The sequence below is a fragment of the Protopterus annectens genome, chromosome 5.part0, assembly GCF_019279795.1.
Source record: "Protopterus annectens isolate FY-2018-M chromosome 5.part0, PAN1.0, whole genome shotgun sequence".
NCBI lineage: Eukaryota > Metazoa > Chordata > Ceratodontiformes > Protopteridae > Protopterus > Protopterus annectens.
Window position 1 is genome coordinate 178,629,537 of NC_056735.1, and position 72,089 is coordinate 178,701,625.

Sequence of the window (72,089 nt, forward strand, 5' to 3'; positions counted from 1 at the left end):
AGGTATATCCAGACCTCTCAACCATCCCACACTTTGGCTCAAAATGTTGCTCTCCTCGTAATAATCCCTTTGCAAAATGGCAATTTTGGAAGAAAATGTGGAGGGTTTACAATTAATAAATAATTGTAATGATCAGAGTTATAGATTACTTTTATTACAGAAATGCATGTAGATTCTCTTATTTTGACAGCTGCTCAACTTAACCCTACTAATATTTAAAAAGTGTCCCTTCTTTGACAGTTTCCCAGCTGTATTGTGTGGCTATATTATATTTTTGCATCACATTGTTGGTCCATTGTTCAGAAAATTGTGGTTTTCTGGCAAATTAGTGTCAAATCATTAAAGACTGAAGTTAGAAAATAATGACAGACATTTGAGTTTCAGATTTCATACCCTTCTGAAAATTCATACTAATGCAAGACCTACTGTTCTATTATCTTTCTAAGTTTATAAGAGCAATATTCAAAAATTGCCCTTATTTTTTGGGGCCTATGTCCCATATCTATTTATGGCTTTGTCCAGATTTCTTGCTCTGAGGTTGAGAGGTATGACAAATGTGTCAGGGCCATCACCGTCAGCCAGAGACATTTCAAATTGTGACATACTTGTTACACCCCTCTCCCCCATGTAGTGACTCTGGATGTGTCCAAGCAAGGCAAGGAGCAGTTATGCAGTGTAAGTATGCAGAGTATCCCCCCATCCATAGTAGACACAAGTACTGCAGTGTTTTTTCATCTGTCCTTTTGCAGAATGTTCTGGTTTTCTGTCATATTTTTATACTGTTGATTTATGCTTCTTATTATTCAGAAAATGCATGTTGTTGCAGTCCCTGTTGCTCTGTGTTTAAGTAGCAATGCTTTAATGACCATCAGGTAAGGTTGTCTGAGATTGTAAGATGCAGGTAAGCTCTAATAAGCATACTGTTAAAGAATTACCAACATTGAAAGCCTTTTTGTTGTTGCCATGCAGAGAATATTTACATAACTAGATAACATATAAGCCTTAGGTATTGAAATGCATATGACAGTATTTATAATAAAGAGCAGGATTATAGTATTTTCAGAAGCCCATTACATTTGTTGGAGACTTGCAGTCATCTTTGCAGGCTTTATCCATAAACTAAACAGAATGCCAATCTATCATGTGTGGTCCTTAACCTGTGCTTTAATCCTTTAAGCAATTTATCTTTAGCTTGTTTCTTGTTTGCTGTTCATTTTTTACTTTTATCACATTTTCCCCATGAAACACGTAGATAGTTGTCAGGCAGCAGGTTTTTTTTGGATAAGAAACATTTATGCAAGTGGGGGTATCACAGAGATTGCTACTTTCAGCATGTTACTTGGTATTTTTATAAAACTGAATATAAATTATAATTAGAACTGCAGTGCAAGGAGAAGTGGTTTGAGTTGAGTGCTACTTGTTTTTTATACTTGATTTTGACTGGCATTCTAGTAATTTATTTAAAAACTAATTTATTTTTTCATGCCTCACAACCTTTTTGTTTCCATCTAGATATTAAGTAAGTTGTCATGTAGCCAATGCATTGAACTATTTTTTGCTTCTACACTTCATTTTGTCTTGATTGGACTTTCATAATGATGGTTTGTTACCCAGGGCAGCGTATTTAATTAAAGTCCCAGTTTTTGTGGTTTTGAGCATAGCTCCACCCCTTTCTAGTTGGTCCACCCCTTCCTGTTGGCCCCACCAATTCAACTGTCTCCTGTAGCCCCCCTTTTATTTGAAGTCACCAGCTGACACTGAGTTTATTAAGTAGTAGTTGGTAAGAAATAGTGCTAAAAGGTTTTGACATATCCAGGAAAATGGATGATACTAGTAGTCTGTTGTTCATGAGGTGATGGATGGTGTTGGTGAAGAATGCTAAGAATGTGCTTGTGCTGTGCTTGGGTCTAAAGCCATGTTGAGTATCAGATAGAAGGTTATTTGTGGTAAGGTGGCTGAGGAGTTGTTGATGGATGCATTTTTCTAAGATTTTTGCCATAGGTGGAAGGATGGCAATGGGGTGGTAGTTTGTGATATCTCTACAGGGGCCACCTTTGTGAAGGGGAATGATGTATGAGATTTTCCAGACCAGAGTTAAGGGATGTATTGCTCTATGATAGAGTGATTGATTAGTATGGACATTTGGTAGGCTATGGATGTAGCAGCAATTTGTATGAGCTCATTTGGGAGTTGGTCGGCTGCGAAGCAGCATGGTTTAAGTTTGGCTAGGAGTTTTTAAATGTAGGAGATTTGAAAAGGTTTTAATGATAATTGATTTGTATGGCTAGGATCTTGGGGGATTAGTGACTGGTAGAATTTGGTGGCTATTTATCAGGCTTGTGATTGACTTAATGAATTTTGAGTTATGTTGTTAGCATTTGGGTTTGGTGGCGTTTGATGTGGAAGGAGTGGGGGTGGGGGTTTTCTGGGGTAGAGGAGGTGGTTGATAGTTTGCCAGAATTTCTGTGAGTTATGGAGGTAGAGGTATTTTTGTTGACAGGTTTGGTAGTAGAGTTTCTTATTACTGGGGATTTGTGTCTTTGCTTGGTTTCATAATTGTTGATAGGTTGGAGGTGTTATTGGTAGTTAGGTATAGGGCTCTGGCAATATCTCTTTTTTTTATTTCTAGTTTAGTGTCTTGTAAAATCCATTGTAACTGCTTTGTTTTGATGCATAGTTTTCTTGTAGGGGCTAGGCTATCTAGAATTTTAAGGAATGTGATGTTAACGAATTCAACTGCACGGTCAAGTTGAAGGTTAATTAAAGGTGACCAGTCGCAGTTTTGAAGCAGTTGGTTGAATAGGTCAGAGGAGAAATGTTTCTCATTGCAGATTTATTTGAAGGTATTAACGTATTGATTTTGGACTTTTTTCCTTAGCAGATATGTAGGGGCATGGTCGCTAAGGTTTATGTGTAGGCAGCCAGCTTGATAGGCTAGGTTTGGTTTGTTAGTTAAAACCCAATCTAGTAGAGAGACTACTTTTTGGAGTGTTTGTCTGAGCATGTGAGACAGTTTATAACTTGACAGAAGTTGTAGAGGTTTATAAAATTGGAGGAGCAGTTAGAGGAGCCTGCGAGCCAATCAAGATTGAAGTCACTTAAAGTCTTTTTGTACAGAGGAACTCAGTGGTCTAGTGGATTTCTTGTGGATTAGTCACTTAAGATGATAGTCTTTTGATTGAAAGTAGTTGCTGACCAAGATAGTAGGAGTTCAATTTTGGAAAGGGTGTTTCCAGGGGGAAGATAAGTATCTATAATTATGATGGCTCTATGGAGCTTTAAATGAAGATGGGTGATAAGGATTTCTGCACTGGGGATGTCAGGTGTTGGATGGTTTACTTTTTCAATTCTTAGAGAGTCTTTAAACATAATTGCAACACCACCACCTTTTTGGCAATTCTGTCTTGTCTAATTACATTATATCCATTGCATGTGATTTCGGAATCTTTTATATGGGGCTTTAACCAGGTTTCTGTTATAACAGCTATGTCAGGGGAGTAGGTAGCAAAGATAGCATGGAAGTCTGAAATTTTATTTGCAAGGCTTCTAAGATTAAAGTTGGTTATTAGCAGGTCAGATTTGGAAATGATAGGTAGTGTAGAATGGGTATTGTCTAAGGTGGGAAGTGTGTTTGGTGAATGGGTTTGTGAGCTGGTGGGGATGTCAGCTTGTGTGAAGAGATATTGATTGGGTCAGGGCTGGGTGGATGTCAGATACTAGCCTGATATGTGTGATGGAGTGCAGTAGCAGTTTTTTTAGTTTTATGATATCCTGGTGGTACTTGAAAGTGGGTGGGTGGTTGAGGGTGTGAAGATTGAACATGTCTAAAGGGATATAGTAGTGAGAAGGAGGTGCTGTATAGTTGTGGGGAGATGTTGCCAAATGGTTTACATGCCTGTTGGTTAGATGTTATTGTGTGGGGTGAAGAGGTATGGTAAAATTTGAGGTAATTTGGAGGGTCAGTGGCAGTACAGGCTAGGTAGAGAAAGCATGCTAGAATATAGATGGAGTGGTTAGTAAAGTGATGAAGCATAATGAGGCAGTAAGAGAGGAAAAAGGTTGGGAGCAGATTAATGCTAACTGTTAGGGTGGTAGATTTAAGGATGCTGGTATGAAGTAGTTAGTGTGAGTGTTTGACAGGTAGTGGAGAGGGAAGGGGTAGGTGTGTGAGAGAGGTGTGGGAGGTAGTTGAGAGGGAGGGTGTGTGTGTGTGTGCGTGTGTGTGTGTGTGTGTGTGTGTGTGTGTGTGTGTGTGTGTGTGTGTGTGTGTGTGTGTGTGTGTGTAGAGAGGTATGACACGAAGGGATGAGGCTATGGGTATGTATAGACAAGTGTGGCAGGAAGAGGTGTGCAGGAATGGGGGTAGGGTAGGGGAGCAGAGTGAGCCCAAGTGTTAGTAAGAATGAATGGAGCGGGGATGAAACCTGGGCCACAGTCTTGACCAAAAAATAATCATCTTACAGAGTGACTATGTATAAAGTTTAACAGTATTCCTGGTTAGAATGACCTCAGAGAATTAGCCAAGTTGTTATATGGGTTTTGCTCATTGAGCATTGTTTCTTTTGTTTTTTGTTGTTGTTGAGGTGTAAAATGGAAAATTGGTTATGTGCCAATTTGTGGGTCAGTAAGAGCAGTAAACTACAGGAATACCTACTGATAGGCTTTGAAATAGTTTGAAATAAGCAAGCAAGTAAGGTGGGGGAGAGAGTAAACTAGGAGTGAGATCTATGGGGATAGCAGGCTCAGCTAGTGTGCACGCCACTACAAAGCAATTTAAGTGCAAAAAGTTAAAGATAGCGTAGGTGGTGCATTCAGAAGAACATGCAACTCTATCTACATTTTGTTTTGCAGGTTTTAGAGAAGGTAGACAGTTAGTCCTTTGCAGGTAGTTCGCATTTGGAGTTTCCTATTCCTTCTGGTGGTGGATAAGGATGCCTGGACACTATGAACACTAGCATTCTGATTAATATATGGTGCAAAACAAACTGTAAACAGAAGGAAAAAATGGGTGAGTGAGTGGTGAAAGGTAAGGGAGTAGAACTAGCATATACAGTGGGATATTATATTAAAGGGAGGGTATGCAGGGGTATAGCAGTTATCATTAAGAAAAATAAAGACCAGGCAGAAGATTAGGGTGCTTTGATAATAAGGGAGCAGACCAGAGATAGGGCAGGTAGAAAGCTGTGATAATGAGACTAATAATGGGCATAAAACAACAGAAGTAACAACAGAATATACAGTAAAATGCTAGCAAATGTAAAAATACAGTCACAGTATATTCTGTAAAATGCTAGTGAATGTAACAACACAGTCACACTTTATTCAGTAAAAAGCTAGTAAATGCCATAAGACAAACACTATAATGCTAGCCATTGTCTTTACTAAATAAAAACTTCTACACCTTTAGTGTGAAAGAGTGAAACTGTTGAATACCAAAATACCCACAGCTAATGCACATTGTAGTCAGGTAAAACAGAAAAAAGTATGTTAGTTGCTGCTTAATTAAAACAACCTCTACCACACTAACATGAAAAATGTGACAGTTGGTAATTTGGTATACTTTATGCCTAGATATAATGCATGTCTCTGACTAAGAAATTCAACTTTATAATTGGGAAAACTTAAATAAAGCAAGGAATCAGTGCTGTTAATAGCTTTGGTGAACTAATACACAGCGACTAATGTATGTATGCAGAGCAGAATAACAGAAAAGCACTCAGTGTGCAGCTAATGGCAACAGTGCCAATTTACAAGCTAATGTACAGCACACAGTAACAGTGAGCACATGGAAGTATAGCAAACAATTACATTGCAAATGGTTATTAGTATTGCAAGTACTATCATAAACTTACATTTGTGGCATGCACACGGACGATGGAAAAAGATGAATGTCTTTTTCTAAGGGCAGATGGTAGCTAATGAAAGAAAGGGTGCCACTGCAGTTTCAGGTATGCTAAGTAACCTTGTGACAGGGAGGGGTCCAGACAGGTATGCGAGATGTGCGAATCCCATGAGGCTAGACCCATCATGATGAAACCTGGGCCACAGGCTTAACCAACAAACAATCAGCTTACAGAGAGACCAGGTATAAAGTTGAACAGTATTCCTGGTTAGAATTACCTCAGAGACTAAGCCAAGTTGTTATATAGGTTTTGCTAATTGAGCATTTTTTTTTTTGTTGTTATTGAGGTGTAAAATGGAAGACTGGTTACGTGCCAATTTGTGGGCGAGTAAGAGCAGTAGACTTGAGGAGTACCTACTGATAGGCTTTGAAATAGTTTGAAACAGGGAAGCAAGTAAGGAGGGGAGAATAAACTAGGAGTGATATCTATGTAGATAGCAGGCTCAGCAAGTGTGCACACCACTACAAGACAATTTAAGTGCAAAAAATTAAAGATAGAGTAGGGGGTACATTCAGAAGAATGTATAACTCTACCTACACTTTGTTTTTCAGTTTTTAGGGAAGGTAGACAGTTAGTCCTTAGCAGGTAGGTCATATCTGGAGTTTCCGGTGATGGATAAGGGCACGTATACACTATCGACACTAGTGTTCTGGTTAATATATGGTGCAAAAGAAAACTTTGTTTTGCAGTTTTTAGAGAAGGTTGACAGTTAGTCCTTAGCAGGTAGGTCATATTTGAAGTTTCCTGTTCCTTCTGTTGGTGGATAAGGACCCATGGACATTATCGTCACTAGTGTTCTGGTCAATATATGTTGCAAAACAAAACTTTGTTTTGCAGTTTCTAGGGAAGGTAGACAGCTAGTCCTTAGAAGGTAGGTCATATTTGGAGTTTCCAGTTCCTTCTGGTGGTGGATAAGGACGCATGGACACTATCGATACTAGTGTTCCGGTTAATATATAGTGCAACTTTTCAACTATTTTCAACTATACCTGCAAATCTGGCTTGAGGGCTACAACAGTTATCCCACTTCACAAGGGTGGACCATCAACCAACCCTGAAAACTACAGACCTATTAATCCGAGTAGTGTAATATGCAAAGCCATGGAACAAATTATCATGGAAATGATCAAAAAAGATACAGGCAACCTTCAGACATTGGACCCAACCCAGTTTGGCTTTGTCAAGTGAAGATCATGCCTATAAAATCTGGCGGATACCTTTAAGAGGGTCACTACAATAACAGATGTGAGGAAAATGGTACCTACTACCTACCTGGATCTGGCAAAGGTGTTTGATACAATATCTCACTCTGATAGAGTTGACAAACTCACTGAACTGGTTATAAGCACCTATATAACTATATAACTCAATGGATAGGAGGGTAGTTCAACAACAGGACCCAGAAAGTCAGGATTAGTGAGATCACCTTCACTAAGAAACCAGTCACAAGTGCAGTACCTCAGAGCTATGTGCTGGGGCCATTCCTATTTGAAATCTACTTCTCAGTGGTAAAGGCTAATGTCATGGGCCTTTCACTGACCAGGTTTGCAGAAGACTGCAAATTGGGAGCTATCATAGATTCCCCTATGATGCAAACATCATACAGGATGGTCTAACACAGACAAATGACTGGTGCCAAAGTTATGGATTAAAACTCAATGCCAAGAAATGCATTATGGTGCCTTTTGGGATAACTGCCACTCCATTGATATGACACTTCAAAGAGCTGTCCCAATAGTCAGAGATCTGGGAATACATGTACACAGTAAGCTGGCCTTTGACTAACATGTGGCCAAGGTAGTAAGAAAACCATTTTATGTTGCCGATCTTATAAGTAAGGGCATGGCATTCAGGTCCAAGAAGGTCACAGTGCCACTTTATTTAGCCCTTATCAGCCCCATTATTGAGTATAATTCCCCTTTTGGCATACCTGAACAGACATATGCAACAGTCAAAACACCCACAAAAGTCCTCACCAAGAGAATCCAGAGTATAAACATACTGTCCTATACAGATCACATTAACATCCCATCTCTATACTGTGTCTCCTACAGGTTATTGAGAGATCTCCCATGTCTGTCATGCAAGGCATTCTCAGATCCAGCTCTAAGACGTTTTGTGCATCTGCAAAATAAACAGCATCAAAACCACTAGGTCCAAGGTTTAAATTTTGCTTGTGACATAAATAAGACATGTTGATGAGACAGATAAGTGTCTCAGAGGATCCCCATGCTCTGGAAAAAGTTCCCCATCCATGTGAAGTGACTAAATTTTTAACCCTATTTAAGCCTAACCTTAACTAGTAGATGGGAAATTGGAAATTCACCTTTGATCTGGTCCCTATGTCTCTAATAAGATAGAGGGTAGACCATAATACCCAAACTAACATACCCTCACACACTCACATAAAACTTTTAGAAACTTCTTAACTAACAAGATATGCGACACAGTATAGCTGGAGTTTTTTCATTCAGTCAGCATAGGGCATCTGCTTTAGGCCTATGATTATTTTAGTGAGGTGTTTCTGCAGCCTTTCCAGTTATTGTAGATGTCTTGTGAGGTACATACCAAATGGGGTGTTGTACTCTATGATGGATCTAATGAGGGATGAGCACAGTGGGACAATGACCTCCTTTTTTCAGGATGAAAAGCCCTTAGAGATGAGGTGTGCCACATAGAAGTATTTCCTGACTGTTGTGGTGATGTGGTTATTGAAGGTGAGACCACTGTCCACCTGTGTTCCTAAGTCTCTTATCACACTTTCATTATTTAGTGTACTGCCACCTATGTGATAATTCATTGGTACATGTTTTTTTCCAAAGGGGATAACAATACATTTCTTGGCATTGAGCCTGAGCCCATGGCTCTGGCAGTAAGCATCTGTTTCTCTAAGGCCCCTTTTTAGAATATCCACATCATTTGGGGATTCAGTAATGGCTCCCAGTTTGCAGTCATCTGCAAACTTTGTTAGCCAGAGTCCCTTAGTGTTGGCTTGTACTTCAGAGAAGTAGATGCCAAGCAAAAGCCGTCCCAGGACTGAACCCTGAGGTACTCCACTTGCCATTTGTCTGGAGTTGGATTTGGAGTCGGCTACTTTTACAGTGTGGGGTCTGTCAGTAAGCCAGTTGGCAACCCATCGAATGATGTAGGGATTTATGCCCAGCTAAGTAGGTTTATCTATGATTCCAGAGTGGGGGATGGTGTCGAAGGCCTTGGCGAGGTTCAGATAGGCTATGTGTACCGCCTTACCCTTGTACACGACTCTGGGGACTGATTTGAAGAAGTCAATCAGGTTCAGGAGACACGATCGGCCCTTCACAAACCCAAACCGGGTGGGGTCCAGTGTTTGAAGGTTGCCAGTGTCTTTGTTTATAGGTTCCATGATAATACATTCCATGGCCTTGCAGATCAGGCTTATTAGACTGATGGGACGGTAGTTCCCAGGATCCAAGAATGATACCCCCTTTTGGAGTGGGATAACGGTAGCTGTGCACCACTCAGTGGGCACAAAGCCTGAGGTGAGGCTATGATTAAACATGACACTTAGGTGAGGTGCCAGTTCATTTTGTAGTTCATGCAGTACACAGCATGGGACGTTGTCTGCTCCCATGGATGCTGTATTCTTAGCTTTGGAGAGTGTGTTTTTTACCTGTGTGGCCGTGATTACTGGAATTTGGCAATCTTTTGTTATTGAGATGGCAGATGGGCCCTTTAGGGGGTGAGACGGGGGGTGATGTTGGCACTGAATCGATCTGCCAGGATATTGGCACTATCCTTTGGATCAGTATATTTAATGCCATTCTGTTGTAGCTCAGAGCTGATCTGAGCATTGCCATTTAGATTCTTGACATAGTTATAGAATACCTTGTGGTTGTCTTTGGAATTTTTGCAATTTTATTTTCGTAACTAGCTTTGGAGGATTTTATGAGGGATCTCAGCTTTTTACTGAGGTTGGTAAGGGAGTTTTTTGCATCCTGAGATTTTCTTCTTTTCTGCAACAGTTTTTTCCTTCTGTTGTATAGTTTGTTTATGACAGCAGACCACCAGAATGGCTTCCTTTTTTTGGAGGAGAGCATCTTGGTTCTATTTGGGATGTTGTGATTCATGCATGAGTGGATGTGCTTGTACAGTGCTTTAGTGTAGGATTTGGCCATCGAACTTTCAGTTCACATCTGCATGGGTGTCATGAAGTTTGTCACTTCTGACTTGAGTAGCATAAAGTTGGTTTGGAGAAGTTTTTTTACTGAGGTTTCCTTACTGGGGGGTGGGGGTGGGATGTGGATGTCAAAGGTGATTAGCTTATGGTCAGACCTAACCAACAAGAGGGTAACCACTTGTGTGATGCATTGATTTCCCATGTTGCTAATGACCAGATCCAGGATATTGGAGCCCCTGGTGGGGCTATGGATTAGTTGATCCAGGGCATTGGAATTTATGAAGTCCGAGAACCGTTGGGCAAAGGTGTTGGAGTAGTTTTTCCAGTTAATGGCAGGGTAGTTGAAATCACCCAGTATTAGGGTGTTTAGTTGTATCTTAATATTTTCCAGTATGTTTAGAAAGGTGTAGTGAGAATCTTGGGGCATGGTGCAGGATCTGTAGGAAGCTACAGTTTGGATTGCAGTCTTACCTAGTGTTATTTGCACCTGGAGATTTTCAGATACATTGTGTTGGGCAACTAGCCTGGAGGTGTGAATATTCTTGGTGAATATGGACACTCCTCCATCATTAGTGTTTTGGTCCTGGTTTGGTGGCCGAAAAGTGTGGTAAAAGTTGTAGTCTGGTATTGTAGAGATGCTCTCTGCAGCGTTGAACCAGGTCTCAGTTACTGCACAGATATCGATGTTCTCCATTTTTAGGAGTGCCTCAAGAGAGTGCATTTTGAGGTTTAGGCTTCTAGCATTGAGTAGCATTGCCTTCAGATTTTGACATGACATTTTAGATGGTTACTGTCATGATCCCTTCAACTGTATGCCTTCTGACATCTGTTGTATGACTTATTCTGACGCATCAATAGTACACAAATCTAGAAAATGTTGAGGTAGACAGGCAGGTGTTTAAATCTGGCAGTGCAAATCTTGTATGAGTGTATACAAAAACAATTAGTAACAGGACTGTCTTACTCAATAGATGTGAGATGTCCAATTCTACTTAGTCATAATATTTACACAGGTGGAGTGTATGGATCCCCCAGGTGATATGCTCCCTTTTAATGGAAGCCATATGCATTCAAACATACTGCTCATGTTTTCCTTTCAACAGTTTATTTTCTGACAACTGAGCTATTACTTCTCCAATGGTGTCAGCAGTGAGCATACAGGTCTACAGAATATGGCTCAGATAGGCAGGTGTTCAATTCCATTAGTGTGTACCTTGTATGAGTGCCTACAACAGTAATTGGTAACAGACAGGATGGGCTTACTCTAGAAATGTGAGGTTTGCAATTCTACTTAGAGGTAACCCTTTCACAGGTGGAGGGTTTTGCTCCCCAGGTGTTGGAAGTCCCTTTTAAGTGTGGCCATATGCATTCAGACACACTGCTCATTCCTTCAGCTGTGTGCTTTCTGATAACTGTGCTGTGCTTTTTTCTTTGGCATCAGCAGCTAGTACACAAGTGTATCAAAAATGAGTTAGCTAGGCAGGTGTTTAAATCCAGCAGTGTGTACCTTGCATGGATTTGTACAAAATGGTGATATGCAGGAATGACTTGCTCAACAGATGTGATGGGAGATACTTTATTGTTTTTTGGTGAGTGGTAGATTTTGATCCTCTAAATGCTGTACTTTATTGTAAGCATGCCCAATGTAACAATATACATTTTGTATCTACCATTGTGTGACTGTTAGCATAAAGCAGCATCACTATTCAATAGTGGGAATAGTAAGTCTCATTTCTCATTCGATTGCATAAACTGCTTAGAGTTCGCCTTTGGCTGCATAGCTATGCTGATTGTCATGCTTAGACCTGATGTGTGGAGGAAAACAATAGTTATATAAGCATGTGTAGACAATTATTATGTCAACAATCACTGTAATCCTGCTGTAAGGTACATTGGAGCTTGTGATCCACCAACTACCATTGTCTGTTGCACAATGCTGGCATCATTTGTCATTCTTTCATAATGTTGTCACACTCCCATCAAATCCTTATTTTATCACAGCTTTTGTACAAATAGTTCTGTGATACTGGTAGCTAATACACATGGCATGTGATCTTATGTAAGGCAGGGGTTTGACTCCCATGTGGTATATATCTATATATATATATATATATATATATATATATATATATATATATATATATATATATAAATAGATATAGATATATTGTAATATTATGTACAGCAATTATTGATTGGCAGTGATGATTTACTGCATTGATATGTTGTGCTAAACTCTGCTTACATGTGGCATTTTTATATGGGAATGATTTTTGCTTCCCTGACTGTTATTCTCACTTTTAACCATGGCCATATTCATTCACACACAAACTGTTTATGACCTTTCTCCATATGTGTGATTTCTGACAAGAGATGTTTGACTTAATCTGTGGTATTATTAGCTAGTGCTCAATTCAAGGAAACATGAGTTAGGCAACCAGGTTTCAAATTGATGCTGATCTCACTTTTGGAATACTGACAACTGTCATTGTCATATGGTAATAATGCTGTGCAAGCATAAAACCATTATAGTATGCTATGTCCATGTCTTAGATTCTACGCCTCACTGACATCATGCACAAATACAGACACTGTTGACTTTCTATTCACATGTGTTACACACATGTTCCCTTTGCATTTCATATTCTGCAGCAGTATGTCTATATGTATATGCTTATGTGTATTCACTCATGTCCTGAACACCATCTGTAGCGGCATATGTTTTATTTATTTTATTTTATTCTGAATTTGTTAACCAAGAAAGAACATGGATCCCATTGGACCTATTTTAGTCTCTTCCTTGGGTAAATACAATATATACTTGACAGTATATGCAGAACAAATGACAAAATGCAATATATGCATATAGTATATACAAAATTAATATCAAAGTTGACTTGCAGATTTTTTTGTTTTCTTGTTTAGTGCTCTGCTGTTTCTCCACACTGCCCTCCCTTCTGACCATCATTTTTATCATCATCACTGTTTATTCAGAACTTTTAATTCTATAACTGTGATAATAGTATGTTTTATATTATGTAAATTCAAGTACTTATTTTATCAAGCATGCACTTCTTCTGTGTTTTGTGTCTACATCCCTGCATTATCATCTCGTTACCAGTCTTGTGAGACAAGATAAGCATTTTGCTTCAAAAATCAAGTTCAGACAGATGCATCACTTCTCAGCTGCACAGCCTGGAAAAATAAACATTACATTTAGTAACTGGAGCAGCATGCACAATAAATTCAAAGTCATTAAATTCTTATTTTCCTCACCATCAGTGAAGCATGACTCCAGCTTTATTTGCATATGTATGCCTTTCTCTAGCTTAAAGATTTGGCTTGCTGAAGAAATAAATTAATAAATGTAAATAAATAATTACATTTGAGCACACTTGAAATGCATACTTAAGCACACAATGTTTCTGAACACAGGTTTTCCATTACTAGCTTTTTTTGTGATAATGTAGCCCAAACACCTTTTAGAGAGAAATAACAACATGGTCATATGACTGCAGTTATGAGATACAGCTATAAAATGATTAAAAGTAATATGCTTTCAGGTCTTGTTCATGGTTATGTAACACAAGGGTCAGTAACTTAATGTGTTGAAGAGATGGCAGACATGATGCAAAATGAAGGTATTTCTTACAAAAACACCACTTATATCAATTAATTTATTAAATAACTTTATACATGAAACTGTTATAAGAAATTTGAAGCAAACATCAATACTTTCTTTTTAGGAGTCTGAAAAAATGCAATCCAGTAAGTAGAAGATAAAAGAAGTTAGAGGAGAGAGACAACATGAAACATATAATTTCTGCAATATTTCATGATTTAATGAAAAACTTGTTATGATGGAATACTCTTAAGTTCTGCATTAAAGGCACATTCAAAATCAAAGCCTAATGAAGTAGGAACTCCAGAGAATTACCAGTTCAATCTAATAGAAGGCTTTGGCCTTATTTGTATTTTACAATACTAGCCTTACAAGAAGCCAAAACACTTTTGTTACCTGACAAGAAGTGTCTGCATGTCAGCTGATGCCGTGTGGAGTGGAAATGTTATACCAGTTCAGGAACATCCATAACAGGTCTTGGGATTCATGAAGGTTCATAGGTTAGTAGGTGCTTACTAGACTATCAGCATGAGAACCATTTTAAACCTAGCCAATCTTACCCCAAATGTATCAAATTATTGCTGACTTGTCAATACCTCAAGGAATTTTACAGTTATGATATAGGCTTGTACACATCAAGCATTCACAGGCTGTCCCTGACTATTAGCAACATGAGTGCCAAACCAGAAATAAATTTGAGATTTATCATCCATTGGTCCAAGTTACATTTGAATATGGTTAAGGATGAGCTTTGCTTCACATGGATGGGAAACCTACTGTAGAGAAGGAGTAATTTTTGAGATGCATACCTGTTCCGCCAATATATCCTGTTTAGGTCCTTAGATTGGGCATTTATTTTGCTAATTGTTTTGAGAATGTGCAATATGTCTATCTTTTTTAATTTCTCCAAGTCTTTTGTGTTTCTAATACCATGATGGGAATGGACCCCATTCCTAAGTCAAAGTATGATTAAAATTCATGAAGTTAGTATTGTTTCAGTCTTTGATGTCAGCCAAAAGTGCTCTTTGCAGCACCCATAATGCGCCCAGTAATGTCTCCTTCTGCAATTCGTATGAAGTACATGAATTGGTAACATATCTTAATAGTATTATAGATTCTTTTTATAAGAGGCATTGCTCCTACTACTATTGGAAATGTCTGAGTATCTTTCTTCCACATTGCTCTCATTTCTGCCTGCTAATCCTGGTATTTTATGTACACAAGACACTGTAGTCACTGAGTAGTAATTTCCATGATCAATGCTACTTTAGTCTTCTTTTCATGGACCACTATATCTCATTTTCTTGCATATATCTTTTGAACTGTTGGTAATGGGTGATCCCATGTGCTATAGACTTCCTCATTTTCTGTAAAGCTTTGTGGCTCATATTTCCAGTGTTTTTCTGCCACTTCAGTACCATAATGTTTGCACAACCCCAGTGCAGCAGTCTCTCTACATTATTATGCCTTTCAGTATACAGTCCTTCGGCCATTAGTATGTTGCAACCAGCAACAAGGTGTGCAACTGTTTCCAATATTGTTTTCAAAACCTACATTTGTCTGCTTTTCCCACATGTTCAATGGACTTTGCAAACCAAAGTGTACATATCTCACTATCTTGGGCCACCAATATTAACCTTTCATCTCTTGTTTTGAATTCACCTCTCCTTAACGATTCCTGAGTTCATTCTTGATCAACAGCAGGTTCTTCCAGAAGTTTTATATACTTGCAACTTTATTTATGCATTTTCCACATTTCTTGCCTTTTCATCTGGTCCTTCACCTTATATTATTTATTTTGTTCTTTGCCACATTCAGTTGCCGCCTGATTTTTGTCTAATTCAGGTTTGATTTCCATTCCAGCAACAAGGTGTGAAACTGTTTCCAGTTCTGTTTTACAAAACCTACATTTGTCTGTTTCTCCCACATGTTCAATGGACTTTGTAAATCAAGGTGTGTGCAGCCCACTACTTTGAGCCGCCAATATTAACCTTTCAACTTTTGATTTAAATTTGCCACTCCTTAACCATTCCTGCAGTCAGTCTTGATCAACATGAGGTTCTTCCAGAAGTTTTCTATACTTGCAACTATATTTATGCATTTTCCACATTCCTAACCTTCTCATTTGATCCTATACCTAATATTCTTTCTTTTTGTTTTTTGGGACATTCAGTTGCCAACTGATTTTTATCTACTTCTGGTATGATTTCCATTTCTGCTTGATGTTGATATGCTTCTGCTAGGTAAAGCAGAAAAGTCATCTGTGATTTATTCTCCACATGTTTCAAAGCTTTCACTACATTTGGGTCCTGTGAGGTCAGCAGATATGTGTGCAGTCCCACAATTGCAGATCTATACATGTAATCAATTTCAAGGAGGCCCATACCTCCTTCAGAACAGGGAATATATAATCTTGGTATGCACTGATTTTTATAAATCATTTGATGAGCATGAAGCATCCTTCTTGTTTTCCTGTCTAATCTATCCAGCACATTTTGGGGCCAATCAATAACTCCAAAACTGTAAGTTAAGACAGGAAGTACAAATTGGTTTATAGCTTGAATTTTGTTCCTAGATGTCAACGTAGTTTTTAGGATTAAAGTCTTCTAAAATATTCCTTGCTAAGTTTTATTTGCATTTGTTCATTTTTTTTTTTTTGTTGATCCTTCATCAGTTCCCAAATATTTATACACTCCCACTTGCTCAAGTTCTTTTATATCACATTCTTCTCCCAAACTGATGTTTTTGGTGCTGCAGTTTTCTTGCTTTAAAGGTTGCTTTTGCATACTTATCAAGACCAAATGACATTCTTATATCATCTAAAAAAGTTTTGACTGCTTGCAGTTGTGCTTTCAGTCCCTCATATGATGACCTTACATTTTTAAGTCACTGACAAAGAGAAGATGTGAAGTCTTTACACTTTGTTGTTTTCTAGAAGCCAAATTATAGCCATGGCCTAATTTTTTAAGTAGACAGCTTAATGGGTTAAGGGCAAGACAGAATAGCAGAGATGACAATGAGTCACCCTGGAATATCTCCCTTTGTATTTTTAACCCTGGAATAATAATTTGCCCTTTATCATGGTTTAATTGCAAAGTGGTCTGCCATTGTTTTATGGTCCCTGTAAAGGAGTTGATCAGTGTAGGATGTATCTTACACATTTTTAAGTACTCTTATCCATGAATGTGGGATACTATCAAATGCTTTTTTTGTAGTCGATCCATGGTATCCTTACATTCTTCCCCTTTTTTTACATTTTCCCATTATGACTTTATTTAATAACAGATGATCCTTTGTATTACTCTCTTTTATCGCCCTTTTGTTCTATTACCATGATGGAGTTTTCTGCTAAATTACTATAAACTCTGTCGGCATCAATTCTGGTGTACAGTTTATACATATTTGAAAGGGATGTTATTGGTCTATAATTTCTAGAGCAGCTTGCAGGTTCACTTTTAAGTAGGAGAATTATTTTTCCTGTTGTTAGCCAGGTTGGTGTCTGTAGGTATCTGTTTCTTCTTTTTTGGGTGGTCTTTCAATTCCTTTTACTTGTTTCCTAATTCTTTATAAAACTTTTGGGATCATCAATAAATTGCTTATTTTGTATTTTTCCTTTATATTAATCTGTGTATCTTCTAAGTTTTTCTGCCTGTACTGATATTTTTTGTTTATTATTTGCAACAGTGAATGATAGTTCCTGATTGTTATAATATTGCACATTGCTTTAATCATGTCTTTCTGAGTATTTTTGTTGATCTGTTCCCTCTTCTATAATCCTCTAACAGTGACACTTCTTGTCTTAACTGCTTTATAGTTTTCAATATTTGATACTTCGGTGATGGCATTCGATTTCTCCCCCTTTCCCTTACTAGCCTGTGTTCTTGTGGTAGAATTTTATCTGTTATTAATTTTGCTGCACAGTAATATATCCTGTTTATTTCTGTTATATCATCATTATATCGCATGGAACTCTATGGACAGTTCTGTGTTCATTTTTTATCAAAGGTCTGGCTTTCTGGGTTTTATTGACCTTCTTCAGTCTATTTCTTTCATTGATCTTAATATGTCTATCCATCTCTATTAAATCAAGCCACTCTTTTCTTAGTTCATTTTCTTCTAAACTGAGGAGACATTTTTTGTGCTTCATTTTCTGCAGGCATTCGTTAGAAAGTTCTATGGCATCTTCTTGTGGCACATTCTCTTCAATTTTATACTTTTATAAGACCAGCACATGTAATATATAACTGCAGAGCTATTCTCAAGCCCTCACAACCCCATAACATTGCATCACTAACGAACATAATGTATAAAATACACCCCTATCCTCAAGACCTCACACACCTCAAGACCTCACACCCGCATGTAGTCATATCACTAATACACATAATGCATAAAATACAGCCCTATCATCAGACCCTCACACACCCCAATACAGTCATATCACTAACACATTTAATGTATAAAATACAGCCATATACTCAAACCCTCACACCAGCATATAGTCATATCACTGACACAAATAATGCATAAAATACAACCCTATCATCAAGACCTCACACCTGCATGTAGTCATATCACTAATACACATAATGCATAAAATACAGCCCTATCATCAAACCCTCACACCCCCATACAGTCATATCACTAACACATTTAATGCATAAAATGCAGCCCTATCATCAAACCCTCACACCCTCCATACAGTCATATCACTAACACACTTAATGTATAAAATACAGCCATATCCTCAAACCCTCACAACAGCATATAGTCATATCACTAAAACACATCATGTATAAAATGCAGCCCTATCCTCAAACCCTCATACCCACATACAATCATATTACTAACACATTTAATGTATAAAATACAGCCTTATGCTCAAACCCTCACACTCACATACATTCATATTATAAACAGACATAATATATAAAATACAGCCTTATCCTCAAACTCTCACACACACACACAATCATATTATTAGCACACATAATGTTTAAAATACAGCCATAACCTCAAATCCTCACACCCCCATACAGTTATATCACTAGCAGGCATAAGGTATAAAATACAGCCCTATCCTCCCTATCCTCAAATCCTCACTCCCCCATATATGCATATCACTAACACACATAATGTATAAAATTAAGCCCTATCCTTAATCCCTCACACCCACATATAGTCATATTACTAGCATACATAATATATAAAATAAAGCTCTATCCTCAAACACTCACACCCACATACAGTCATATCACTGACACAGATAATGTATACAATACAGCTGTATCCTCAAGCCCTCACTCCCCCATATGTCATATCATTAACATATATAATGTATAAAATACAGTCCTATGCTCAAGCAATCACAGCCCCCATACAGTCATATCACTAACACACATAATGAATAAAATGCAGCCCTATCCTCAAGCCCTCACACCCCCATACAGTCATATCACTAACACACAGAATGAATAAAATGAAGCCCTATCCTCAGGCCTTCACACCCACATACAGTCATATTACTAACATACATAATGTATAAAATGCAGCCCTATTTTCAAATCCTCACACCCACATACAGTCATATCACTAACACACATAATGTATAAAATACAGCCGTATCATCTAACCCTCACACCTGCATACAGTCATATCACTAACACACAGAATGTATAAAATACAACCGTATTGTCAAGCTCTCACACCCCCATATGTCATCATATCACTAAGACACTTAATGTGTAAAATACATCCTTATCCAAAAGCAATCACCATCTTGCAGTCAAGTCCTTGGCAAAAATCTTTTAACAAAATAGAACCCCTTCCCACTTTTCTTTTACTGGTGTGATTTCATCAGTCACTTTAAAACATGTATGCTCTTCTCCCTCTTTCATATTATATTACCATTTCTTAGCTGTATCAATGTTGGTAAATACAGCTCCCCCTGAGCTTTATAAAGTTGTGCCACCGGAAAATCTGTTTTAGTCAATGCCTTTCTTATTTTTTCATTCTTTGTTTCTTATTTTGTTTTTGTTTACCACGACAATATGACAGGGCATGCTGCCTTTTTCAGCAAAGGTATGGGGAAAAGAAGCTCTGCATAACTTAACCAATACAAGAGACAACAATCATAATTCTACATAATATAAACATATTACTTCAAAACAATAAAGTAGTATACATGCTGCAACACAATACTGAATGGCAGTATTTGTCTACTGCCATGGTATATAGTTATGTCTGTTTTATATATTCATAGTGTAATATAGCAAACATCAGAGTATATGAAGTACTGAAGTTTTGTTCTGTGGAATACAGACGACTAAGATATGCTGGCTAAGAAGGTGTAGAGTTGTTGGTAAATGTACATCTCAGAGTTAGATTTACTTGATCAGTGGTGATATTAGAATATATGAAGGGGGTATAGTAATGGTATATTTGTAGTACTGAATTGTTGGAGAATAGGATAGATTTAGACAATTAGTGTTTTAGTTTCATGGAGAATTGCTCACTAAGGCACAATGTGTTGCACTGATTTAGTCATATACACAAGAAGTAACCTTGCAGATAAGAGTGATTTGTAAAAGTTTTTTTTTGCATTGTAATATAGTTTGAGTATTATTGGCACAACACAGAATGTAAAAGCTTTGTAGAGCCTTACTCCTCTGGCAATATTTCCCACGCTGCCCTTTGCAGATAAAATTAGATAACAGCTGTCAAGTTCTATCCTTTCTGGCATGACATTATTGTTTCCCACCCTGTTATAGCCTTATAGAGCTCTAGACATTACCTGCAGTTATGCAAGTTTCAAGGCATGGGGCAAGTATGGTACATCCTTAAGATTTTTTGACAAGTGTCTGGTCCCTGTGCAACTCATGTTTTGATCTATGCATCACTTGGATCACCATCTGAGAAAAAATTTGTATGCCTTTTCATGTAATAAGCAATTTATGGCAAGAAGATGATACCAGCAATAGACTGGATTTGTAGTTGTCTCCTGGATTGCTAATAGGCACTGTTTTCTGATTACACTTGCTGCAAGCTACTAACACAATGCATAATCTGTTTATATCCTCAACATTTTCCTGTGTACTAATCATGCCAACGATCTTTTTATCTATGTCATCTTTTTTTACTACACAACTTTCCTCTTCTGGAAAAAAAACATATTTCAATAAGGAATGGACAATGAAAATGGAGGTAAGGAAGCATTAGGTAAGGTCAGACTTTCAGACAGATTACAAAAGTTGAGGAAAGGTTAGAAAAGACAAGGCTTCAGATGGTTGTGAATAAGAACAATATGTTATTGGTTGCAGGTAGGAAATGCATCAAAGGCCTCCTAAGAAGGACTGCAGAAGGAATGGCAGGTGAGAAGTCAGAGGAAGGTACAGGTATCATAGGAAGGACTGCAGAAGGAATGGCAGGTGAGAGGTTGGAGGAAGGTACAGGCATCCTTAGAAGGACTCCAGAAGGAATGGCAGGTCAGAAGTCAGAGGAAGGCACAGGCATCATGCTGCTTAACCTCTTAGTGCAAGAAATCTGGACAAGGCTTAAAATAATGGGGAGAACAAAGACTCAGAAATAGTGGCAGATTTTAAATATTACTCTTATAAACATAGAGAGTTGAATATCAGGATTTGTTTAGGCATGCATTTTCTGAAGGACATGAAGTTTGAAACCCAAATGTATGTCATTATTTAGTGACTCCAGTCCACAGTAATTTGCCAGAAAGCCCCAAATTTTATGAAAAGCAGACCAAAAATATGAGGCAAAAATCTGGAAATTAGTGAAAATCCACACACCTGAGAGGTATGACAGGCATCCTACAAAGGACTGCAGCAGGAATAGCAGGCGAGAAATCGAAGAAGGTACAGGCATCTTAAGAAAGGCTGCAATAGAGATGGCAGGTGAGATGTTAGAAGAAGGCACAGACAGTAAACTGTCTCCCCTATCCAACTCTACTACCAGTGTTAATAATACCCCTGACCCACCTCCATCCCACTATTCCACCCAGACCTTCTCACTTAATACTGTCTCAACCAATTACATCAAATCATTGCACAGCAAACTAAAACCCTGCTCTCCCTCAGTGGATAATGTCCCATCACTGTTCCTTCGGATCACAGCAAACTCAGTTGCCTATCCCATCTCCATTCTAATCAGCTGTTCCATTACCAAATCCAAAGTCACCCTAATCTGGAAAATCCATTCACAAGGGAGGCAATTTCTCATAACTTGTCAACTTCAGGCCCATCACAATTTAATCTTAGAGACATGTGTCCACAAACAATTCCTCCACTACCTTATTCAGAATAACTTGTTCACACCCACTCAATACGGCTTTCACCCAAAACACAGCACCTACACTGCCCTTCTATCCTTCCTGAATACTATTTCACTAGCCAGTGACAGTAACAAACTTTTCTCTTCCCTATTCCTTGACTTAGCTAAAACTTTTGACACTGTATCCCACCCTCTCCTGCTTGCTAAACTCTCAGTACTGAACCTCTCTACATCTACAGTTTCCTGGTTTACTAGCTGCCTCTCAGATCAACTTCAATCTGTCAAATGGCTGTCTACTACATCTCCTTACCTCCCCATCAAGATGGCAGCACCTCAGGGATCTATTCTTGGCGATCTTCTATTTAACATATTTACCAACCAATTACACACATCTTTCCCACTGTCATCTGTTGTGCAATATGCAGATGACTCCACAGTCATCACCACTGCTGACTCCCTCTCTGACCTAAATACTTTCACTCAAATATCCTTATCATCAATTGAAAACTGGCTCACCAATAATCACTTAATTCTAACCCTCCCAAAAAATAAACTCCTGCTTTTCACCCCCAAAATATGAACTGTCTTAAATCCTTTTTCTCCATCACCTCAAGCAACAATACACTTATCTCTCTTGAGTCTCACACTAAGCTGCTAGGAGTCATCATAGACAACCAACTTAAACTTGATCTGCATGTCTCCAACAACATTAAGACTTTTGTATCGCAACAAAAAAATTTCTCACCACCAAATCCAAAATCTCCCTATCCCATTCTTACCTATTACCAAGCCTACTGTATGGATCTCAAATTCTCACCAACGTTCAGACCTCCCTCCTAACTAAACTTGAATCAACATATAACAAAATTGGCAAATTTGGTACAGGTCAACCCCACAACTCCCACAACTGTCTTGACCTGAAAAGACTAAACTGGCTAGAATTCCCTCACTAACTACTCCTAACCCAACTTCAGATCATACATACCTTACTGTACTATCCCACCTACTGCCTAGATATTGCCTCTCTCATCTCCTTGTATACCCCACCCCCAGGTTTCTCTGTAGCTCTGACCAGAACCTCCTGCAAATTTACAAACCCAAAAGCAAAATGGGGCAATAACTGTACAGCTACCTCCCTGCTCTAGCTTGGAACAAACTTCCTTTAGAACTCAGGAATAATATCTACCCACAAAAATTCAAGGTTGCTATCAAAAGCTATCTGAACAGTTCTTGGATCTATCACTGTAATCACCCTCTAAAATTGCCTCCTTAGTCCCATACCTTCTATTGGAACTAACTCCGTAACCACCCTCCTAGTGTGCTCCTTACCACTTGTAATCATCTCACACCCAAACCCTCTATTACTCTCTTATCTACTCTCAAGCTAAATCTCAACTCCTCACCCCTTTACAACCAACTACTAATCTCCACCTACCTCTTCACTAAGTTCCTAAGAAATTAATGCCCTATTCCTCCAGTCCTGCCTCTGTTATCTCTGTTATATATCCTCTCCCACTCTTACCCCATCCCACACCTACAGGGGTTGTACTGCTTGATTTTAGTTGTACATGATTGTATATAATTTCTCATGTAAATATTTTGTATACTTACAACTGTGTTCTTAGTGTAGCTCTGTAATTTACTACATAACTTAAGAGTATACCTTCTTTAGATTATGCTTTTTGTACCATTGTACTTTTCTGATTTTCTGTATCTTTGTACCTACTATACTACTTGTTTGTAATCACTTGTGGAGCTTTTCACCCTGGGCCTCGGCTGAAAAGGGCTTGCTGCCCAGTCAGATTAACCTGGTTATTTGCAAATAACAGGGGTCGCCATGAGGTCTCCCTGTGGCGGCAGCTTTGCTAATGCCGTTATGGCACAATGGAGAACACAAATACCAGATTTTATTAAAGACATTGCACAAACTACCAATTTTTTGGAGTTCACCTATGAGACAAGTGAAGGTTCAATCAACTATTTAGATATTTTGCTAATTAATGACAAAATTAATGAGAGGTATAAAAGTTTAATTTTTTAAAACCCACTAAACCCTAAATGCAGTCTTACATTTTTCTTTTTCTTACCACCACCCTTACCATCAAAAGAAAAGCCATCAAAGGCAGGGCAAAGGGCGCTAGCATGATTTTAGATTTTTGGAGAATTTAGAAAAAACGTAAAAATCTTAAGAGTATGTTTTTAAGTACATAGTACCTAGGCTACATGGTCAATAACATTTTCAAAAGAAAGGAAGGGACAACCTATATGGAGGCCTGTTTCAATCAAGGCAGCCTTATAGATCAAGGAGGGGTCCCTGATAGTCAGCCCCCTAGCATGTACCAAACTAATTTTTTATGTACTTTTTCACTTGACCACCATCTTATTAGAATTTTCATTAATAAAATTGGGATCATTATAACGGTGACCAAACGCTTTGGAAATCCTTGGTACATGGCCTTTAATTACTTTTTTTTAGGGGTGTAATCTAAAAGCTATTTGGAGGCCAAAAAGAAGACCACAGTGATGAGGCCCCACAGGTATGTTAAAAATATGGGGGTGTATTCTCAATGTATACATATAAGGTTTAATAACCAATTATATAAATGACAAAATTTACAAAATTAATTGTAGATATAATTAATTACACTAAAAAAGTGGTCACTTATGAGGCATTATTCCCAATGCATAGCCTATTATATATAGGAGACTGAAAGAAAATGCTGACAACGTATATATATACATTGTTATGCCATGCCATAATTAACACCAATAATGCATGGGCTAAACATTGTTGATTTCATGATGACATGATTGTAAGTTTGCTCTCAAGATCTCAAGATATCAGATATCAGGGGGTCCTGTCAATGGCAAATACAATTGGAAATAATTTATGTGGCCGATATGGTGAGGAGATATCTCTTAAATGAGAATATAAGAATAATATGTATATTGAAAAGATTTTGAAATTGTTTGCCATTAGCCCTTAAAAGATATTGTAAAGTATGTCATGTGTGTGTCATGTGTATGCATGAGATGATTTATTGATTTTACTAACTGTCGGAATATGTTTAGGTTGAATGTTTTGTAATGTTAGGGGGCAGTTATATATCCACTATTTTTTAAATAATTCTCTTGTTTACATGCTATTTTTTTTTGTAAAATGCAGGTTTTTATGTAGAGAACATTTATATACTTTAACATTTTGTTTTTCTAGTTACTATCCTGGTTTTGTATACCTTTAAATAACTAATTAAGCTGAGGACAATTAATTAATATATATCCCCGCTATAAAAAGTTGCTTAATTGGTTTGTTTGTTTGTCTGAAGAAAGATTAACCTGGCCAACAAATGTCAAATAAATAAATAAATGTCAAAAAAAGGACTGTGACAGGAATGGCAGGTGAGAAGTCAGAGGAAGGTAAAGGCATCTTAAGAAGGACTGCAGCAGGAATGGAAGGTGAGTAGGGGGAGGGATAAGATCTGTGAATGTAAACTAAATCATAAAGGCTATCTGGTAGGCAACTGAGTCAGAATGCAGAGAACAAATGACTCTGAGAATCTGCCCTGACACTGACATTCACCAAGACAATGCGTAAAGTAAGAATGTATTTTGGGATTAATAAGAGGCACACATGCCATAGAACACATTGTTGGCAGTAACATGAAAGGTGGAAAGTGGTACCAGGAAAGGCAATGGAAGTGATTAAGACATGGAGAGAGGTGGGATGTAAACTGGCATTTTGGAGGTGATGTCTCTGCCAAGTGCTAGACAGCAGGATGAATAAGACTTGAAAGTGTAATGGTCACAAAATGGCCTGATAAGTAGAGATGTGTACTAATGGGGAACTGCAAGAGGCTTTCTAAAGGGAAAATGTTTCTGCTATGGATGATATTGCCTTCTCTTTAGGTCAGAAAGGTTTGCTGAAATCTAGAATGCAAAAGTATATCAGGATGATTATGCTTAAACCATAGAAGGGCATGATTTAATGAGCCCATTAACAGTAGGACAAAGGAAGAGCATTAGGAGAAATAGATAACCAAACAAATGTTGCAGAAGGCTACAAGATGCACAAATCATTGTATGAAGCAGGAGATACAATTAGTAGGCAAAGATATAAAGTCACTATGGAGGAGGGTTCAGCACAAATACCAGAAGGGTGAAAAAAGGGATCATTAAAATAAAACAGAATAGAAAAATTGACAGGAAGGGGTGGATTGTCATGTTAAGTATTGCCAGAAATGTAGGGTAAGAAAATGGAATTTTCAGACAGCAATTCAAGGGGTGGCTTCCGTAAGATCATAGGATCATAGAAAGTTACTAGGCTATCGGTCCTGAGGCCCTTACAAGTCTAGCTGAGAATGTAGCCCATGTTCCAACAAGTCAGCACCCGATGCCCCTTTCCAGCAGGGACACAGATAAAATCCCAGGGGTGTATTTTTTGTCCCCAGGCAGTTATCCAGGTTGCACTTAAAAAGGGTTATTGAAGTACTCTGCTTGACATGTAGCTGGAGTCTGTTCCAAGAAGGTGGAGCCTCTGGGACACAAATCTGTCTTGCCAACAAGTCCTATTGATGTCATAGACCAGGTTAAGGTCGCACGTGCAGATTACTCGAGTGGAGCTTGACTTGCAGATATGCATCAGTCCCATCAAGGCGGGATCTGAGATTGCTTTGTATACCAGACAGAGGTCACCTCTGAGGCATCTGTATGAGACTGAGTAGAGGGACATGACTTTTAGCCTATCTGTGTAGGGTAGATGTTTGAGGCCCTGGATTCACCTGGTGAGGAACCTCTGTGGTCTCTCCAGCTGCTGCATGTGCTTTGTGAGGTACATGCCGAAAGGGGCATTATACTCAATAATGAGTCTTATAAGCAGAGAATACAGGGATGTTATGACTTCCTTGTCCCTGGATGAGGTACCCTTCCTAATAAGATGGGCCATGTAGAAAGCTTTCCATACAACGGAAGCAACATTTTGGTCAAAAGTCAGTTTGCTATCAACTTGGGTGCCCAAGTCCCTCACAACTGATTGCATGCTTATAGTACCTTGTTATTAATGTGATAATTTGTGGGGATGGCACTCACAACCAAAGGTGATGATTTTGCATTTTTTGGCATTCAGTTTGAGGCCATGTTTCTGGCACCAGTAATTTGTTTTGGTGAGACCTTCTTGGAGTATGTCCAAATCGCTAGGGGAATTTTTGACAGTGCCCAGCTTGCAGTCATCTGCAGTCTTGGTCAGCCATAGCCCACTGGTTTTGGCCTGTAACACAGAAAAGTATATCCCAAACAACAGAGGCTCCAAGACTGATCCCTGGGGTACACAGCTTGTTACGGGTCTACTGCTTCCAGCCATGCCATGGTATGGATGCTACTGTATTTCCGTCATGATCTAAAATACAGGGAATTTAGTAAAGACAGATAAGTAGCTGCTTTGTTTATTGATACATAAAGTCTTCTGTGTGTTACATAATACTGTCTTTATTGACAGACTTGTCCAGACTGGCATTCTTTATTAACACATGTATTGGTTTTCTACTTGACAGTAAAAAATGAAGTGGTGAGTGGAAAACAGCTAGTTTTATCAGAGTACATGTTTCCTGTCTTCTCCTTCAGGGTAGGCATTAGACCTTCTTCTAGTTTGACTTTTTTAATGACTTAATGATGGGAGGGGGTTCTACCATAATCCCACCTTTATACATCAGTCAAATTACTTAATTCTTCTGTAGGTGTCACACTCCCTTTCATATATCTCAATCTAACTTCATATGACCTTTCTAAGCTTCTGATTTACCTCTAAATTCTACTAAAATAAGTGCATAGATTTTATGCCTTTGACCAAACGCTGAACAGAGCTTTTATTTATTACTATCTGTTTTCTAGGTTGTAACACCCATTAGGATCTCATTGTTGCTACAACAAAAACCCATTCCATTTACACAGTTAGTATTGCTGTGTTCTTTGACAAGCATGGAAACAAAACAGAAACTTCTTTGAAGAAATGCAGTGCAGCAAATTCTTCAGTTAATGGTCTGACTCTGCAAAGGGATGTAATGAACCTATATCAACAGCTTAATGAAGGATACTCATAGCAGTATGGAGAAAAACACATATCCCAGCTGACTGCAGAATGAGCATTCTAGTGACAGGAGACAAGAACAAAAGGGGGCTTTCACAGCTGCATTCTGTACAAGGTATCATACTCTTGTCACTATGCATGAAAGTGTTGCAGAGCGTGAGTGATGAAAGGATATGCAGAGCAGTAGAAAGTTAAATGGAAGAGGAGCAGTTTGGATTGCATTCAGGATGCAGCACAACTGACCCAATATTAGCAGTGAGGCAGTGAAGAAGAATGTGGTAACAAAGAAATAGTCTAACTGGACATTACTAGGCTAAGACAAAAGATATGACAAAGTCTCAAGAAAGCTAATTTGGGCAGTGCTGCAATGGTTCAAAAATCATGGAAACATTGGTAGAATTAGTTCAGGCTGTATACAAGGACCAAATAACACAGTATGAACAGTGTGCACTCAGAGATGGATTCACAGTGGAAATGGTTGCGCATCAGGGTTCAGCTCAGCGCACACTGCTGTCAATACTAGTGATGGACTACACTTGCAAACAGATCTGAAGAGACAGATCAATAAAGCTTATGTATGTAGACAATGTGGCATTACAAACAGATTTAGAACAGAAATTTCAGAAAATGATAGAGAAATGGAATGCAAAAATGAAGGCACATGGGATGAAACTGAGTACAGACAAGAAAGTTATTGTGGCAGTAAATAGGGGAAATTATAAGATCCTGAGAACTAAAATAAAAGGGAAATAGTGGAACATGTTAACAGCTTCAAGTGTCTAGGGGGCATGGTTGAGGAGAAGGGAAGTCTGAATGAAGAGGTCAAAGCTAAAATCAGAAGTGATGCAGCCAACTGACACAGATTATCAAGGATGGTGTGTGACAGAAGAATAACAAAGGAGCTGAAAAGTAAGACACAGAAAGCAGTGGTGTGACCAATATTTCTGTATGGTACAGAAACCTGGGTAGTGAAGACACAGCAGCTGAGGAAGCTAGAGTTGATAAAGATGAAGTGCCTGGGATGGGTGGTGGAATGCACACAATGGGACAGACAAGGAAATTATGACATCAGAGCAGAAGTTAAATTAGCACTAAATGCAAAGAAGGTCAAAGAGAAAAGATTATTGTGGTTCTGTCAAATGTATAGAAAAGTAGAAGATGATTTGTTGAGGAAGGCTTGTGAGAGGCAGGAAGAAAACAAGAGATAATTAGGATGTCCAGCTAAGAGAAGGATGCATGGATTACGTGAGAGAAGACCTGCAACAATGGATCATGGCTGTGAAGAAGGTGGAAGAGTGGTACTGAATAGACAGTGTTCACAACAATTGATGGGACACCCTGACACATGTAGAAAAAAAAAGTGACTGACAGCGATGATGATGACAAAAATGATGATTATAAGTTTGAAACACTGAATGATAAGCCTATGTAAGGTATGTAAATATTTTGGACCTGCACATGATGAAGTATGAATGTACATGTACCACAGAAAAAAGGTAACCAAGTACCTCCTTTTATGTGAAATCACAAAGAAAAAGTTATTTTACAGCAGTCTGACACATTTGTCTTGACAAGACTAACATTCTGTAATTGTCTCTCACTATGCGCACAAATGAGTTGATTTGCACAGATACTAAGAGAAGCACAGACAAAGCCACTGACTCCAGCCCTCTCCTAGGACACACACACATACATACACTCACACAAACACACAACTGTACTAGCCTTCACAATAGCTAGTCATGCTCAGACACTGACAGACTCACTCACATACTGTTCATGGTGTTCACACACACACACACACACACACACACACACACACACACACACACACACACACACACACACACACACACGCACATACACATAATACACATACACAAACAGAAACACATACACTCTTACTCATACACCGCACTGCTTAACTTCATTGGCTAGCCATACAGGGTGATGCAGCTCCAAATAAATTTACACAGATTCTCTCCACTGGAAGGCATAGATGTGCACCATAAGAATTTGGCACATACTTACCACCTTTGCACCCTTGCCCTGCCCTGCACATGTCCTTATGAATCATTAACAATGCAACTACTGCAACTGAGCAGCATGATAGGAAGGTCATTTACAGAGACTACTCCCACAGAGAGGAGAGTATGCATGTGATGGTCCTAATCTTACTGCCTAGAACACACAGGGATGTTGCTAGGTAGCAAACATACTTTACAAACAAATATGATTACCAGCCTATGTGTGTATGTACTGGGGAAGGGGTAAGTGATGTAGTTATATATGTATTTATTTAACTATTTGTTAAAATGGTCAGTAGTACAATCCTTGAGTATCTTTTTAGCTAAGTGCAAAGATATGGAGAAACAAAGTTTATGGACAAGTAATAATTATGGTATTATATAGAATGCTTGCAACAGGATAAAAGCTAAAACATTAAATAAGTTATGAGTTCTGATAAGCCAAACCGATAAAATGAAGATTGAGAATGCAATGTGACCACATATTAACTGCATTGTAGATAAGACTGCGTTTATGGACCTTGCTGTTGAATGAATCATGGTAAAAAGTGGTTATTGACTGCATGTTGAATTAGTTGAAGTTTACTAATCAAATTCTTTAATGTGTCCAAGCAGAGACATCTTTATAGCATATCTGTTTTAATTTTCTGACTGTAAGATTGATTCTAGACTGCAAACAGAAACATAAACAAAAGAACACCTTCTGAAACCACTTTAAAGTTGAAGATAATGTGATGTATATATTTATTTTAACCTGTTGCATAATACCATTGGAATTTGATCAAAACATTTTTATTAGAATAAAGTAAGGCAGACTGCACTTTGGTTGAAAATATTTAGTTAATGTTCTAAGTCACTCAATTAATACCACTCATAATGTATATAAAGAAAACTGTCCTTTTCTGATAGTCCTGAACAGAAAGGGGCTTTTTAAATGCATTATAAACACTATTTTCCTAGTGCATATTTAATTCTCAGAAGGGTGCCTTTGATTAGCGTAACATTTCATTATAATTTAAGCATTTTTGACTAATTATAAACTGCATGTAGTACCTCTTGTAAGTTATTTTTCGCAATTAAAATGGCACAGTCAGACTACCAACAAAAATAAGCAAAACAGAAAGCTTACTAATTGAATGAATTCCCAGAGAGAAAATACCAGATGCATAAATAAGGTATTTGTAGAAATATAATGAGTATGTTTTTTTCTTCCTTTTACAGTCATTTATTATGTTGTTTCATCCATCAAAAATCTGGTTGGTAAACATATAAGTTTAATGCAAAATAAGACATTTAATTTCTGACACAGCCATAGACTGCAAATGACAAAACCAAGCTGTACATCAGGTTTTCCGATTTATTTTACATATCCCTTACCTTGTGCAGTAAATATATAGAGGAATAAAAGATGAAAGCAAGTAAGCAGCTTCACTTTTATTTCTGGGAATGTAGCTATTTGTCAAATGCATGGAGCAGTTTATCTTCTTTCTTTAAGTCAGCTTTATTTGTAGCAATACTCCTGTAGAATTTCCAAGAAATATGATAAAATAGTAATACAGGGAACTTTTATACAAGCAATCATTTTATTACATCTGGATGCAGTAACTGACCAACTAATATAACAATAACGTACAACAACAATGGCTACAATGTTTTCTTTATACTTTGAAATGTTTTCCCTATTTAAGAAAATTTAAAAAAATGGGCATGTAAGTGCACTATCTGGTATAAAACAGAGCAATATTATGTCTAAAAGTGTTTCTGACCATGTCGTCTAAGGGATAAAGAGGAATTTCAATGAGTATTTCATACATGTGTGCAGTGAGTATTTACCAGGTAATATACTCACACACACACACACACACACACACACACATATATATATATATATATATATATATATATATATATATATGTCTATGTGTGTGTGTGTGTGTGTGTTTGTGTGTGTGTGTGTATATATATATATATATATATATATATATATATATATATATATATATATATATATATATATATATGTGTGTGTGCGTGTGTGTGTGTGTGTGTGTGTGTATATATATATATATATATATATATATATATATAAAGATATATAGATATAGACAGATATCAAAAGAAGCAGATGGCACAATATAGTCCACAATAAAGGACTTATTTAATCTATTCCCCAACATATAACAAATACAACCCAGGTTTTACACACTCTACAGCCTTTCAGTACAAATAATGCATCACACAAACAGTACTAGAATTTATACAGTCTACCACTGATAATGTGACATGAAAACAATTTTCAATGACTATAAAAAATATCATTTATAACCCGTGTTTGTACAATACTCCCAAATAGAAAATACACATTTCATCTTTCTTATCCAAAATTAATTTTTTGTATTCATGTTTAAAATATAGGGTGGTACTCGGTCAATAGCCATAAATGTAAAAAATAATGTTGCCAATGGATAAAGAGGGAGATGAGCTGCCTAGAACATGGAATGAAATTCATTGGCAGAAAGGGAATATTGCTTGCCCTACATAAAACATGTCACATATGCATGCTTTTGGCTAGAATCAGAAGGGTTTTATATTAAAATTCTTGTTTATATCAACAGAAGAAAAATTTTTTTAGCACATAGTGATACATAGAATATGTGCCACAAGGAAAAACAACCCACAGGTGGCTCCCCTAACAATTGTTGTGAAACACCATATTGAAATCCTTTCTTGAAACTAGAATAACATACCAATTATTCTTAAAGCTAAATAAATATTGGTCAAATAATAAATCACCCAGTGTTCAATCTACTGTCAAAATTGTCCAAAATGCATTAATTTACTTAATCTGAAAAACATTAATATCATAAGTACTGTCAAATCTAATATAATCAATGTTTGAACAAGAAGGGTTTCAGTAGCAGATACAATCAATTGGTGCCCTCAACTAATTCCCAAGAAAACTGAACTTTGCTTCTTTGTTTCATGATAAAACAATGGTTGACTCATTCTGTCTTAGAAAACACATTTGTACCTTCCATTATTGACAGTATTAACAGTTCTGAATCCATTTGGTGGACAATGGCATCTCCCAAAATAGATATTTTACTCTTACTTTAGAGGAAACAAAGGGTTTTTGATTTAAGTCAAAATGCTAATATAAGGATTATGTAAGCCAGTGAGGGAGGAGGTTTTGTGCTTATGCATTCTGAGGATTATAAGAACAACATATTGTTTATGTTGCAAATTGATGAACATCTTACAGTAGATACAAAAGGGAGTTTTGAAAGTTTTATGGACATTGTTGAGTTTATTGAGGATTTATTTAACTATGTATACATTTTTGAATCCTTAGGTGACCTTTTTAAAGCTACACAACCCTTACATTTTGGTGCTACTTGGTACTCCTAAATCCTCTACAATCCTCATTCATCTCCATTGTTGTGGTAGGGGGATCCAAGCTGAAAGATTTATAATGTTGGTTAAAACTCATTTTAAAAAAGTGATGAAGAAAGTCATAGGTTCATATGTTCATAGAAGGTTACTAGGCTAATGGAGAGCCCTTACAAGCCTAGCCATATTTATACCACGTTTCCCCAATTGTTGGTGGTTAGGTGAGTGAAGTTTGAAAAAGTAATGGTCTAAGGTAGTTAGTACTGACTTCCTCTGTCCAGGAGGGCCATGGGCACCACCCTAGGAGTGAATTTCTGGTCAACCATCCATTGATCTAGGCTGCATTTGAAGAGGGTCAGGGAGGTATTCAATTTCATGTGAAAAGGAAGCTTGATTTTCTTTCTAAGTTTTGAACTTCTGAACTTTTTTTTTACTGAAGATGATTTGGTAGTTATGGTAGATATGGTTAATTTGTATACAGTGATTCCTCATCAAATGGGTGTGACATTGTTTTCCTCTCTACGATACGGGGGTGAAGTTATTATGAACCTCTCTTAATAGTGTTTTGATTCCCTTCTTTGTTTACAAAAAAGTTGTTTTGAACAATTAAAGTTGTTATGATAGTTGAAGCAATGGTCCCCATTTTCATTAATACGTTAATAGCACAAAGAAAAAATAATTTGGTTTATACTCACCCCCTAGTTCAGCAATGTGTAAATATTTATTTTAGCTTTATTAACCATATATATATATATATATATATATATATATGTGTGTGTGTGTGTGTGTGTGTGTGTGTGTGTATATATATATATATATATATATATATATATATATATATATATATATTTATTACAAATGAATTGTCTAAATTCTGTCAATTTTTGAATTCTCAGAGCAGGTTTTTGTGTTTTAAATTTCATGTTGATCCGAACAGAATTTTTAGATATTACTGTTTTTTAAAGAATGTTACTCAACATTGTCTAGGTGCTCATAATTTTTAGTAGGAATGTGGCAAGCAATTCTCATTTTGAGTACAAAAGCTTACATACATTGTACATTAAGAAAGATATAAAAAAGGTCAAATGGCTATTGTCAGCAGGCTTAAAGTCAATGATCAAGTGTTTAGGGATCTGATTAAATTGTTTCAACACAAATATGCAGTTAGAGATTGTAGATCAATCTGTATGCATGCCTTTCAGAAGCTTTCTAGGGGCTTGCACAACTGTATAAATACTGAGCACGTGTGAGCCAGACTGCCATTTTGTAGTTAGCTGTTGAGATGTAAGCATGCATGTCTGTGTAGTCTGTCAGTTAATCAGTTCATTTATATTTTGTACTGCTGCTATCCATCCTGATGTGTTTCTGTATAATAAAGCATGTAAACGAACTACCCCGCCTGTTTGTCTTCAATCGTAAAACAAGATGAGCGACATGTTGTCAGAATGGGATACAGAAATCCAGATTCGGGAGAGAGAAGGCACTCAGTTAAAGGCAGAGGAATATAAAGGAATGGATCATCCCCACTGCACATTTAGTTTTCAAAAGCAGGTTAGAAATGAATTTCAGGTGCCAAAACTTGCTTAAATGACTTCTTATTTGAAGAATACAAAACAAAGCACTCTGAACTCTCTAAATGAATTTCTAAGTAAACAAAATGTCCAAAACTGCAACATATTGATAAAAATATTCAACATAGACATGAAAATGTTTGAAATAAAGTCCAAGTCACATAAAATGTATAAAATAAAAAAATATCACATTTTTTCACTATGTGCTACTTTTTTGCATTAATTAAAGCTATTCAAAATATCTGAATTATACAGAGTGTTTGTAACTTTGTGTAATATTACAGTGCAGTTATTTTGCAAAATACAGCCATTTCAAAGCATATTTTGCAATGTACAGTATTTCAAAGAGTTTCTTGTGCATTTGAATGTTATTACAAGTACTGGCTGTGTGTGCATGTTCATATATAATTATAAAGGCCATTTTCTCAGTGTGTTTGGGCATACTTTGTTGGCATGGCTGAAGGATTACGTAGACCACCTCCACTTGTCTTTGATAATATTGTAGAGAATTGTAGAGTATTTGAGCAAGATTACAATATTTTTATACAAGCTGCATTTTCTGATAAAGATGACTGAACAAATGCATTTATTCTGCTTAATTTAGCTGGTTCAGAAGCCATAGAAAGAGAGCGTTCATTTGTGTATGCACCTGCTGTGTTTGCAGGAGAGGGGGAAACCATCATATAGTATTACTGGCTGAGTAAAGGGAAGATCCTGAGTGCTTAAAGCATAAATTTAGAGAAATGCATAACCCTCAAATGAACATTACAATGGAAAAGCATTTGATTTACACAAGAGATCAAAAGCCTGGGGAAACTTTTGCAGCATATATAACTGACTTGAGAAACAAAACTAAAACATGCAGATTTGGTGATTTAAGGGATGAGTTGATAAAAGACAAACTTGTGTATGGTATTAAAGATGATTTGAGAAAGATTTTGCTTCATGACAGTCATTTAACTTTGGATAAGGCCATTGAGATTTGTCAGATATGAGCTCACAGAAAAGCACACAAATATGCTTACAAACAGTGCTCATGTTCATAGTATGCAGAATATGGTTAAAAGAAACAGGCCCAAGCACATGGTAGCAACTGTAAACCCTGTACCAGCCACTGGGAAACCCTGTAGCTTTCTAGCAAATTTCAGAGTGCACACAGTCTCAGTGAAGCTAAGAGTGAGCCAGTAAACTCAAAGCATGTTTCTTCACCCAGTTTCATAGTCAACTGTCTTAACTGTGGTGCAAATCACAAACCCAAAAGAGAAAAGTGATTAGCTTTAGCTCATCAATGCCACAAATGCAGTAAGTAGAATCATTTCAAAATGTTTTGTAAATCAAATAAGGGGTATTCTTTTATTAAAAGAGAATGTTCAAAGAGACAAGTTGATAAAATAGAAAGCTGTGACCCTACTTTTTATGTTAATGGTGTGTCTGTGCTTAATGAAATAGTCAATGCAGTAGATTTATGGGCAAAGAATGAAGTATTTTGTACTGTTTGAATAAATGGAAGACCCATAGAGCTCAAAGTTGACACAGGTTCAAAGTGCAATGTTATGCCAGCAGAAATATTTGTTAGACTATGTGCTGGTGAGAAGACCAAATCAAGCTTTGTGGCAAAGTGTGCGAAGCTTGTTGCTTACGGTGGTGAAGAAATTCAGACCAAAGGTTCTGTAGTGCTTTCATGTTACTCTGCTGGGAATAGCTATGAATTGCAGTTTTACATAGTCAAAAGGCACGTACAATCATTATTAGGCTTCAGAGACAGTTTGAAAATGGGACTACATTCATTTAATAAAGAAGTCCATCATGTTAGCTTGAAAGACCATTGTTCTAACTGCACCCAGTCTATTTTTTTCTACATGTGCTGATCTTTTCAAAGACAAATTAAGCAAACTAACAGTTGTGCACTCCATGAAGTTAGACCCAGAGGTCAGCCCAGTTGTCAGACCAGCTCAGAAATTTCCAATAGCTATATAGAACAGAGTCAAGGCTGAGCTAGATAAAATGGTGCAGTAAGGTATGATTTGTCCAGTAAATGAATCAACTGAATGAGAATCTTCCATGGTTGTTGCTCATAAGAGAAGCTCAGATAATATCAGAATATATATTGATCCATGAGATTTGAACAAACCACTGAAAATACCTCATCATCCAATGTGTACAGTCAAGGAAATCACTGTTTTTATGCCAAATGCTACTGTTTTTTCTGTCTTAGATGCAAAGAGTTCATTTTTTGGCAAATTTTGCTTGACTGACAGTCTTCACTGCTAACTACTTTCAGTACTCCTTTTGGCAGGTACAAACTTTTGAGAATGACATTTTGGATAAATTCTGCCAGTGAAGTCTTCCAGCATGCAATGAAACAACATTTTTTTCTGGGTATCTGCGTGCTATTATAGTAGATGATATTCTAGTAGGAGGTAATGATGAAGCCGAGCAAGACAGAAACCTCAAAAAAGTTCTGGAAAGAACACGTGAAGTGAATCTTAAACTGAATCCTCAAAAGTGCAAATTCAGTCTATGAGAAGTTACTTATGTTGGTCATTTCTTTACCAGTTCAGGCTTACAACCAGATCCTTCCAAGCAAACAGCAATTCTTGATATGTCAGCTCCAGACAATGTTCAAGCCCTACACCATTTTCTTGGTATGGTTAACTAAATAGGCAAGTTCATTCCAGACTTGAGCCAACTTTCAGCAGCACTTAGAGAGCTGACATGCAAAGATTATCTTGGTCACAGTCAGAACAACACCAGAGGGCATTTCATGTCCTGAAACAGAGAATTGCCAGTCTACTGACTCTCAGATACTATGATGTTCACAAACCAATAACTCTTTCTTGTGATGCTTTGAAATTTGGTCTTGGTGCAGTCATTGTTCAAGAGGTTAGACCAGTAGCCCATGCGTCCAGAACTCTAATGCAAACTAAAATTCAGTATGCACAGATAGAGAAAGAACTCTTGGCAATTGTGTTTGCACATTCAAAGTTCCATGATTACATTTATGGTAGACCTATCCAGACTGAAAAAGATCACCAAACTCTAGATACTATTTTGAGAAAGCCTATGCATACAGCTCCAGCCAGATTGCAATGCATGATGCTCAAATTGCAAAAGTATAATTTCAAACTTGTCTACAGAAAAGGCAAACTTCTTTATCTTGCTGATACTTTGTCCAGATCGCCCAGAAATACCACTGAACAGCATGAAAATGAGAAGCTTGATTTTGAAGTCATGGAAGTGAGAAATCTTTCTCCCACACATCTTGATGAGCTTAGAAGTCATACAGCTACAAATCCAATACTTCAGAAGCTCAACCACTTTATCAGTCGAGGATGGCCATCAAAGTAATTTTGTTTACCAGTTGAAGTGCAACCATATTTTCCTTACAGAGATGAGATTTTGTTTGACAATAGTATTATCATGAAAGGTCCAAATGTGATTGTTCCAAAATCCTTGGAACAAGAGTATATTACCATCTTGCGTTATGGCCACCCAAGAACTGATTCTGCTAAAAGAAGGGTGAGAGTATTTTGGCCTTCTGTGTCACAGGATATTGACAGAGTACTTTCATCTTGTTCTGTATATAATAGTAATAAGCCAAATCAACAGAAAGAACTTCAACTAAACCAGATCCCTGAACTACCTTGGTCACAGTAGCTACAGGCATTTTCAGATGGAATGGTCAACATTACTTGGTGTTATTAGACTCTTATTCATATTGGTTCAAGACTGATCTACTTCTTAATCTAGCATCCAGTACTGTCATTACTAAGATGAACCATCATTTTGCAGTCCATGGTAGCCCACACAAAGTTATTTCTGACAATGTTACACAGTTTCCAAGCCAACAGTTCAAAAGATTTCCTCAAGAGTGGGACTTTACTCATGTTACAAGTAGGCCTGAGTACCTGCAATCAAATGGTTTGGCAGAACGTGCAGTTTGAGTGTAAAACTATTACTACAGAAGTCGAAATGAGACAATAGTGATTTTTTCTTGAATCTCTTGAATCTCAGAAATGCTCCTCATGATAAACATCTTGGTTCACCTGCATAGAGGCTTCTGTCAAGACAAACCAGAACCTCGCTGCCAATTAGTAGTACATTATTGGTTCCATGTGTCAAGAACAACAGGTCAGTGAATGCCCATCTGTTAAAGAAATGCTTATCCCAGAAGTCCTATTATGATAAGAACAACAAACTGCTCAATCCATTACGAGAAGGGGAGATAGTGAGGATGCAGACATCCAAAGGTTTTGATTGGATTGGTGTCATGAAAAGTATATGTGCAGAGCGAAGATCGCATATTGTGGAATCACAAGAAGTAGAATTTGGGTGGAATTGTGAATATTTGGTCCCGATGTCCACACCTGTATTGCAGTATAATACCTGTGAGAAAGACTATATTTCAGAATGTGTTAGTCAGCATTCTAGCTTTAGAGGATGTTCTAGTTCTAGTTCATCTGTGTTCCTGAGGAGAATCCTGAAACTCCTGAAGCAAGTTGTTCACCGATGACTGTCCCTGTTAGTAAACCCAGTTCTGATTGCTATATGACTAGATCAGATCGCATTTCCAGACCATGTTCCAGATAAATGACAACTTGGACATGAATGTTGTGTTTATTTCTTATTGCCTGTACAATTGCATGTTTCTTTTCAAATGTCATTATATTGTGTGCAATTCATTAAAGAGGAGAATGTAGATCAATATGTATGTATAAATTTAAGAAGCTTTCTAGGGGCTTGCACAAGTGTATAAATACTGTGCATGTGCAAGCCTGACTGCCATTATATAGTTAGATGTTGAGATGTAAGCATGCATGTCTGTGTAGTCTGTCAGTTAATTAGTTTGTTTATATTTTGTACTGTTGCTATCCATTCTGATGTGTTTCTATGTAATAAAGCATATAAACGAACTACCCCACCTGTTCGTCTTCAATTGTAAAACAAGACGAGGGACACAAGATATCCTACAAACCTTATTAATGAATGTGAAGAGAGAGAGAGGTACTAAAAGAGAGGGACTTATACTACTGACCATTGGCTTTGTTTACAGATGACCAGGTTTAGACAGGTAGTGATTTTAATGAAAGCTTGGTCTCATTCTGCTTATCTTAACAGCACACTGAAGCATACTAACAAAGAGCTTATGGGACCATTAGGAAGCTCAAAGTGGAGTATGAACTTAAAATAGCCACTAAAACCAAAAATAAGTGCAAATCTTTCTTTAACTATGTTAGAAGGTTAAGAACTAACATCCAGTAGTGTTCAGTGCTAGTCCACAATAATACTACATTCTCTGACCAAAAGGAAATAAATAGTATCCTCACCCCATCTGAGAAGCAAATCTGGAAATATGTCCCCGTTCAGCATCCATTTGTGAGGGTCTGCTTCTGTTATGCTCAAATGAACTACTCTGCCAATGAATTCCCTTGACAAGGAAAGTAAAATGTTTTGATGGTCAAGCCTTACTCCTGCACCAAGGAGGAGACCCTGCACAGGAGGAAAGAGTGGTTCACTCCTTACCCACTTGTTGTTTATGTACATCAATGCAGCGTTGCCCATGTGGCTATGCAGGATTCCTGACTTCTAGCTTTGTTTAAAAGCTTCTATGACTAAGAGTACAGCTATGATCTTGTTGATGTTACTGCTTTTTTCCTTTAGGCTTTGTTCCAAGTGTCATGAATTCTCAGCTCCTCTAAATGAGCCCCCCAAATCACATCTGAGGTGTCTGTAGTGATTGTGTGGGAGTGCCCAGCTCTAGCCTGAATGGGATTCCCTAGACTGAGCTTTATCTGCACTAGAAGAGCAAGCTTGTTTAGCCTTGAGAAGTCTAAGTTATGTCTCCAATGGTCAACTTTTCTTGGGACTAGAAAGACTCTTGAAGGAAACCCTGTGCACTCTTCCTGCTCCAAAACACTATCTCTCTGTAGCACCCCTCCGCAGTAGCATGGGATTGATTATCTTTGTTGTTTTTGTATTAGGAAGATACAATATATCACTGATTTTTTTAACTGTTTCTCAAAATGCATAAGACTGAGAATGATAAGTGATTTCCTTCAACTCATGATTTCCTTCAACTCACTTTACAAATAACCATATAACCACAGACATTTTTGTATGGATATTTTTAGGAGGTGATAGTGAAGGGAGGGATGTTGGTGGGATATGAAGCGAAGGAGGGTCAAAGAGTTGTTTTCTTTTGTACTGTTTTTTCTTGTATTTTGTCTGTTTACTCTTGACTTGTCTCCAGTGAAAAGACCAGCTTTTAGTGGGGTGACTTCTACTATATGTGACTAGGGGGGGGGGGTGAAATAAATGTTTCTGCTTTGCTTTCCTCTTTTTCTCCATCTTCTTATACATTTGTTCAGGCAGTTGTCCAGAAAACAGTTCCCTTTCTAGTGGTGTATTAAGAAAAAGTGCTTTCACATGATCTGACAAGGGCTGTGTCCTGAACTAGGCATGTCCCTTAATGACTGACCCCCATTGTTGCCACCCTGTATAATGCATCTACTGACTTATAGCCACATTTGATATAGAATTCACCAACCTGGGAAAAGAGGTTGAATAACAACATCAATTTTCCTGTCATGGCCTTGTCCTATATCTCTGAACAGCAAATAAGATGTACAAACCAAAACAAGAAGGCTGGTGAACACCGAAACACTGCACTGTTCAAGAATGAACCGCTGAAAATATGGCCAAAATAACCAAGAACACCAGTTTAGTTAACGTGAAGCACTTTTTGTCTCGCTATTAGCAAGACTTCTTCAGACTAAAAATCATTTATTCAAGGCCAGTTATTTAAATTTTACTGCCAGTTAACAATTTCCCCAACCACCAATCAGGACAGAAAGCATACCTAAAATTACAGTTCAAACAATTCTAACCACTGAAAATCTAACTGTATATATACATACAATATCTAGCAAATTCATATTTAAAACATTATAAAATCATCTAATTGTTACTACAAATGCAACTAGTTGATTAGAGACCCCCTGCTTGACTCCATGGACACCATGGCTGGATCTGCAATTGGGTTCTTACATAAATGCTTACATTAATACACAACCCTGCAAAAGAGTTGGGATTCATGGGAGCAGAGCATTTGGAATCCAGTTCCAAGTATGCACAGATGACTGCATCTTCCAAGGCTGGAATTATTGAAAGAATAGCTATGGGTTTTGTCTCTCTGGTAAACTTAGAAGCTTTTTATTCCATTTATGAGCATGAGTAATCCATAGCTTCCCACTTGAAGAAGTCTTTTATTCTACTAAGGGTATCCCCAAATGAGAAATCACCCGAGAGGGAGGCAGAGGATAAGGTGTCTTCAGTGTCTTACAGCAAGACAGAATGGAAGACATTTACTCCACACAAGGAAGTTCATCTACCTCAGAAATGGAGAATTCTGATTCTCCTTTGCATTTTTAATCTTGAATTGCCAGACACTGATAATTGCTGTTATGGTAGTTGGATGTTCTTAAGAAAAGTCATATGGCCTTGAGCCAATTCATTCAGTCTCAGGACGCAGTTTGGGAGGGTAGAGTGAGATGGACCAATTCAGCTCATACCAAGTAAAAATAATGGATGTCTGATGTTTGTATTTCTTGGCATTCATTTTTGGAGTAATGGCCCTCTTAGTAGTCTCCAGACATGAGGAGATAGTGAGGACTTTGATTTTTGAAATGTGAAAATCTTTATATACCAAAACACAAGATATTATAAGCTGTCCATCAGTTATCATAATAGGAGTAAGAGAAACAGAAGTTCACAGGGAGACAGCTGAATCAATCAATTGCTAAAGGTCTTCATCCCAGGAGGACAAACTTTCCTCTAAGAGTGTGGTGGCCTCTGAGGGGTATCAAGGGTCCATGTAAGCATAAGGGTTGGAGGCTGAAAAGGTAATGCACCAGACTTAATGCCTTCAAGCTTAGGGAGGCCTTGGATATGTCATTTACCTTCCAGTATCCCTGTCTCCCTGGTGCATCATTTTATGTTTTTTAAGTGGGGCACCCTGAAACAACTTGGCAAACAATATGGCAGTCCTGGACAAGGTACGTTACCTTTTCTGGTTTGTAGTCCTGGAGAGATGATTTTACTTGCCTGATGGCCTTTTTTTTAATTTAATACAACAAGAGCAGGTCAGTGTAATGCACTACCCATAAACCAAACATACACTAAATCTGAAAGTCCTTATAAGGGATTTGCTTTCCACAAGATATGTACTTACTCACCTTAGAAATTGCCATCTACTCTGACTCATAGAAAAACTCTTGATCTACGAAAAAGCAATAGGCAAAAGAAACGAAAATGAAAGTCTTTTTTCCCTTACAAGTGTGCCTAAATCTGCTCTTGGAACTGGGGTGAACAGACTGATGACACTCAGTATTTATCTCTACTGATAACTCTCACTTTCTTGTACTACATCAAGAAAGAGCTGAAAATGACATGAGTGAGCATCCCTTTTGTACCACAATGATGCTGATGTACAAGGGGAAAGGCATCCCTCACCCTGGAGGGGTATGGGTAAAAGCCGTGGGAGTTATACCTGACATTGGACCATCTGTTGCACACGCCCTTAAACTAAGCACTGCTGCAACAGTGAACACTACAATAAACATTGGCTATTAACCAGTATCTAAAAGGAATCAGTCAGTAGAAATAGATTGATGATCTTTGATTTAATGTTAATAAACACAGTGTTGTGATATCTGGCCAAAAAAAAAGGCAGGGGAGTAGACCACCCTGGATAACCATAACCTAGTAGTAGCTGACAAAATGAGAAATGTGGATATGAAGATATACTGAAGACATATAAAAGCTTACGTTTCAAGTCCATTACTCTAATTTTTAAATACAAAAAAAAATAAATTCATAAGCTAATTTTTAGATCCTCGAGGCATGAAATAACTCATCACTTTGTAAAATAATTAATAAGTCCACTCTTTGAATATAACCAAGCTACTATAATGTGCATTAATTTGGAAGGGGATTAATCAAGAGGTGCAGGCCTTGTTAGACTCTAGAAGCATTACTGGCCTCTTCAGGATATCATTAATATCCAAGCATAATATTAGTAACAATCAAAAAATGGTAGGTAGTATGCATTTGTGGTGATAAATCGGCATGTCTCCTAGACATATAGAAATTCAAAGAGTTCTAGTAAAAGTGTTACATCCTTGTACTCCTGACACATAACGTCATAGATTTCCCTCACTTTAAAGCACTGTGGAAAATGTTGAACTAGGCAGAATCCACACGCACAACTCAACCTTTGGGCAGTCCACTAATGTTACTAGAGACAGAAAAGCAGAAAGCAGCCTAAAGAAAAACCTCTTAAGATACATGCACAGACAGCAGAAAAGTTAAAACAGGAGGAGATTTTTGTTTAAAAATATATGACAACTTAGAAGAAGTGCTACTGATTTTGGGAGAGGACATTCTATCTTCCAACTCAAGGTTGATGAAGAAAGTAACCCTAATAAAAAAGAGATAAGACAACAGAATAATATGACCATTCAATACAAGAATAGGAGGGGTGGCTGTGCCACTCAAACAGAGGTGCCAAGTCAAAATCAAGTGAAATAAGATAGCAAAGAAGCAAGAAAGGGGGCTAGAATCTGGTTCTGATTTGACAGTAAAAAGGATCCAGTGTTTGAACAGAAACCTGTCCTAGTGATACAGCAACAGAAATATAAACTATATGTGATGCCAGTACAGGAAATGAAGATGAACCTCCGGAAGACTTGGAGGTAAGATTAAGAATATGTATGAGACAGAAGTCTGCAAAAAAAGCAAAAAGTGAACAGAAACAGAAAAGATAGTAACAAAAAAAAATTATTGCATTAATAACAAGGCCTTAAGTACACAATCACTTGTAAGGGACTTGGGCACCTGGTTGATAGCAAACTGACGTTTGACTGCCATATTGCTTCTGTTGTATGGAAAGCTTTCTACATTGCCCACCTTATTAGGAAGATTATCTCATCCAAGGACAAGGAGGTCATAACATCCCTGTATTCTTCCCTTACAAGACCCATTATTGAGTACAATATCCCTTTTGACATGTACCTCATAAAGCACATGCAGCAGCTGGAGAGACCACAGAGCTTCCTCACCAGGATAATCCAGGGCCTCAAACATCTACCCTTCACAGATAGGCTAAAAGCCCTGTCCCTCTACTCAGTCTCATACAGATTCCTCAGAGGTGACCTCTGCCTGACATACAAAGCAATGTCAGACCCCACCTTGATGGGACTGCTGCATATCCGCAAGTCAAGCTCCACTCAAGTAACCTGCATGCATGACCTCAACCTTGTCTGTGACATGAATAGGAGTTGTTGGTGGGACAGATTTGTGTCCCAGAGACTCCCCCTTCAGTGGAATAGGCTCTCTCTCCCCATGTCAAACAGAGTACCTCATTAACCCTTTTTAAGTGCAACCTGAATAACTGGATGGGGAAACAGAAAATACACCCCTGGAATTTTGCCTGTGTCCCTGCTAGACAGATGCATCGGGTTCTGACTTATCAGAACATGGGCTAAATTCTTGGCTGGGCTTGTAAGCACCTCAGTAACAATAGCCTACTAGCTTCCTGTCATCCTACAATCCTAAAACAAGTAGGACACTTAAGAGGCAAGCATCAGAGCAAAAACAAATACTGAAGATGACTAGAGGTAAATAAATGCAGAATTCTTATCCCATTTCTTAGTGTCAAACAGAAAACTCAAGTACAGGCAGACTCTTGGCAACAAACATCTGTAAGAGAGGAAGGGACAGAACTGAAGATAGCTTTTATTCTAAGATATCATAGGAGATCAACCTACAGAAGGAAAAGAAAGTCTGAATGTGGGGTTCATTAACATTACTAGACAGGGAAAGCAGCCTAAAGAAAATAAATAATAATGCTTAAGAGGCATGTACAAACAGCAGATAAGTCAAACTAGAAGGAGATTCTTGTTTTATGCACGATGAGGTAGAAGAACCACTGTGTTTGATTGGGAGAGGATACTGTTTCTTCCAACTCAAAGATGATGAAGAAAGTAACCCCAGAGTTAGTAGACTCACAGATAAGCCACATAAACATTGCAAAAAGGGAAGAGGATACTTTAAGGGGGCAAGTGAGAATATAACTCTGAATGTAGAAGAGTAGGGTGAACAGGACATTCTCAATACTTTTTACATTTATTTTTATTTGAACTATGACCTCTACTATAGAGTAAGTAAGGACAGGAAGGACATTCTGCATTGATTGCTAATGTTAAAACCTTATAGGATGCTGGTAATGAAACTAACCCACCCATAGTCCAGTGATAGCAGGTAACCTGGGGATTTAAAAAATAAGGCAAAATTACTAGCCAAATTGGTCAGGCATAAGGAAATAGATAGAAACTTGCATAGTTCTTGTCCAGAATACCAGAAAACTGCACAACACTGTGGATTTCCCAAAGCCTGTTATAGTGTTACCATTTGAATTGATTGTTTTGGGCACTGCGGAGTCACTAGTAAAGTTGACCAATGGGTATCAGGTATACCAATAATGGACTATGCTACAAAATTCCCAAAAGCAGTGTCATCGCAGAAAGTAAATGCTACATATATTGTCACAGAATTGACATTATTTTCCAGCCTGGATATCTCTAAGGAGATATCTACTGACTAAGGCACTTCCTTTTTTAGTCAAGGACATTGCATCAGGTTCAATAAAACACTAAAATCCATGTTAAGAAATTATATTAACACAGTGGCAAGAACTCGGACCATTCATTTCCCTACTTCTCATTTGCTGTAAGAGAAATGCTCAAAGCTTCAAATTGATTTACTCAATTTGAATTCCCAGAGGATTACTTGACATTTTTAAATAAACTTGGGAGGAAGAGAAAACATCATTTAAATGTGTGCTAGAACAGTATGTTAGTTTGCAATGCAGAGTAAAGTCAGTTATGCACACAGTAAATGGACACATGCAGAATGTCCAGGAAATATAGCAACAAAGAAGAATTGCACAGCTTAGAGAATTCAACCCAGGATATCGGGTATTAATATTAGTGCCTTCCATTAAGGACACATATTTAGCCAAGTGCCAAGAGTCATTCAAAGTGATTGGAAGAGTAAATGTAAAACGCTGTAAGGTTAGATGTTCAGGAAAGAGAAAGACAGTGCAAAATTATAACAATATATTAAAACCATGGAAAGAAGTGGAAAGTTCTATGGTTAGCTTGAAAGCTGAAGTCCATACAGGAGAGACCAGATAATTTCTACTTAAAGTATAATTAAAAGAAAACCTAGCAAAAGTACTTAAGAAAGAAAAAAAGATAATTTCTGCTGAGAAATAAAGGAATGTTCTCAGAAATGCCTGAGAAAAGTTATAGAACATAACACAGAGACAACATCTTGAGTGACAGTTTTGACTGAGACCTCACAGAAATAGTAAGTGAAGATGCTCCATCTAGGACTGATAGAAGAGTCACAAAGTGAATGTAGCAGCCCAGTAGCACTAGCACCTAAGCCTGATGGAAGGATCATAATCTGTAATGACATTTGAAAACTGAATAGCATTTCAAAGTTTGATAGCTATCCCATGCCCACAAATGATAAGCTGATTGATTACCCGTTAACTACGTGACAACACTAGACTTGAAGAAGAAAAGAATACCGAGACACCACTTACCCCTCCTGCCAAAGAAAAAGCTGCCTTTGTAACCCCCGATGGTCTACTTCAAAATATAATGCTATCATCTGGCCTAGGGGATACTATAGAAAATGTGTACCTAATTGTAAAGCTATTGTTCATCCTTTGACACATCTCATAAAGTTAATGTTTCTGTAAATTTGCAATGGACTCTTGAAGCAGACACAGCATTTCATAAGCTAAAATGGATTTTATGTTCTGAGTCAGTTTTATTGACCCTTGATTTTAATAAGGAATTTATATTATGTACAGGCACATCAGAGGTAGGCTTGACAACAGTTCTGTCTCAAGATATTCAAAGTGAGTAGTGTCCTGTGTTCTATATTAGCTGGAAGTTAAGCAATGTTGAGAAAATATTTTCAGCCATATAGAAAGAGTGTTAACAATAAAAAGGATCTTCTATTCTATAAGGTAACACTTTTTATGAAGGTATTTCATGCTGGTAGCTGATCATGTCCTTTTGAAATGGGTGAGTAAGCAGATAAATACAGAGTTGGGAAGCTAGGCAAAGTTCCTCCAACCCTTCCAGCATAGATTGTCCTTAAGACATGAACTAGCTAACAGACATGTTGATGGCTTGTCAAGGTAGAAAGTGACAGGTGTATAGAAAATTCTCTCAGCACTTAAGCCAGAAAATTGAATATATGTTACTTAGCTGATTGCCAATGACTGCTTGTATAAAAGGTTGTAGCTAAACAGCAGGAATTCAGGAAGTCAGTTACTCAGTTGGAGGTACTGCATGGTGTAAGCATGGGGCTTGACAAAGATCAATGAGTCTAAGTTGCAAGAAAGGCATGGTCAAGGCCTGCAATCACCGACTACTGCGTACAGCCTGCTTGTAAAACTTCCAAAGGCATGGTCAAGGCCTGCAATCACCGACTGCTGCATACAGCCTGCTTGTAAAACTTCCAAAGGCATGGTCAAGGCCTGCAATCACCAAAGGCATGGTCAAGGCCTGCAATCACCGACTACTGCGTACAGCCTGCTTGTAAAACTTCCAAAGGCATGGTCAAGGCCTGCAATCACCGACTACTGCGTACAGCCTGCTTGTAAAACTTCCAAAGGCATGGTCAAGGCCTGCAATCACCGACTACTGCATACAGCCTGCTTGTAAAACTTCCTGTGAAAGCCCGAGATTGTAGAGCATGAAGTTGGTGGAGACACTTCCAGAAACTGAAAACCTGCTTGCAAGATACTATGAACAATATCATACATTTTATAAATAGTTTTCTAAAGCCAGAGTGGACTACTTTTGTGTCTTTCTAAATTAATAGACTTGTGACTCCAGTCTTTTCAGACATGCAAAATCAATGTATGGAAAATTGGAAAAATTCATTCTTTAGGTTTTCTCTTTGTGTAGTTAGTATGGTGTCAGGGCTACCACAGTAATTACATCCATGGCAATATTTGATAATTACAAATGTCATTGTATCACTGCACAGTGATGCAAAGGTTTCTTTCTTATAGTGTATTTAAAATTTTCCTTAAAAATAACATTTTCCTGTCTCAGTTCAGCAACCTTATTTATATAGCAAGCTCTAATTTCATCTTTTTCTGCATTTCTTCTCCCATTCCCTTTTGTGCTGAACACTGTGAGTTATATACTTAATATCCTACTATTCCTTCAAAACAGACTTCTCAAATGGTACAAGACAGGGCTGTCTACTTTTTCTGGGGCTTTTTTATAAGTTATGGAGAAGTTAACCTACCAGATGAGAACAATTCTCAAGTCCTAATATAATTTGAATGTTAGCTGATGCTTTTCACATGTTTGCAGATGCCTGTGTGTTAGTGAGCACCAATTTATCAGAGGCACAGGGGAAGGTTTTGGATGTGTTTCATGCCTTTGGAATGGTATCCGGGCTCACTTGTAACCACCCAGAATCTGTCATAGTTAAGTGTGGGAGTTAGAATATGATTTGGATAGTTGATCTATCCCAGTAGTCCAAGAAGCAATATATTTAGGACTGAAACTTAAAGCCTGTTTTACTGACATGGCTGAGACCAATCTTATTGGGTTAGTGGCCAAAATACAGAATTTCCTACCTAAGTTGGGCCACTTCCATTCCATTTCTGGTAAGATAAGAACCATTCAATTCATGATCATACCTTACATCTTACACGTTTTGAAACATTCCATTTTGCCTAACACATCCAGCCCTGATGACTACACAGATTAACACCAATAATACTGTCATAAGAGTAAAGGGTAGTCAAATTTCTGAGTATATGGCTACAGGGGCTGGGGCTATTCCATTTAAAAAGTTTTCTACTAGCATTCTGTCTGAATTATCTTATACAATGATCTGTAGAAGAGTTCAGAAAGAGAGCTAATAAGGAAAATCCTACAGGCTATGAGACAAGGAGCAAATTCTTGATGAGTGTTTGAAAATAGGATTCATGGTGTGGGGTAATGTTCTGTCAGATATAATCCAGATCCACCAGTAGATATGTAAGACAATTAGTGAGAAATCTAAAACTATATGGAGGACAATGGGATTCTTAAATGGTCACAGGTAACTACCTCAACAACTAATGCACAAATGGAAGAATGTGAAAGTAGGGATAATGGGATTGATTTGTAAATATTTGTGGGAGATTATAGCTGTTTGGCTTTAAGTGTCAGGTGATACCAAGATGGAAGCTCCAGGAGAGAGTTATACTCCCAGAAGATGAATGAGATTGGAGATGGAGTGCCTTGGGAAAGCTCAACAAGAAGTTGCTGAAGTATCATGACCAACAGTTTATAATCTTCTTTGTGTGGTATCTTACTCCAGACAGGCAAGTTAGAATGAGATTGTCTCAGTCTACTGAAGAGTATAGACAATCATCATATGTTCTGGGAGTGCCCTGAAATTAAATTTTATTGAGAGTTTCTCACTAAAAAACTTAATGCCATCTTTGGAATGACCATCATATTAGAATGGGAATTTTGGATTTTCAATGTTCTATCCAAGTGAAAGCCAGTTGTTCTGTCAATTTTTGAGGCATACTCGGTACTCTAATGTAATCAAACGTTTGTGTGCAAAACAATGGAAAAATACAAAATTTTGTAAAGTGGAATATTTGGAAAATTTACTGAGGTAACACATAGATAATATAATGTAGTCTTTCAAAGATGCAAGTCTAGTTTATAGTGTCCCTCAATAATGGAAGTATTTATTGGACAGCTGTGGTAGTAAACCTGGATCTAACCTCTTTGTTCATGCACTTCTGAGTTATTGGTTATTCCTACCCCGGATTTCATAAATGCTCATTGTTCATAGGTTAAACCTACGATCTCCCATCCACAGGTCTAGATTTCTCCCATCCACAGAGTCAGCCTAGTGGTTTTGGTGGATTTGGATTTTGAGGTGGAGAGCATGTCCATAATTCCGGGTTGACATGGCCTTTGTGTGTCAGGCACATGTCACCTCTGAGCAGACGGTATGCTTGAATGAATAGGAGTTTCTTCTCAGCATCAGCATATTTGAGATTTTTTTTTTCCTTTCTTTTTTTCCTTTTGAGGAACTGGGGGTCTCCTCAGCTGCAGATGAGATCGGAGGTGAGATACATGGGGGGGGGGCATTGTACATCATCATGATACTGATAAGTGAAACAATGGGGATACAATGAATCATGTGAGATCTTCATGTGAAGGTGGGCAATGTGTAGAAGGGCAATTTCTTTCTTCTCTTAATGTGAGCAAAATGAAGAAAGGCAAAAGACTGTCAACCTGGGTGTTTGCAGTCATCTGCAAACTTTGTCAGCCAAAGTCCTCCCATGTTGGCCTGTACTTTCTGAAGTAGATGCGTTGTGTGAGTTACTGAGATGATATTTTATACATACTTCTTTGCATTTAGTTTATAGTTTATTATACTTTACAATGGTTGAAAGTTTATGATTGATTCCAATTGCCATATTTTCTCTCACTGCTATACCTTCTGTATATGTTTGTGTTTTTCTTTTCAAAATTAAACAAAATTCAGGTAAAAAACAGACATCACAAAAATCACACAACTTCTTTTAAATCACACTCAGAAAAGAAACACTTTTTTATTTTAGTTGACCTTATCAATAACCTCCTAGGATGCAACAACCTCGACCTGCATAGCTTGATCTCCCATGGATTATACCAACCAAAGAACCAACTAGACCTAATGCTGTAGCAACTACCTCCACTCTGAACACTCTAAACACAGTGATTAAAAATCAACTATCCAACAAATATAACTGACCACTGTACCATATCCTTCTCATATTCATTTAAAAACTAGCCCACCCCCTCCCCTTTCCAAATAAACACCACAGCCAATTCATAAAGTCTAGAAATGGTCATAAACAATATAAGCTGGCCTTTGTTCTAAACCATCACTAATGCAAGCAAGGGGTCTTCCTTTCCAGCAACATCCCTCTAAATTCTGAATGAGTTGTGGTTTATGACCATTCTCTAGTGTAACAACAGAGTCATTATAGAATTCTATGTACTCAAGTAGAAATATGAAACCAGTTCAGATGTCCTGTAGTCTTCAGTTATCCAAAATGCTGCTAACTGGTTTTCTGCTTTTCCTCTGTGTCTGTATATAGCTAACTCTTTTTCTCTTGCAGTTTTCTTTTCACTATGATATCAAAGGGAATATCGAAATAATGTGAGAGCTAAAATTCTTAAACACTTCTCTCTTTTTGCTCAGGTATATCCAAGGTTTACAATTCACCAACATTACTTTACTGTTTTAATTTCTGAGAATGTCTCCCATGATATATACCTATCAGATTTTCTTCCCTGATTTTTGTGGACCCATTTAAGTCCTCCTTTCCATTTCCAGTTGTATTTTAGTTCTGGTTATACTTTATGTATATCCCCTACCTCCATCCCACCCATCTTCATATTCTTCATTGCGTTTTATACTGTCACTTTTCAGTTTCTCCCTTTTCCTATCCCTCTGTCTCCCTATTCTCCCAGTTGGCAATGTCCCTTTCATCTTTGTTTTTTCCTCCACTTCTGTTTTCATCATTTGAGTCAGTAACACACAAGTCTAGCCACATCTGCACTGATATTAATTGCAGATCTGTCCTTTGCTTCTGTGTCACACTAAAATAAAGGATAAATACTCAGAATGTTAAACAGAATTCATCTAACAAAGTTATCTTCTTTTTTAACTTTGTTATTTAACTGCTTATCTCTGCCACAAAGATAGAAATGTAAATCTGCAGACCTGCAGAATGGTACAAACAATAACTCTTCAATGAAAGCACCTCTATGGAGAAAAAAAAAGGAATTTAGTTCATAGATGGCAGATTCCACTACATGTCCTATGTAAGAATGTGTATCTTCACTACCCCACAACTAAACATTGTTAACACTGAGGACACTGTAACTCAGGAGAAAAGTTATAGACTTTCAGCAAGGTTACTCTAAGGAAAAAGCATTAAAGATTATTTTCATTAAACAATAATATATATCCCAGCAGACATTGATGCTAGTTTCACCACGGCAAAAACAAATCACACTATTTGCAATATATACTACTGCTAATAATATCAAACTATGCAGGTGATGTCATCTTACAGGGTGTAACTCTAATGTCAGTTACAGTCTACAAAAGAGATTGTTCATGTCATCTGCATGGTTTTCTGCTTTCACTAGTACAAGGCTTCATTGCTAGTTTCACACTGAACTTGTGGATTTGTTTTGAATGCATGTTTCACATGAAACATGCAATATATTTTGTTAGTAGGACAGTTTTCTTGAATATCATCAACTTGCATCAGATGTAAGTACATCTGCAACATGGTTTCTATGCTTCTAAAAGTCATATGAACAGCACTATCTTGCAAGCTGTCTTTTAAAATCTCCAGTAATTTCATCTGCTTTGATGTATTACAGTCTCATACATGTTTAGTTTTTTTTTAATTCTCTATCAAGTATTTATGCATTTTTGTGAACTTCCTTCACTAACATATTCCTCTATAAAATGACACTCAAGAAATTCATTAGCTTAACTGTCTAGAAGGTCTATATTAGTATTTAAAATAGTAAACTAACTAGGTACTACTCCTCAATTAATAATAATGGTTATTTAAAATAAAACTGGCTGGCCAGGCATCTGGTTTAGAATTGATTGGTGTTAATTTGCTTTCATTGTTTTTCATCCTCTCTTATTATATATAATAGAAAAAAGTCTGACAATTGTGATGATTACAATGTAAATATATAAAATGTTTTCTAACATTGTTATTCTGTACTTGAAAAATAAATGTAATTTTATTTCTTCTTTACAGGTAACGTTTTTGTTGTAAGCCTTGCCTTTGCTGATCTTTTGGTAGCCTTTTACCCATATCCTCTGGTACTGTTTGCTATGTTCCACAATGGATGGTCGCTTGGAGAAATGCATTGTAAAATCAGCGGCTTTATGATGGGATTGAGTGTAATCGGCTCTATATTTAACATCACAGGGATTGCCGTTAATAGATACTGCTACATCTGCCACAGCCTTGCTTATGATAAACTGTATAGCAGGTGCAACACATCACTTTATTTATGCCTCATCTGGACCTTAACAGTTGTGGCAATCATACCAAATTTTTTTGTTGGTTCACTACAATATGATTCACGAATTTATTCATGCACTTTTGTCCAAACGGTCAGCTCAGCCTATACTGTTGCAGTGGTAGTGATTCATTTTATTGTTCCCATCACTGTTGTTACATTTTGTTACCTTCGTATATGGATATTGGTGATTCAGGTGAGGAGAAGGGTTAAAAGTGAAGTGAACCCAAGGATGAAACCGAGTGACCTGAGAAACTTTCTCACAATGTTTGTTGTGTTTGTGCTTTTTGCTGTCTGCTGGGCGCCATTGAACATTATTGGACTAGCTGTTGCCATTAACCCAGAAGATGTAGCACCAAAGGTGCCCGAGTGGTTATTTATCATAAGTTACTTTATGGCCTACTTCAACAGCTGCCTTAATGCAATAATATATGGACTATTGAATCAGAATTTTAGACAAGAATATAAACGGATAATTCTGTCATTGTGGACACCGTGGCTGATTTTCCAGGAAACATCAAAAGGAGGAACAGAGGGCATGAAGACCAAACCATCTCCTGCATTAAACAACAATGACCAAATGAAAACAGATACTTTATAACATGACTGCTTTTAGTATATCAGTAAAAAAATGCCCAGCAGCTAATTTCAGTTATATTTTATAAAAGCACTGGTATATTTTAAAATGTACAGATATGCCATTGACTGATCAACAAATTTTTCTTTCCTCCTACTTACTAGTGACAAGCTTGTAATGAGGTTTTTATGCTTTTAACACCATCTGCACTTTCTTGACACATAAGCAACTGATCAGATAATCATATAGTAGTAAATTTATATAGTCACATAAAACATGACTGGAAGATGTCTGCAACTTTTCATGAGGAATAAACAATAGTAATGTTTTCTCTGAGGTTCTTTGCACTGCAGCTTTATGAAATTAAGTGGAACCTCTATATATAACTGTGATGACAGGGTTGTTGTACCATATCATCTCAGTGCAACAACATACTTTTTCTAATTGCTGTTTGCTCTAGCTGTTAAGAATGTCAGCAAATTGCTTTCAGGTGAACCTGAAATAAAGCAGTCAGAGCTAATTTAACAGTTTTAATGTTAATTCAGGGTATTATGATTATTTCTAGGTAAATTCGGATAATACAGAATGAAAAGATGGACAGCAATAATAAGGATACTGTACAGGACAGTGTAACCATTTTACACTGGAAATTATTTCATTTATTGAGAACATCTATCATGGTATATGTCAAGACTAATGAAGACACAATTTTTATCAATTCTTTTTGCTCTTAAATAAAGTAATGTCTGACATAAATCTTCAATTAAGAAAAATGAAATATTTCTCTGACTTTTTTTGTTGTAGCTGTCATTTGTAGGTCATATTTCATATAAACAAAGTGTCTTGCTCATGAGTTTGGAAGGGGTACGTATCACTTCACCTAAAACTTATTTCACCTAAACTCATTTCACCAAGACCAAATCACCTAAAGTTCATTTCACCTAAAACTCATTTCAATGACAAGTAGTACTCTAAAGCAGTTCAATGGTATATGTACTTTTCCTCACTGTTGTGTGATCCTGGTGTTAGTATATATATTAAGGGTGTGTGTGGGGGGTGCAGCCCCCCACATTGGGGGGTGTGGGGGATGTAGCAGCCCACCTAGTTGGCTTTTACCAAATAATGTAAAACAAAACCAGACACCATAAAACCAAAGTAAGTAGGGGGCTATGCCCCACACTCCCCCAATGAGGGGGGCTGTGCCCCCCACCCCCCAACTATATATACAGGATCACACTACATTGGGGAACAGGACATACACCTTTGACTTGTCTTATTGTACTACTTGTCAGTGAAATGTGTTTTAGGTAAAAATGAGTTTTAGGTGAAATGAACTTTAGGTGATTTGGTTTCAGTGAAATAAGTTTAGGTGAAGTGATATGTACCCGTCTGGAAGACCCCTGCTGGTCTGAAGCTCCTATATTGTGTTTGAATTTTAAAAGAAAGTTTTAATATTGATTCATATAAATGAATTAGACAAGGAATTACTTATTATATCCTTATTATGTGTCAGCTGTTTCCCTCTCAAATCAAACTCTGCAGACAGCTATATACAGACACACACACACACACACACACACACACACACACACACACACACACACACACACACACACACACACAAACACACACACTCAATACCTTGATCATCTTATAAGTGCGGAATACAGAGATTATAGCAAATGTAGTGCTCTAGCTTGATCCTTTAAAAAAATATGAATCTGAAAACATCAGTTAATTATGGAACAGTTTATCATATACAAGTCTTTGTATAACATAACATCTTCTGACATTAACACACTGATACACCTAAAAAGTCTAGGTGCCAAACAATCAAGAACCAAAGTTCATCACATGTGCCTACAAACAGAATGATGCACATATTATGTGATACAGAGAGGAAGTCAGAGATCACTTGGTTCCACAATAGAGTCAAGAAAGGGAGAGAAGCTATGAGTGAATGCATATGGCTGTCCAAAGATCTAGGCAGTAGCCTTGTCCATATCTCTCTCCTATACCATGTGATTTTGTTATTGTGCAAACTTACAAGGGAATAACACAGTAAGTAAAAAAATATTTTGTTATAAGAGTCTGATAATGAAATGAAGTTTAAGAAACAACTATCATCTTTAATATGGTCAATAAGAATATATTCTAAATGAAACTGTTTGGTATGTGTGATTAAAATGTATTTCTTTTTTATGTATGAATACATTCATGTATGTACGTTAAGTATGTGTGTATTTAGGTACTCAAGTTTTTAGTTATTTAATTTCATTCGTTTACAGGAAATTCCACCTCAGTATGGGACACTTTCAATGGAGGCCCTGCAAGAAATTCTCCCAAAAAAATCACATAAATGAAAATCAACATAATAGGAAATGTTACAAAAATACTACAATCAACAATAAAAGATAAAAAATCCATTGCCATGGCATAGATGGATAAAGCAATAGCTACAGCCCGGATGAGCTGGGTTCTATTAGTGTCTCGAGTGTTGGCAGGGTAGGATGGATGTGCTCATCCCAGGAAGGGGGAAGGAAATGCAGGGAATGGTGCACATTAATACATCTGATTTCCCGGGGCAGGGAATGGTGCACATTAATACAGCTGATTTCCTAGGGCAGGGAACGGTGCACATTAATACAGCTGATTTCCCAGAGGAGGGAATGGTGCACATTAATACAGCTGATTTCCCAGGGCAGGCAATGGTGCACATTAATACAGCTGATTTCCCGGGGCAGGGAACGGTGCACATTAATACAGCTGATTTCCCGGGGCAGGGAACAGTGCACATTAATACAGCTGATTTCCCGGGGCAGGGAATGGTGCACATTAATACAGCTGATTTCCTGGGGCAGGGAACGGTGCACATTAATACAGCTGATTTCCCGGGGCAGGAAACTGTGCACATTAATACAGCTGATTTCCTGGGGCAGGGAACGGTGCACATGAATACAGCTGATTTCCCAGGGCAGGGGACGGTGCACATTAATACAGCTGATTTCCCGGGGCAGGGAATGGTGCACATTAATACATCTGATTTCCTGGGGCAGGGAATGGTGCACATTAATACAGCTGATTTCCCGGGGCAGAGAATGGTGCACATTAATACAGCTGATTTCCCGGGCCAGGGAATGGTGCACATTAATACAGCTGATTTCCCGGGGCAGGGAACGGTGCACATTAATACAGCTGATTTCTTAGGGCAGGGAACGGTGCACATTAATACAGCTGATTTCCCGGGGCAGGGAATGGTGCACATTAATACAGCTGATTTCCCTGGGGAGGAGCATGGAAACAGGCACAAATTTGTACTGAATACGGGCCGGGCATCCTACTGACGTCAGCTCTTTGTGCAAGTGAGGAGCAGTTTAGTGCTGATGTCCATTGCATGTCTAACTCTCAGGGATGGACTAGGTTTATACACAGTGGTGGGAAAAATTAGTGACATACTTCCTGACAGTGGTAGGAGTTTAGGAAATAAGTGTATAATGAGGAGGAACGATAATGTACAAAAAGAATGGGAAGCAAATTGACTGTAGGACTTGGAGAAAAGTAATCTGAATAAAGCTAGCCAGGTGAGCAGGAACATCAGAGCCATCTTTGGCATAGGGGCTGTTTAAGCAAGGTTTTGAAAGTATTTAAGTTTTTTATCAGTTTTAACTGTGTGAGGATTTCATGACACAGTTTTGACACATAATGAAAATAGAGAGAGTCTGCAGCAGTGTTGAATGTCTTACTGATACATATTAAAAGTTTATTGCTAGAGCAAAGGTCTCTAGTAGTTAAATAGTATAGTAGAGTATTTTGTAATGTTGAGCATTTGTCTGGGGAGTACAATAGGTTGCGGGCAATAATTAGTTGTGAGTTTGTCAACTAGTTTGGGAATTCAGGCCATTTTAATTGTTTTATTGCAAGGCAGTGGTGTGTTTTATAAAGTTGGTTGGTTGCAAATTTGGCATTCTTGTAGTAGTATACATAATGTTTATATCTGTAAGACTAGGGGAAGTAACCAAAAAAAAAAACTACTTGAATAAAAAAGAAGCAAGTGGAGTGGTAGGAGAAAGCTAGAAAAAGCTAATACAATTCACGTATCGTCACTGCAACAAATCCGTTTATTTGGTAAGCACTTTCGGTGGTACAAATAATCCACCTTCTTCAGACCAAGAACAACCTCTAACAAATACATATATTTATCCTGTTACTCAATTATTGATTAAATTACCCTATAAATCAATCAATTAACCAATGAATAAATTAAAATACATTGTTTAAATAAATGATCATAAAAAATCTTCTCTTGATGAACACACAATATTACGATGCTATAAACCATGCTTTTATTTAAGACTAGGGGAAGGGTATACTAGAGAAAAAAGGAGGTATGTTGCTGCTAAGGTAATCCTTGCTTGATCTGTCAGGTACTGTATGGCCCTTTAGAGGGAGTCAAGTTTTTTTGAGTTTTCTTGAAGGAATGAAGCATATGGTGATCAAATTTAAAGCTATTATGTATTGTGACTCTGAGTAATTTAGTCTGATAATTGCAGCTGATGGTTAGTTGTAGAAATATAAAAAGTGCATGAAAACGTGAAACAATAAAACGTAAAAGTTAACAATATGAACAACATTATGAAAATGGAATAAAATAAGAAGATATGCAATGAAGAGGTAATCAGTGACGTATACATTACCTAAATATATACAAAATAGGTTTTACTTAAACAGTAGCTTTCAGGTTTGCCAGATATACACTGAGCCTGTTAAGGAAAATACTTTTTAAATAAAGTAGAGTTTATCTCTAAGCATACTTTCTTTTAAAATAAACAAAAGTGGAAACATTTGTTCAGAAAATACAAAATATGAAATTTACTATAATAAAGCATATACAATGCAGGTGATACTGAAAAGCATTAAGAGTTAAATGAATGAAAACTAGTCAAGTAACTAGTAGCAAAATTTAATCTTTAGAACAAATCAGTCTCCCTAGGCTAACAACTGAAAATGTAATAGTTCATGTCTTCTTCAGATGGACAGTTGCACCTCATCACATTACAATACATGCACCCTGACCTCCTAGTCTATAAAAGGCCTATGCCTATTTTTCTCTGCATTATTTGTATCAAAACAATTATATTATGCTTTACTTTGAATCTGTTACAGCAGTCTTCTCTGCCAACATACGAAGGTTTAATAGCAGTGCAGCTGAATGAGGGGAAAAGTACTGAAAACAATAAAATGGACACAGCAGTCATTGATTTCATTCATTTCCAACAAAATCATCAACTTAATAGAAACACTCTTATTTCTTGATATTTCGTAATGCATTATGCAGTATTAGGCAAATGTATGAATAAAGTATAATAACAAAATGGAAAAAAAAATGCATATTTATTTATTTACCAGGAAAGTCTGACTTGGAACGAAGCCAATTTTCAGTAGAGGCTCAGGGAGAAAGGCTGCAGATGTATGTCTTTGTAACTTGAGAGGAAACCGGAATACCCAGAAAAAACTCAGACGAACACAGGGAGGACATGCAGACTCCACACAGAAGGCACACCAGCCAAGAATTGAACCAGAAAACCACCTGTTATAAGGTGGTAATGCTACCACTGCACCACTGGACCATTCATTTCTGCATATTAGTTATACACATTAGTTTATGGCTACATGGTCCCCCCGACACTGTTTTAGTGTCACCTCTATGTAATTAGTACAGAGGCATTATACATGATCATATAAAATTTGCATGGCTTCTTACATTTTTATTTTAGTCAGTTTAATGTATTATACCTTTCTGTCATAGTAGTCTTCAATAATATTCTCTTTTTTATCATAAAAAGATTTATTTGTTGCACAGTTTTTTGGGGGAGGATGAATGGCATCACATTTTTTGTTATCATAAAGATCTTTATTATATGTTTGCATCAACAGATTAATACAGGTATTAATGTATTGAAAATATTATTAACAAAAAAAAACTTATGACACCTTATCCCCGTCCTGAAAATAAATCATTCACCAAATTCAACCATAAATCACTAGGAGGAAGAGACTTTACTCTTTTCAATGACTTATTGAATTAGTTCAAAGCGATTTTCATTATCAATGTAAAATCAAGGGCTATGACATTTTGCAAGACCACTGTCCTCAGTTCAACAATAATTTGGTCTTTGGACTCAAATATAGTATTGCTTAATGTCTCTGAAACTGCAGATAATTTTCACTCCTCCCATATAACCTTTTCTGCCCCATAACAAGGAAAGATATCTTACCATAGGCATAATACCATCACCAAAGTCCATAATGGTCATTTCAGGATATCTTTTAATGTTTACATTTCCAACTTTATCTTCTGGTAACATATGTGCTAACAACTAGTCACAAATATGTCACATAATATTTACAAGTCCAACCTTTAGGTTACCTCTTCTAGACTTGATTATTACAAAAAAATACAGTCCTGGGTGATTAAACATCCAATTCGAAAATATGTAGTGCACTGCAACATCAGGAGATTTTAACTGCCCACAGAGAGAAGGGTTATATGAACATTTGCAATTGTCTGTGACATTGCAAATAGCCAGTAAAACAGCTCATCTACTTTAATCCAATGATTTTGATTCATGTTTCAATCTGAAGAAGAATACAAGTACAGGTTCTACATTGAATATCACTTATAAATATGGAGTTTTGTTGAAGTCCTAGGACAAAGAAATTGCAATGATAATGATCCAGTCACTTCAAGTAATATTTAATACTTCTCCCAGAGTTAATGGTACTGGGATTGTGGGAAGTCCATGATAAGTAGTCAGTAAATGAGTACAAACTCAACAAAAATCAGGAGGTATAGGCAAGGATTCCCTAACTTAATTATGGAAAGTCTGCAAGACAAAAACAAGTCTTGAGCAGTATATTAGCAATGCATAATCAGTTAAAGTAAGTTCTGTATTTGAAATGGGTGGGGTCACAGACATTCTTATAGGTCTCCCCATGAGTATGTCATATGGGCTTAAGTTTCTGGTAGAGTTTAAAATGTCTTGCATGCTAATAGGTTCATATGTTAAGTACTAGGCTAGCTGCCCTAGTGGGACATTTTAAGCCTAGCCAATTTCCCTTTTGGTGCTTGAATTAACTTATCTCATTTAATGTTAGACTGACCATACTCATCCCATGGTCAATAATTGTATGTTACCCAGAGAGAGAGAGAATAACTGTGTTCATATCATAGATAATTTGAGGGGATCCATGCATAGGATAAAATGTTTATGACCTACTCCTTTCCATTAGTACAGGGCACAATCTTGGGGTAAATTCTCTATTACCTCTACATAGATCCAAGTTATGCTTGAAGGTGGACAGGGATGAGCTTTGTTTTATATGGACAGGGATTCTGTCCCAGAGTAGCAGTATTCTCTGTGAGATATACCTGTCCCTCCAAACCTTTCTGTTGATGTTACAGGAGATGTTTTGCTCTATAGGCCAAGTATTTCTGATGCCATGTGATTTGCTTATGTTATGTAGGCCCATCAATATTGGGTTGGAGGATGCCTTCATATCCCTCGACCTCTTAGAGCGAAAAATCTGGACAAAATCTAAAATGATGGGGGGGCAAATAGGGACAGATATTAAATATTGTTCTTACAAAAGTTAGAAGGTTGATAGAATAATAAATGTTGCATTAGCATGAATTTTCTGAAGGATGTGGAGTCTTAAACTCAAACGTTTGTCATTATTTAATGACTTCAATCCTCAGCTATTTGCCAGAAAAGTACAAATTTTAGGAGGAACACACCAAAAATATGAGGTAAAAATCAGGGCATTCTGTAAAATCTGTACAGTTGAGAGGTATGCCTTGTATGCCAGACACTGTACACCTCTTAGCAGTATGTAGGATACTGAGTGCAATGACAGGGCTTTGAGTCAGTCTGTGCAGGACATATTTTTTAGGCCTTGTATCCTTTAGTAAGGTATCTCTGTGGGCATTCCAGTTGTTGATTGTGTTAGGACAGATACATGCCAAAGGGGACATTATACTCAATGACTGGCCTAATGAGGGCTGAATAAAGGGGGACAATGACATTCCTAGTTTTAGACAACCCATTTGTTTATAAGCTGTGCAATATAGAATGACTTTCTTCTGATAATGGACACACATTGTTCAAAAGATAGGTCACTATTCGCATAAGTTCCTAAATCACAAATAACTTTGTCAGCTCTTAGGGATCTATTGTCAATGTGGTAGTTCCCCAAGATAGATGATTAATTAAAGGTTACAGTGATGCATTTTGTGGCATTTAAATTTTAGTCCATGATTTTGGCACCAGTTATTTATTTGGGATAAACCTTCCTTCAGGATGCCAATGTTTTTTGGGGATTCAATGGCTGCTCCTAGCTTGCAATTATCTGCAACCTTATTTGGACAAAGCCCTTTGGTATTAGCTTTTACTTTAGAGAAGTAGATTTCAAACAGGAGAGGTCCCAGCACTGAACCCTGGTGAATCCATTGGTAACTGGTCATTATGTGAAGGTAGCCTCTTCTGTTTTGATCACCTGTATCCTATCATTGCGATAGTAGGAAATCCAGTGTGAGAAACAGGAATTTGTTCCCAGTTTATTTAGCCTTCCTACTATGCATGGGAGATTGTGTCAAAACATTTGCCAGGTCGAGGCATGTAGTGTGTACCATTTTACCTTCATTCATTTCTCTAGTGATCTTTTCAAATCTATCAGGTTTTACATGACCTGCCCTTGACAAATCCAAACTGATATGGGTCCAATTTTCAGAGGTTCTCTAGGTTCTCTATGTCTTTATCGATTAGTTTCATGGTAAGTCTTTCCACAGTTTTGCATGTGAGACTGGTCAGACTTACATGTATGTAATTGTATGGGTCTGTCGAAGGCCCCCCCATACAAAGGGGAATGATTGCAGCTGTTCTGCATTTGCTTGGTACAAAACCTGCACGGTGGCTGAGGTTGACCAATATCGTTAGGGAAGTGGCTAAATCATACTTCATGCTATTTAAGATGCATTCAGAGATATTGTCAGGACCAACTGAGGTAACATTTTTAGCTTTTGAAAGTGCTTTCAGGACCACAGAACAGATATGTGGCCAAGCCAGGTATGGAAATGAGGTACATAAGGAAAGCTGGTGGTAGTATGCAAAAGTCCAGGAAATCATCAAAAGAAAGAAGCTGTGCAGGAAAAAGTGGGAGATAGAAAGGATGGTCCTGGCTAGGAAGGAATACAGATTAGCTAACAAACAGGCTAAGAAAGGAGTGGCAATAGGATAGAACAGAGCATCAGAGGCAGACTACCAGCTTCTGGAAAGTGACTCAGTAGATGGCACAAAGAAATTATATCAGATTGCAAAGCAAAGACAATGGGAAAGAAGATAGTCAGGCCTCATAAGGGATGCCAGTAGCAACCTGCTCTCTAGTCCACAGGACATCAAAGACAGATGTAAGGACTGCTTAGAAGCTGTACTACCCTAGACACAGCTTACGATGAAAGAAGAAGATGAGCCTACCATAGAAGAAGTAAGAACAGCACTAAGTAAAATAAAGTCAAGGAAAGCAGCAGGCTCAGATGAGGTCAGAAAAAATATGATAAAGATACTGGGTGAGACAGGTGAGAAATGGCTCCTGAGGGTACTCATAGCAGTATGGAAAGAAAGGTGTATCCCAGATGACTGGAGAATATGCATACTCATGCGAGTGTACAAGAACAAAGGGAACATGCACAACTGTGGGCAGTACAGAGGTATCAAACTCATGTCACATTGCATGAAAGTTTAGAGAGGGTGACTGATAAACTGATATGCAGAGGAGTAGAAAGTAAGAGGGGTGATGAGCAGTTTGGATTTAGATCAGGATGCAGCACAACTGATGCAATGTTTGCAGTGAGAGAGATAGTTGAGAAGAAGCTAGAAAGGAGAAAAGAGGCCAATTGGGCTTTCCTAGACTTGGAGAAAGCATATGACAAGGTTTCAAGAAAGCTGATTTGAGCAGTTCTCTAGTGGTTTGAAGTCTCACAAACACTAGTAGAATTACTACAGGCTATGTACAAGACCCAGTGACTCAGGTATGTACAGTGTTTGGTCTCACAGAGGGGTAACAAGTGAGAGTGGGTGTGCATCAAAGTTCAGCTCTGAGCCCACTGCTGTTCATACTGGTGATGGATTGCATTTGTAAATAAGTTGGAGTGGACAGAAAAACAGTTGCACAATGTAACATTACAGGCAGATTCTGAGCAAGTACTTCAGCAAACGAAAGGGAATGGAATGCAAAACTGAAGGCACATATGATGAAACTAAGTATAGATAATACAGTGGTAATGGCTGCAAATTAGAGAACTCAGAAGAAGCTGAGAACTGAGATAGAAGGGAAAATAGTAGAACAGGTTAACAGCTACAAGAATCTGGAAGGGGTGGTTGAGGCGAAGGGAATGAAGGCATAAAAGCTTGAATCAGAGGGGCTGCAGCTAACTGACACAGAGTGTCAGGTATAGTGTATGACAGAAGAATGCCAAAGAAGCTGAAAAGTAAGGGTTACAAAACATTGACCAGTACTTCTGTATGGTTCAGAAACCTGGCAGAAGATATGAGGAAGCAAGAGGTGATGGAAATGACGTGCCAGAGATGGGTGGCTGGATGCAGACTGTGGGACAGATGAATAAATGAGGACATACGAGCAGAAGCCAAAGTAGCTCCAATTGCAGAAAAGATTAAACAGAACACTTTATGGTGGTTCAGTCACATGTGCAGAAAAGCAGAAAACAATCTGATGTAGAAGATTTGGGACAAACAGGAATAATGCAAGAGAAAATAAGGGCATCCAGCAAAGAGCTGAATAGATTGTGTGAGTGAAATTCCATGATAGTCAGGCATGAGTGTTGAAGAAGCCTGGAGTGTGGAATTGAATCGAGAGAGATGGCGACAGTTAACACGACACCCCAACCACATGTTGAAATTGGGAAAAATGGAGTTGATGATGATGATGATTATTTAGATCATGGTCTTGTGTGGTACCTGGACGTAAGACATTTTCAAGTATATCTTGTGGGATAGGTGGTAGACAGAGAGAGGTTAAAGTCAGAGCTGAATTTAATGACCAGTAGGCTCAGTTAACTGGATCTGCTCAGAGTTTGGTGACTTTAACCAGAGATCTGGAGTACATATGAACTTAAATCTACACTGCAAACAACTGAAAAATTAGTATATTTAAAGCCTGCATTGCACTTTGTTAACAGTGGTTATTTGAATTGCTGCTTCATTTTTGCTGATTGTGCCTGCATTTTTTCTCCATTTTGAAATTCTGTACTGTTGCCTTATAGAGCATAGGCTAGATTCAGACTTGCTGAATCTAGACTGCGTGGTATCATTGTGCTCTAAACCAGCCATGTTACATTAAGAGGACCTCCATGCACCCTTGTGGCAGAAGTGTGTAGCTCAGGTTCCATCTGAGTTGGGTTTGCTGGAGAAAAGCTCAGTTCGGGGCTTTCTCATTGGTAGTTTGTCTTAAAACTGTTGAATGTCACCTGTATTTAACCTCGCTTTAGCAAGTAGCTGAACATCGCACAGTGGGGTTGGCACTGCCCTGAATAGATGCAAATGCCTGGAAAATAAAATTTTCCTTAGACATCTGTCAGTACAACTCTCCCAAGTCCCCTGTTGCTCTGAAGACAATTCAACTGCACACTGAGTAGCATTGCCACAGCTCTTCACCCTAAACCATCAACAGAATAAGCCCCTCTGTTATTCCTGCATCATAAACCAATCTAACTTACCCACTCCCTAACAGTATTATAGTATAAGCCTGCCATTATGGATGGTCACTTTCCCACTATTTCTCCAGCCAGCCTGACTGACTTGGGCATCCTGAGGCAATGTAATAATTGCCTCATGTATACTGACAACAACTTAATCCTGAAAAAAAAAATACTTTATGTGAGAGATGCAATTACACTATCAGTTTGGAAGCAATCCTCTCACATAACAAAAAAACAAGACATCAGACTGGTTATCAACTCATGCACTTCACCTCTCACACATGGTCAGGACACAACACATAACCAACATACATGGAATGCTCACTAGAAGCCCAGCCAAAGATCAGAGACCTCACAAGCGCATATTATCTGCACACACCTCAACATGTTGAGAAACCACTGCATATAACAACACACATATCAGTGTCTCACCAAATAAGCACCTAAGGCAAAACACCTCAAAACCTAATATCTTGTCCATATGAGACTCCATAGTGAAACACACAGATGTCCCTATCTCCAGGCCAGACAAGAAGAATATCACGATCAGCTGCTTACCACATGCCAGGATCCTTCAGATCATGCAGGCACTCAGATCACTCAACAATAAGTACCATTAAGACCCTGTCATAGTCCATGTTGGGGTGAATGACTTGAAACATTCCTCCCTGGACTATAATGAAGAGAGACATGACTGAACTCTTATATTATGTGTCCCAGGCAGGTTGGACCCTAGCCCTAAGCAGCATTCTACCTTCACCCAGGATGATGCCACTATATAAACAAAAAATGATTGACTTCAACAATTGGCTTGGCTTCTGGTGTCATTCTAGTGGGATCCAGTATTTGTCAGCCTGGGATGACATGGCCAATTTGCCATCATTCTTTGTCAGAGATGGTCTACACTTGTCTCCCCTAGGCTTTTGGATACTGGCTAAGGTGCTTGCCTTCCCAATAGTGCCTTTTTTAGGCAATATCAAAATGACAAAATTTCCGACTTAGTAAAATCCACTCAAGACAATCTCAAGATTCTGCTGCTTAATGCTAGGAGTCTAAACATGAAACTGCACTCCCTGAAAGCACTCCTCACCTTGGAAGATGCTGATATCTGTGTAGTCACTAAAACATGGTTCAAGGCCGCAGAGAGCACCCGAGCTGTGCAAAGCTACAATGCCTTTCACAGGTTCAGATCTCAGAATAAGTATGAAAGAACAAAAGGAGGAGGTGCATCCATCTTCATTAAAGACAAATACAATTCCAAATTGGTCAAACAGTATGACTCTCTCAAACTACTCTATGTCTAATGAACTACAACCAAAACACCCTACCACATCATTGCTAGCTATAGGACCCCCTCCATGAGCCACGCCCAACACCTTAGACAGGGGAGATTTCAATTATCCCTCCATAGACTGGGTAACATAAATGAGTTCAAACATGCTCACCCAGAGATTCCTGGACTTTGTCAATGCAAATGCTCCAGAACAGATAGTCTGCACCCCAACAAGGGGGTTTAATGTCCTTGACATAGTATTTACCAACATAGGTGGTCAATGTACTGCCCCCTGTGTGATGCCCTCCCTACTAAGGTTGGACCATAAATCAGTCTCATTTGAAGTAACTATTGGACCCCACACCCCCAAAGGAGCAAAACAAAAAAAAAAACTATGAAACTTCTCTGAAGCAAACTACAGCCTACTAAGTGATGGTATAAAAAGTTTTATACCCCCTGCAATCACAGGCAATAATGACTTCTATGCAGAGATGTACACCAATGCCATGTCATTCATCTTAGCAACTGTATAGACTTGGCTGTACCTGACCAGATTAAAACCAGACCATCCTGAATAAACAGGTCACCTTGGTGGACATCTAGTATAAACAGATTGTATAACAAAAGGAAGAAACTGATGTCCAAGAACAAGAGGCAACTGCATCTGCAGAGGACGAATTCCCTCCACAAATTGAATGAGCAATTCAGAAGTCTTGTAAAGTCCTCTATGAATCTGAAATAGCATCCCTAGCCAAGGACAATCATAAGGCATTCTTTAACTACATCAGAAATCTAAAAGGGAGTGCCCAGCTATGTGCCAAATTGGTAGCTCATGGTACCACTCACACTATACTGGAGGAAATCGCCAACATGCTAGCAGACAGATTTGGAGCAAACTTCACCCTCTATCCCTACCAGCCATACCCCAAAGCATACCTGACACCAATTCCCTACCTAGTAGCTCTAGAGATCAAGTCATATCTGCACTCTCCAAAGCCAAAAATATGACCTCAGTAGGACCAAATAACATTCCATGTTGCTTACTAAGCAATCTAAAACAGGACCTAGCTGACTCCCTTGCCATTCTGTTTAACCATAGCCTGATAACTGGCTTTGCATCAGCAGAATGGAGAACAGCAACAGTAACCCCCTTGCATAAACTGACCCTGTGAACTATAGACCCATAAGGCTAACTAGCCTCATCTGCAAGGCCATGGAAAGGATCATTATGGACCTTATCAACAAGGACATAGGTAACCTTCAGACTATAGATCCAACCCAGTTTGGTTGAATTAAGGGTAGAGTGTGCTTACTGAATCTGATAGACTTCTTCGAGAAAGTTACCAAAGCCCTTGATGAAGGTAAGACAGTGCATACTGCCTTTCTGGACCTATTGAAAGTCTCTGACACAGTCTCCCACTAGGGTATCACTTAAAACCTCTCCAAGCTAGGGTTTAACCCTTACATCATTAGATGGATAGCTAATTGTCTCACCAACAGAAAACACACTGCCAAAGTTGGTGACTCCACCTCTACCTGTAGATCCATCACCAGTGGCATACTGGAAGGATCTGTACTGAGCCCTTTACTATTTAGAATCTATTTCTCGGAAGTCCAGGCTAAAGTAGATGGCCTTTGGCTTGCTAAATTTGATAATGTTTGTAAACTAGGCATAATCATTGAGTTCCCCAATGATGTTAACATATTACAGAAGGGGCTAACACAAACAAATGACTGGTGCCAAAGTCACAGTCTAATACTAAATGCATAAAAGTGCACTATTACCCCAATTGGCAAAGCAAAATTCCGTAATGATTACAATATTGACAGCACCCTTCTAAGTTCAAACCTAGTGGTGTGAGATCTAGGAAAACAGGTTGACTGCAATCTGAACTTTGACCACAAGGTTTCCACAATGGTAAGGAAAGCCTTCTACATTGCACATCTCATAAGTAAAGGCTTCACATCCAGGTCTAAGGATGTTATAACCCCACTTTACTTGACCCTAATCAGGCCATTAATAGAGCACAATGCTCCCTTCTATATGTATCTCACTAGACACCTGCAGCAACTGGAGAGACCACAGAGGTTTCTAACTGAGAAGATACAGGGCCTCCAAACCATGACTTACATGGATAGACTGAATGTCCTGTCACTGTATCATATAGGCTAATATGAGGCAACTTGTGCATGGCCTAGAGGGCAGAGTCTGACCGAGGCCTGATGGAAATGCTGGATACCCGCAAATCAAATGGCAATAGAGTCACTTACTCTAGGGATCTCAACCTTGCCAGTGACATTAACAGGACACACCGGAGAGACAGGTATGTCTTCCAGAGATTGCCGCTGCTCTGTAATAAATTTCCAATTCATTTGAAGCAGAGCTTCTCAATAACCATATTCAAACACAACCTGGAAAAATGGATGGGTGACCACAAATTCACCTGGGGGTGGCACCAATGTCCCTCATGGACAGGGGTAGTTGGTGCTGATCTTTAAAGTACATCCATCTAACCCAAGGCAATTGAGGCAACCCAGGATTAACATGGCTAGGCTTATAAAGGCTCTAGGGGCTGCTAGCCTAGTAACCCCCTCTGAACTTATGAACCTATATATTTTCAGCCTCATTGCTTACAATCATCACATTGCTGAATTATGCTTCTGAGTTTACAAACAACAAAAAAAGGCCTTATGATTGTCTTTGGCTTGGGTAGCTAATGTAGTCTCATACTTTGGTGGATTTTATTAAGCCCTTGAGTTGTTTATTTATTTCAAGGACATGGGCTCCATTATTCTTGGACTTACTCTTCTGACTTTTGGTCAAAATTCTCTTACTTTTATTGTTAAGCTTGTTGATATTGTGGTTTTACCATGTGGGTTTGTGTATGGGGGTTTGCCCTGCACTTGTTCCTATAGGGTGCAGCTGTATCTGTGCAACTGTTTCATGTTGGTATAGTGTTGAGATGTACATTTTCATATATTCAATAGAGATATCTAGCCTTGGTGGGAATTCGAAGCATGCAAGTGTATCACTTAAAAGTAGGGAATTTGTTTTAGAGAAATTTCGAAGGGTAACTTGGTGGAAGGGGTCTCAGGTTTCAACTTTATTTCAAAGAAGATGGCTTTATGGTCAGACCTAACAAGTGATAAAGATAAGCAAGGGATGGTGCATGATGCCCTCATATTAGTAAGTGCAAGATCTAAGATGTTGTTCCCCCCAGTGGGTACTCTGACTAATTGTATCAGGGCATTTCTATTGACAAAATCCAGGAATTTCTGTACTTATGCACTAGAGATGGTGTAGATTTTCCAGTGTATAGTGGGATAGCTAAGATCACATAGGCAGTGGTACTGGGTGTAATACTGACTGGTTATGGTTCCTGTAATTAAGTGTTGTGGCTTTATTTTCTTATTGAGAGGGAGTTTTGTAGGTAGCTAATATATGGTACAGGATCTTTTTGATGGTTATTTGGACATGACGAAGCTCTAGTGCATCATGTTGCTTTATCAGCCTTAATGTGAGACACCGCTACCTTTTTCCCTCCTGTGCAGTAGTTGGTCTAAATATGTTGGAGACATTATAGCCTTGCACAGCTGGTGGGCATGAGTTTGTAAGAAGCCAATTGACAAGGACTACTCAGCTTTCTAGAAAATTGAAGTCTGTTTTAATTATGTTTAAGTTATGGGGAGAGTGTGGAATGCAGATTTTATTTTTTGGCTCTTCACTTTAGTAAGTGGGGATGGTGCTTCCAGGGAGGTAACTGTTCCTAAATGAGCCAGTTATGGCTCTGCTTATAGATTCATAGGTGTTTACTAGGCTAATGATCACAAGTCCCAATCTCTGACAAGTTTGGTACCCTTTATAAGTATAAGTAGGGGCTTGGGAAGTAAAGCATTTATAAGCAGGGGCATGGGAGATGAACCATTTACAGGCTGCTTGTATCCATTAGAGACATAGCTGCCAAACCAGGGATGAATTTCCTGTTCCCCATCCAATCCTGCTTAAGTGTGTATGTGCTCTGACAGCTACTGGGACCAGACACACAACGCTGTCATTCACTCACCCTGGTAAGAGGTATAGCTGTATATTTTACAATGAATTCAACTATAACAAGAATGTTTGGTTGGGTCAATGCTTGCCTTAGAGGCATGACTTTGGGACTCCTTGTGTTATGTGAGGAGTTAGGCTTAACTTACTGAGTTAAATGTTTAACA

The 72,089-nt window shown here is 38.0% G+C and overlaps 1 protein-coding gene across 1 annotated transcript; it reads left to right on the forward strand.

The window, feature by feature from the left end:
- The first annotated feature begins 20,865 nt into the window (after window positions 1–20,865).
- Window positions 20,866–55,527, forward strand: MTNR1B (melatonin receptor 1B). Its single transcript, XM_044071822.1, has 3 exons — window positions 20,866–20,899; window positions 21,001–21,108; window positions 53,987–55,527. The coding sequence occupies exons 1-3, from the start codon at window positions 20,866–20,868 to the stop codon at window positions 54,853–54,855; spliced, it is 1,011 nt and encodes a 336-aa protein (XP_043927757.1). The 3' UTR covers window positions 54,856–55,527.
- Window positions 55,528–72,089: the final 16,562 nt, after the last annotated feature.

Bases quoted from the DNA above. Each gene is read 5' to 3' on its own strand.
- MTNR1B (XM_044071822.1), top strand. From the start codon at position 20,866: ATGGACAATGAAAATGGAGGTAAGGAAGCATTAG. The intron at 20,900-21,000 runs GTAAGGTCAGAC...TATTGGTTGCAG, and splicing joins TGGAGGTAAGGAAGCATTAG to GTAGGAAATGCATCAAAGGC. The intron at 21,109-53,986 runs GTGAGAGGTTGG...TCTTCTTTACAG, and splicing joins GACTGCAGAAGGAATGGCAG to GTAACGTTTTTGTTGTAAGC.